Source organism: Dermacentor variabilis, chromosome 9 (assembly GCF_050947875.1).
Source record: "Dermacentor variabilis isolate Ectoservices chromosome 9, ASM5094787v1, whole genome shotgun sequence".
Taxonomy (NCBI): Eukaryota; Metazoa; Arthropoda; class Arachnida; order Ixodida; family Ixodidae; genus Dermacentor; species Dermacentor variabilis.
The window spans coordinates 60,903,739-60,972,656 of NC_134576.1; the positions used below are offsets into that span (position 1 = coordinate 60,903,739).

The 68,918-nt window shown below is 44.6% G+C and overlaps 1 pseudogene; it reads right to left on the reverse strand.

Moving 5' to 3' along the window:
• Positions 1 to 9,178: 9,178 nt before the first annotated feature.
• Positions 9,179 to 33,065, reverse strand: LOC142592728 (PC-esterase domain-containing protein 1A-like; annotated as a pseudogene).
• Positions 33,066 to 68,918: the final 35,853 nt, after the last annotated feature.

A 68,918-nucleotide genomic window follows, 5' to 3' on the forward strand; every position in this document is an offset into this window, starting at 1 on the left:
TAATATGGATGAGATAGTTCAAGTGGCTGAGGAGTTCTATAGAGATTTATACAGTACCAGTGGCACCCACGACGATAGTGGAAGAGAGAATAGCCTAGAGGAATTCGAAATCCCACAGGTAACGCCAGAAGAAGTAAAGAAAGCCTTAGGAGCTATGCAAAGGGGGAAGGCAGCTGGGGAGGATCAGGTAACAGCAGATTTGTTGAAGGATGGTGGTCAGATTGTTCTAGAGAAACTGGCCACCCTGTATACGCAATGCCTCATAACCTCGAGCGTACCGGAATCTTGGAAGAACGCTAACATAATCCTAATCCATAAGAAAGGGGACGCCAAAGACTTGAAAAATTATAGACCGATCAGCTTACTGTCCGTTGCCTACAAAGTATTTACTAAGGTAATCGCAAATAGAATCAGGAACACCTTAGACTTCTGTCAACCAAAGGACCAGGCAGGATTCCGTAAAGGCCACTCAACAATAGACCATATTCACACTGTCAATCAAGTGATAGAGAAATGTGCAGAATATAACCAACCCTTATATATAGCTTTCATTGATTACGAGAAAGCGTTTGATTCAGTCGAAACGTCAGCAGTCATGGAGGCATTACGGAATCAGGGTGTAGATGAGCCATATTTAAAAATACTGGAAGATATCTATAGCGGCTCCACAGCCGCCGTAGTCCTCCATATAGAAAGCGCCAAAATCCGAATAAAGAAAGGCGTCAGGCAGGGAGATAGGATCTCTCCAATGCTCTTCACAGCGTGTTTACAGGAAGTATTCAGAGACCTGAATTGGGGATAAAAATTAATGGAGAATACCTCAGTAAGTTGCGATCCGCTAATAATATTGCCTTGCTTAGTAACTCAGGGGAACAATTGCAATGCATGCTCACTGATATGGAGAGCGAAAGGAGAAGAGTGGGTCTAAAAATTAATCTGCAGAAAACTAAAGTGTTGTTTAACAGTCTCGGAAGAGAACAACAGTTTACGATAGGTAGCGAAGCACAGGAAGTGGTAAGGGAATACATCTACTTAGGGCAGGTAGTGACCACGGATCCGGATCATGAGACTGAAATAACCAGAAGAATAAGAATGGGCTGGGGTGCGTTTGGCAGGCATTCTCAAATCATGAACAGCAGGTTGCCACTATCCCTCAAAGGAAAGTGTGTAACAGCTGTGTGTTACCAGTACTCACATATGGGGCAGAAACCTGGAGGCTTACGAAAAGGGTTCTGCTAAAATTGAGGACGACGCAACGAGCTATGGAAAGAAGAATGATGGGTGTAACGTTAAGGGATAAGAAAAGAGCAGATTGGGTGAGGCAACAAACGCGGGTAAACGACATCTTAGTTGAAATCAAGAAAAAGAAATGGGCATGGGCAGGACATGTAATGAGGAGGGAAGATAACCGATGGTCATTAAGGGTTACGGACTGGATTCCAAGGGAAGGGAAGCGTAGCAGGGGGCGGCAGAAAGTTAGGTGGGCGGATGAAATTAAGACGTTTGCAGGGACAACATGGCCACAATTAGTACATGACCGGGGTAGTTGGAGAAGTATGGGAGAGGCCTTTGCCCTGCAGTGGGCGTAACTAGGCTGATGATGAAGTGGACGAAGATTTACAGTGACTCTAAGATGGCTATTAGACACTTTACCAATGGCTTTGTAACCAAAAGGGCGGCCCAGCTGATCGGCGAGTACGTCGGACAGCCAAGGGATCGGAATTCGCTGGTTTCCTGCGCACATGGGGTCTGTCGATCCATCTGGGAAGAATTTAAACGAGATAGCTAACGCAGCTGCACGAGGACTTACTATCCGTGCACTACGCGACCAGAACCTTAATAATATACAAGAGGAGAACAGAGACCAATTACTTACATATAATGAAATCACGAGGCATTACTACATGAACAGAAGGGAATTCCCAGTGCCACACGCTAAGCTCAATAGAGCTCAAGCAGTGACTCTAAGATTGTTGCAGACAAGAACTTATCAAAGTCCAAACTTTATTAATAAGCTATACCCTGAAAGAGGTACAAATCAATTGCGAGAAGTGTAATGGCATCATTACTCGGGATCACATGCTTTGGCAGTGTCCTGTGACTTTCACAGACTGTGACAAAGAGAGAGACTGGTGGCAGCGAGTCCTACACAATGGAGTTCTTTCCGATCAAGTACAGGCCGTCCAGAAGGCCCACGATACGGCGGTAAGGTTAAACCTTATTGTCCCGACGTGGGAGCCGCCTGCGTCAACCTGAAGGTTGATCTTCAGGACATTAAATAAAGTCCATCATACCATACCATACCTTCACACCTGATGGCCTATATCAACTTAAAGTAATGCCGTTTGGATTATGCAATGCCCCTGCCACCTTCGAGCGTATGATGGACTCCTCGCTCCAAGGTTTCAAGTGATCCACGTGCCTCTGACATGGTACCTCGACGACGTCATCGTCTTCTTGCCAACTTTCGACACTCACCTTGAGCGTTTAACTATACTTAATGTATTTCGAATGGCGAAGCTGCAACTTAACTAATCCAAATGTCGTTTTGGCCACTGCCAAATTACTCTTCTGGACCATCTCGTTGACGCTTCCGGAGTACAGCCTGATCCAGACAAAACTCGCGCTGTCTGAGACTTTCTGGTTTCGAAGACAGCCGCAGACGTTCGAAGTTTTGTGTGGCTATGCTCGTACTTTCGTCGTTTTGTTCAAAATTTTGTGGCACTTGCTAGACCCCCTCACTAATCTTTTGAAGAAAGGCGTCGAATTCTCGTGGGGTACTTTGGAAGACGCCGCCTTCTCTCGTCTCGTCGCTCTTCTAACCTCACCATCCATTCTCGCCCACTTCGGCCCTGATGCCCCTACAGAATTGCGTACAGATGCCAGAAATCATGGCATAGGTGCCGTCTTAGCCCAGCGTCAGCGTGTCCAAGATCGCGTCATTGCTTATGCGAGCCGCCTCCTAGCACTTTCGGAGCGTAGCTATTCAATTAAGGAACGAGAATGCTTTGCTGTTTTATGGGCAGTTGCGAAGTTCCGTCCGTACCTTCACGGTCACCCTTTTTCCGTAGTCACTGACCATCATGCTCTCTGCTGGCTCTCATCACTAAAAGATACTACAGACCGGCTTGGTCGATGGGCTTTGAGGCTACAAGAATTTTCATATTCCGTGGTGTACAAGTCTGGTCGCCGCAGCAAGACGCTTACAGCTTGTCGCGTTACCCTGTTGACGACTCTGACTCCTCCAATATTACCAGTGCTGCTTGCGCATTCCCTGTATCACAGCTGCTTCATTTCGCCGACGAGCATCGTCGCGACGCCTACATCAGAGCACTCATCGACCGTTTTGAACACTCTCCGGCCGATGCGCTGCTCTACGCCTCTTCGTCCTCCGCGACAGTACTCTGTACCGTCGCACCCTTCATCCGGACGGCTCTGAGTTCCTACTTGTAATACCTAAGCACCTCCACTCCACCGTTCCAGAAGAGCTTCACGACGCACCAACGGCAGGCCACCTTGGCATATCTCGAACCTATGACCGTGCACGTCGCCGTTTTTCTGGCCGGGCCTTGCCCGTTCCGTACGACGTTACGTCGCCGCTTGTGAACTTTGCCAACGACGCAAGAATCCTTCCCAGCTCCCCGCTAGTTACCTGCAGCCGGTCGACATCCCTGCCGAGTGTAAGCTTTCATCGGGTTGGCTGAGACCTTCTCGGCTCATTTACGGAATCTACATCAGGAAACAAGTGGGTTGCAGTCACGGCACCCTACGCGACCCGCTATGCCGTAACCCGCGCTCTTCTGACTAGTTGCGCAACAGATGTTGCGTACTTCCTTCTACATGATATCATTTTGATGCATGGTGCTCCGCGTCAATTGCTAACATACCGTAGCCGTACGGTTTTGGCGAAAGCCATTGACCACATCATGCGTGCCTGCTCAATACAGCATAAATTTACCACCTCCTTCCACCCTGAAATGAATGGCCTCACTGAGCGCTTGAACCGCACCCTCACAAACGTGCTATCTAAATACGTTTTAGACGACCACCGTGACAGGGACCTGGCTCTACCTTACATTACCTTTGCGTACTACAACTTTTCCCGTCTCGCAACTGCTGGCTTTTCCCCATTTTATCTCTTGTATGGCCGAGAACCGACGCTACCACAGGACACTGTGCTTCCGTCCACCACATCTTAAACTAGCGGTTATGCCCGTGATGCAATAGCCCATGCAGACCATGCTCGCCAATTTCCGCGCGCTCGTCTACAAGTGTCTCAAGACAAACAGAAGCAACGCTACGACCTCCGTCGCCGTGATGTCCATTTTGCGCCCGCACCCTCGTCTTGCTTTGGTCACCATCGCGTAAAGTTGGCCTTTGCGAAAAACTGCTTTCCTGTTACACAGGCCCGTATCGCGTGCTCCGCCAAGTGACCGATGTCACCTATGAAATCGTTCTAGCCACGCCCCCTACGTCCTCCGCTGTGACAACCAGTGACATTGTCCACTTCGCCCGACTCAAGCCCTACACCTCTCCACGCGCCTTCACAGCGCCGTGACGGCGCTTTTGCCGCCGGGGGGGGGGTAAGGGGGGGGGTGGGGGGGAGGGGCTAGTATTACGATATTATACACGAGATGCCCAAGAGACGAGCCGCCGCAAGAACGACGAAGGTGGTCTGTGCTCTTGGCGCGAGCGAGTGTAGGCCTGGCTCTCTGGCTCCGCTGTAAATAGCCTGTAAATAGCTTCTTTCGTTAGTGTTTTTCCACATGTAACAATATGATAAACAGTCACTGGACTCGGTCAGTGGACGACGCCACAGGAGGTGCTACACTTCGTAGAGGGACTTGAGGCAATAAAACATAAGTGTGCTGGAGTAATCAGAGATGTGTGAAGCAGTTACGTCGCGTAATGAGATCCGTTTGAGAACACGAAGCATCAGAGACAGTAAGTGCAATGTCGACAGGAAGGGGGATTGGTATGTTTTCAAAGCAGAAAGACTAGCTGTGTGAAGCAAGGCATCCAACAATGCATTCACACAGTAAATATTGGCACTGAAAGGCTGCTGCATTTTGACCTTGTGTACTAGTTTGTTCAGTGAAGAAGGCAGTAACAAAAAAAAATGCATCTCTAACATAATGGCTATAGCTCCGGGTTTCTATACTGGAAGAACTGGGTTCTAAACAAAGCGTCGGAAGCGCAGTTTTTATATACATATATATGAAGAAATGACATTTCTGATGGTTAAAACCTCATTTATAAAATTCCTTTTTGCATGATTTCCCAGTGCCCAACTTCATGATCAAAATCAGACAAAAAGCCCAATGCAGTTAGGCTTCGTTTTTGCTAGTTAATAGGTTTCCGGAAAACACAATTTTTCGGCACCAATGTACTGTGTAACACCAAAATGCAAATATATGACAAGTTTTCTGGCCGCTAGATCCCATGAATATAAAAGGCTCGAGATATGCGATTGAGAGCGGTAGGCACCTGCAATGGCAGCTTCCCTGCAGTGGCCGCCTGTGTCACGTGAAAATGCTGGCACGCAGTTTTTTTTTTTTATTCTAGGCCTGGTACCAGCAAATCTCGAGGGCTGTCGCGCGTCACCATTCACAGCTATGGCCACAACCCATTACAATAAGCACTTTCACCTAACCCTTTCCCAGTGCGTGGCATAAGCCTGCCCAAACGCACCTCTGTTCCCTGCTGCAGGCTGCACAGTGTTAGTGTTGTCTATGGTGTTATGCTTTGCTTTGGCAACATTGTGGGCATCCTATTCTGGTGTTACCACGAGGTTTGATTTCGTTTCTGTTCTCCGTGGCAGCCTTAAAGAGACAACGCACGTCTAGGGTTCACTCAGGCCCCACGAGCTCAACGACTCTCATTGAGCGGGCACGTCAAAACTTCCTTCCAAAATGGACACCCCACGAAGCTGCGGACGCAGCTCGAATTTGAGGAGTGTGAACATGAGCTTAGACCAAGTAGAAAGAATGATGCGCGTCATGGGTTGCTTGGGCCCCACCTTATCAGCGTTTGTCTGTGTTTCGCGTTACAATGCCTCGTGCGACAGTTCGCATTACGTAGATGTAAACTACAGCCGAGTCTGCCGAGAAGTGCAGCATTGCGCTGCTAAGACCAAGGACTGACTTTTGTGCTACCAGTGTTCAGCGATGGTTTGTGTCCTAACCCGTGCCATAATTTTCAGTGATTGGCATCTGAAACACATCGTTAGCCTGACTATGTTTCAGTGTCAACAGCGTCAGACGGAAGAGAAAGCTATAAGTTCCCTATGGTCTGACCATGCTAGGAAAAGTATGACGGACGAAAACAGCTTCCAGTGGAAATCTAGTGTTGAAAAGTAGGATGTTTTGGTGGCGCTTCAAAAATTTTCTACTAAGCTTTTTCAAAACAAGCATATATGGGGACATTAAAGCTGAAAATATGGTGAATTTTACCATGGCCAGAATACACTGCCAATGAAGGAACTACGTAATGCAAACTTCAAGTCGAAGCTGCCGAAGTGTGGTCTAGACTTTCTCGCGGAGTAGTCGTGGCTCTCAGTCCACTGTTGAGGATGGAAACAAAGGGTAAAAGGGACTTTAAATACAAATATGAAGTTAAAAGTAGACAGTGATGCTACATTAAGCAAAATCACTAGTCTTGCTGCGAAAGGAGGCTTCGCAAGATTAAGATGCAACAGCGAAGGAGGGGTTAACAACGAAGTTCCCGTACCAGTTTAGCCGTGACATCATGGATTTCAAAGACTAGGTTTCATTCAAAAGAAACTACACGATCAACCTACCAAGTTCTCAGTATTTGATCAGTGCCAAAGCGGCATAAATTTAAGGAAACAGTACTTTGAATCTGTGACATCGCATTGACGTAGTGCCGAAGTTACGATTTGAAAGAAAAAAAACGTGAATTGTTACTTTTTGTGTTATTTTACCGTTGCCCAGACGCTCATCACCAACAATGATGGCACAAGATCAAACACGAGCCATCGCCGACAGTCAAAGAGAAATGTAAAGTACACAAACTTATTCAAATTTTTTAGACTTTCACATTTTTCAGAAATTTCAGACAATATTTCAGAACAAGAATGCGAGACCATAAGACAACTAAAAGGCAAATATGCCAGTATGAGTGAAACAATGCAGCATTCTATATAATTCTGCACATCTCTCTCCGAGGTTGCAAATACACTGACCCAAAGTAGTACTTGCAGCTGTTTCATCTTATTCAAAATTTTCGATAGTAGTATTGCACATGATGGAAACCATGAAACTCTGGAAAATGTATTCTGCGAAATTCGCGCAAGAAAAAAGCAGCAGTAAGCACCGAATCTTCTTTCAACGTGTGCTATAGTTTTTTTATAGCTCATATTTTTGTAAAGCACTAGCGAATATAGTTTTACAACTTTTCTATTTGCCTCCACGCAGCATGCTTTGCTCTTCAGTTTTTTTTTATTTGGGCCATTCGAAGTTCATTTTGAATGTTACAAGACTTCAAAGTTAAACTTGAGCAGAACACACTCTCGAGTTTGAGTCTATTCATTGCACCACACTTATGCAAACCAATGCGTACATAAGTGGCAAAGGATAGTGGGATAAAATTTGTGTTTCAAAAGCTTGCCAAGCCATACTATTTTATAAAACAAAACACAACTCAGTTTCAGAACTTCTGGGTAGGCCGAGCAACAAGGTTGTTCTCACAGCATTCGAATCATATGGAAGCCATTAACACCGTTAAGTGAAATCTGAGGAACTGATATTTTGCAAACCATTGCAGAAAATTAAAGATTGTGTAAAATTAGGACCAAATGAGATAAATGATGAAGGGCCTCATATTTGAAGCCTATAACATCACATTGCACAAGTTTTCAGCATCATACCTCAAAGATTCTTTGGAGAGTTTTGCGCGCATAAAGACAGGACTTCGAACAGAGAAGGGGGACACAACATCCCCATGTTGTGTGTCCCTCCATTCGATGTCCTGTCTTTGTGCGCGCAAAAGTCTCCAAAGAACCATGCACAACCAATTCGCCCAAAACGTAATGGTTCTACGTGGAAGAGTAAGATTTCAAGGAATTTTTTCTCGTAAGACCCATGGCTCCCTTTACCCGTGCCTCCTGTGATGCAAGCTACGAAGGAATTTCTCGACCTACCACAGAAAGATGAAGGCAGCCACACGTACCATATATGCGTGAAGCCTTCTGCCCTTAAGAACAAGTGGAAGGGTCAGACACTGGCACCACTGGCAGTCAGCGTGTGAAACGTAGGGGCCAAGGGCAGTACGTGGAAATGCGAGCAACAGTCAACATACGAGTGAGTAGAAGAGAAGATAAGCAAAGCTTTTCTTTGCGAACCTCGCTGGGTTTCGTGACCGTGGGTACTGCGGCCTGTGCCGAATAGCCAACCTATCACAGCGGAGCAGGTGTTCTGCTGGCTTCCTTACAGCACCACCAGATGGCATCTTCAGCGCCGGCCGTGTGGAGGAAAAAAATTAAACCAGAAAGCTAGCCTTCGCATATCAACGCCTGTGCAATAACGAGGAAGCAAACACTTTCTGCTGATAAAACAGATTTGAACTGAATTATGTACATCTGCGCACGTTGCCTCTGAAACCACGATGCGTTCAAGGCGCCCGTCCTACTCGTGAGTCAGCAACTCCGCCTAACAAAAGGCTCGGTACAATTTGTTTGCGCTCGTGTGTGCGCACGTGCGTGTACTCGTGTTTCAACTCTACGCGCTCACACATAGATTTGCTGTACAGAGATACCTACTCGTAGTATCTCAATTTGTTTTTTATATTCAGAAAACGGGCATCGATGAAACAACCTAGGCGCAAAACCGTGTTTATTCTAAACCATTTATTCATAAACATTCATATTTAAATTCCTTGGCACATCGTATTGCAAGGTATCCCGAAACACATTCCTGAACTTGTTTGGCTAGAAGCCATTGCTCTAGCTATCAGGCTTAGGCTGGCCTTGGTTGTTCCATGGTCCTGGTCCTTGATACTGGAAACGAGGCTGCCTTGCCATGATTCGTTTTGTGGCGCGACAGGAAAGGGACACAACCCACTAATCCGTCTGGCCCTCCAGTTGCCTCTGCGTGCTTTCGGTCGCTCGGATGGTGGGACCTCGATGACGTTCTTGATTACCTGAGCAGAAGCCAGTGACAAAGTTGGAATTGTTAGTGAATCATAGGCCTACCCTGAGGACTGAAGGCCTACATAGACAACAAGTGGCTCGTTCTTTTCTGATCATCTGGAGGTTTTGCACCTGTAGTGGATGCAAAGAACGCGAATTTGAGTGTAGAAAGCTGTACTACACTCAGATGCTATAAATATGTCACAAGAAACTTACCAAGCTTTGTTTCAGTAAAACAAAGCCTGAAAAAGTAAAAATTGCAGCTAAAAATTGTTTTTTGCAACAACGTTGTGAGGATGACCAGGCAAAAGAGCTGAAGCTTGCAGATTGAGGGCAACCTACAAACTCAGACAAGGCAACTTCATAGCAACTGACTGAAAGCACGCATTTTACTCGAATTCGAAAAAAAAATAAATGGTCTCCAGTCCACACTGTGAAGGTGGTTGGACAACGAAGCTATGAACGACGAAGAATGGGTAGCCCTTGCGACATAGGTTGAAATTATTCATGTGGTGGCATTCCCATGCACTTTACCCAAGCTTTTACCTTTAGCGTAAGACGTTTCAATGGCCTGCGACTTCGATTGCGCCACTACTTCGTGCACCTATAAAGAGTGCATCAGAGGAGGTTCGAAATTCGCCGCACCTCGTATGCGCACTGCTCCTGAGAGTCCTCACTATACATGACTTTCCCATAGCGCTGTCACAACACAAATAAGTTACTAGGCGGGTTCTTTTACGTATGAAAGTTAAAAAGAAAAAAGTATAGTTATGTCACTTGCAGTTTCATATGCTACAGTCAAGCTGCCGTCACCGCCGAAGCTTGCGCAACAGTTAATCTTTACCGGAGAACGTATGTGTGGAGCGCAACATGCTTCGCATTGCATGTAGGCGCAGGAGTGCCTTATCAATTATGTTGTTTGAATGCTAGTTTTGAGCTCCTTCTTTATTGAAACGTATGCTGTTCTGTATGTCTTATGCGGGATTCTAGAGTATGCATACACTGTTCGCTTCACTTTTCCAAGTGCTTGTAGCGTCTGCCTTATACGGGTATGAGACATTGCATTTTGGGGTATGAGCCATAGATGATAGTTTTCTGTCAACGTTATGCCACGAAGGAATCCCAGGATCCTAGCCATAGACAGCTTTGCTGTAAAGAAAAAGACCCTCATATTGAAAGACAAAAACCATGATGAGATTTCAGAAACAAAATTATTGCAGAAACATTTCGCACAACTTTTTAAAAAAGGGTACGTGTAGCAATGAAACGAAAAAACAATGAAAGGAGACTTTAGTGCGCTCCAGTATTGATCTTGGTCACTTTCAGAAGACAGTGCAAAGTACTCGGTGCTCCAGCGAGAAGTTCCATGGTATTATGAAAACAAGGCTGCAGGGATAATAACATTCTTCTGTTGGTACCACATTATGTGCCTGGTACACAAACATAACACAACAGTTATTATTTAATTTATAGACAACAAAGATTTTGGAATGTGTGACTGCAGAAATGAAGATGACTGTTCAAGCACGTCTATTTATGCCCTCGTCACACAGAAGTTAGTTCTATAGCCAGTAGGGGTGTGCAAATACGAGATTTCGAATCTAATGTCGAATATCAGAAAATTTGACAGAAACTTTTCTGCTCGCAAATGTTGGGCAATAAACACAGTGCTGCACATCCTCACCATGCTAATCACATTACAAGAATCTTGATAACTAGTATAAGTAACTTGGCCATCTATGAATCGAAATATATAATACGCTCTACTCTCATTAAACAGAAGACCAAATTAGCACGCCAGCACTAATAACAACCCAGTTCATACGTGGTCTGGAAAGCTCCAAACGGCACGAGTGACCAGCGAACTCGCATATCCGCTGAGATCAGTGTGTTTTCCAGTGGTTAATCAGCCAGATTTTCACACATGCTTCCATGCGTTTCATCAGTTCACGTAGCGTTTAAATCATTCCAATAGGTCCAGTCAGCCTGGTCGAACTTTGTACCAATAGAGATTACACACCACGAGAACACTGTGCGTGTTAGGGCACCAACCACGGCTGGGTCATTCATCGAAAGTACCTCAAATACAGTCGAAGTTTGGTGTAACGAACCTCGATGTAACAACTATTTTTATTTCCCGATCTTAGTTCCACCAAAATACGTGTATTTCTTTTTTCGAGTTCAATAAGTGACTTCGTGACACGGTTTCGATTTAACAAAGTTTTTGGCCATTTCAAGCATGTACTCAAAACCTGTACAGCTGGTAAATCTAGCAAATTACTATGGAAATGTCAACCGAGGAAAAGGTTATTTGCAAGCATCCTTCCACATGAAATTTCAAGTGGCAAAACACCATCGACGCACGTACACCGGGAGGCAATATGCAGGGAACAACGCTGCGCCATTTGTAGCATAACGACTTTCGGAGGCTGCAGGGTAGGCGACAGCTCGAAGCGCTCGGAGAAACACGAGAAGCGTCGATTCTCTCAGCGCAATGGGGATGGGGAACGGGCAAACCCGCAGTAACGTGATAAAACACGCGCTACAGAAGAAGGGGGGGGGGATGCGCACCTATCTGCCCTGTCTTCCTAGCATACGCGTCTCCTCTACCCTTGCTGCAGCTGTGCTTGGCTGTCCATGTGCAAAACAAGGCGCTGTATTTCGGAAGTGATCTTCGGCAAGTGCAAAGAAAAGCTGAGGTGTCTGGTGCCTTCCTGCGCATTTTGTTCCCATGTGTCGAGCGTTGGCGGTCCCTCACGTTGCGACAAAGTGTGCTTGCTCATCGAGTGATCGTTGCACGAGAGTATGCGACACCAATAAAGCTACAAACCTTATTTCGCGTAGTTGTCCCTTTACTTTCGCCATCAATGCTACACCTTTCCGGTGAAACTGCGACATTTCTTTGCCGAAGAGAACCTCAAAGATACTGCTCATGGCCCGCATATAAACAGCCATGCACATCTACAGTTGACCACAAAATTTTACGAACCATGGGATCTAAGGAAAAGGTGCACATCTCCACAACCTCATAATGCAACTTGATATTCCCATTTCCATCATCGACTAAGATATGAGAACAACACTGTGAGGTGCAGTTTTCCCAGCTATCCTTGTAGGCTGCTCGGAAATTCGACGCTTTCTGTGATACCACAGTCTGCGAACTTTTGTTGTTGACTGTACAGCAAGGTTAGAGGAGAATAGACATGCGCACTAGGGGGAGAGGGCAGATAGGCACCCGTCCCCTGCTTCCCTTCCATGTCTTCTTGCACTTATTTATATTTTACCCGCCGTGGTTGCTCAGTGGCTATGGTGTTGGGCTGCTGAGCACGAGGTCGCGGGATCGAATCCCGGCCACGGCGGCCGCATTTCGATGGGGGCGAAACGCGAAAACACCCGTGTGCTTAGATTTAGGTGCACGTTAAAGAACCTCAGGTGGTCAAAATTTCCGGAGTCCTCCACTACGGCGTGCCTCATAATCAGAAAGTGGTTTTGGCACGTAAAACCCCAAATATTATTATTATTATTGTTTATATTTTGAGGGTGCCATCTGATGACGGCTGCAATCACCAAACACAGTCAGCCATGGCATTCAAGATTTACAGCACTGGGCAGCGCAAAATGCTAATCTTGGACGGCGTGAGCTACGCTGATGCATTGCGCTCAGCCCTATCTGCACCGCATGCGCCGACACTCGTAAGAATGCTGTTATGGCCCGACCTTGCGATTTGTTTAGAAGTGATCACAGAGAAGACACTATCCACCAGGAATGTTCCTGACATTTGTGAAATAATTTTTTACTCCTAAAACTAAAACCTCAAATTAATAAAATTTACAATTTAAATAACTTTTTCGCTGCAAGTAGAACTTCAGTTACGCTGAAGTTTGAATGTATTCGAGAAATAGAATAATCGATACTTGATTCACGAATTGAATTATTTGAGCATTCTCCTATTCGAATCAAAATCAAATATTCGAGCACTTTCACAGCTCTAATTAGGAGATAATGACGTCCGAGACACAAAAAAAGACGTAGTGCTAAATGACAAACTGTCGCTTGCACATTATCATGATGAGCAGGTGTAAGAGAATAAATTGTACAAGGTTGAGTAGAAAGGAGGAGTAGTGGTGGTTGCGGGGAGTAAGAAGTTAGTTGAATGCTTTTTTTCTCACCTACAATATTTAAGGGAAGCGCACAGCGATTACTGCCTGCAATGTAGCATATCATGGTGTTGTATGAGTATGCAAGTCATTACAATGGGGAACTGAGTGGAAACCAAAGCGAAATCAGCCAGCCTGCAATCGTCACAAGGCCTTACCTTCTCCAGTACACTCTCTAATGCAGTGTTCGGGGCTGAAGGGTGACAGGTTTATCAAAAAGAAACATCTTTTGCAGACACCCTGGTCACTCCCTCACCCAGGCAAGGTGGATGTACAGACAAAGGTGGTACAAAGACATGAAGGTCGTACGCGATTTGACGTAACCGAATGTCCACAAGCTTTAGCTGTAGTATATTAATTACGCAGTCATTCTGTAGAAAGTGCCGCAGATCAACAACACAGCAGAGTGACGTTTCTATGACCGAATACCTTGCGCAACATCTGCATAATCACCTGCGAAGTATGAAACGAAGTTTAACATAAGCGAATTTCAGACAATTTCTTCTGGAAAGCAAGAAAACACCCGTCAAAACTACAGTGAGTAGGAACAGACTATAAAAGGCGACCAAAATAAAGGTGTACTTATTTTAGAAGAGTTACGGTTGCTAACGCCATGCAGTTTCCTACAAAAATCACTAGAAGGAACTCTGGCACTAATGTCTATGGAAGCCTCATAACGGCGGTGTTTGCATAGCGCACGAAAGTAGGAAAGGAAGGACAGAGACGAGTAAAGAGTGCTATGGGAGCTGCAATCATGGTGGTTCAGCTAGCATGGGAATGATAGTGAGCACAGTGGAACGTCGTTAAGATATACCAGGTTAAGCCATAGCTCTGCTTTAACAGTAGCCGAACTGAATCTCTCGACAGCGCTGCCATTGAACTTGATGCATTTCGCGATTGCCTATACCACAGTGTTTATCGTATACCTGTTGGTTAACGCGTAGCTGTTCCCTACGTAGCGAGGTTTTCGGGGCAATGCAGATTCAAATAGCACATTCTTATCAAAAGCACGTTGTAAAGCTGGCATGTGAAACAGACGCGCAACGAATTTGCAGTCGCTGCACCACCACCCTTGATCAAACACAGCCAGCGCAGGCCACACGGCTCGACCTGTGGTTCGACTTGTGTTCAATCTCTGAGGTGGAGCGCAATCGAGTGTTCTATCTCGGAGACATTGCTCACACACCCTGCCAGCTGTGCTGTCGGCACATCGCAAGCGCCCACCGCGAAAGGTGCTGGCCGCATCCCAAAGCATGCGATCGGTTGTTCGATGCTATCATTCATCTTGTTAGAAGCAACGCTCTCCTCGGCCGTTTCTTTTGTGCACTGGCTTTTCTCTGAGGGTCTAATGTGGTTTTTACGTTGGCACAGTAAGCAGATGTCATGTGTGAAAGGACGACAAGATGCCGAAGCGTTAAACCCTCAGCATCGAGGAGAAGCTTGATATCCTTTGCAGGATAGGATATGGCACAAAGAAATCAGCATTAGCTGGGGAAGAGACCTGCCATTGACAAAGGGTCACAGCGTGTGGAATGCAAGAAATACTGCTGGACAGTTATATGGCTGCGAATGCCAAAAGGGGTCATTTAAAGGAATCGATGCATCCGGATAACAAAAAAGCATCGGTGTTTTGGCTAAAAAAAAAAGCAACGTCTTAAAACGTTCCTGTCAGTGGGCCAGGTCCCTACTGCTTGAAAAAGCTAAGAAATCTGCCTTGCAGTTCAAGCATGAGGGCTTCGTTCGCAGCAATGGGTGGCTGTCAAGATTTAAGACTCGCTCCGGCGTCAGGGCAACGGTCGAGTCCAGGCACAGCAGGGGATGCACTGGCTCTGGAGGATTAACAGAATGGGCAACCTCTCCAGTTTCTGGGAAACACAGCAGGGGATGCACTGGCTCTGGAGGATTGACAGAATGGGCAACCTCTCCAGTTTCTGGGAAACTATATCACCGATGACGCATTTAATATGGACGAAGCTGCCGTTCTACAAGTTGCTGCCAGAATGGATTCTCGCATTCAAAGAGGAAAGTTTGTGCAGGCAATAAACACACAAAAGATAGAATATGTACTGCTTTTCTTGTGAACAGGGCAGGGAGTGAGAAACTGCCTCTCTTGGTGATGGGAAAGTCCAGTAAGCTAAGGTACTTTAAAGGTGGCTGAACTGCCATAGGGCATGCTGTATAGCAGTAACAGGAAAGCACGGATGATGGCCAAGCTATTTGAAGAATACACAAGGCACCTGCATAATTTTTTTTTGCTGGGACGAAAAGAAATGTTCTTGATGTGTTAGACAATGTGTCATTGCACGCTGAAATGCAAAAACCCCTCAGTGATAAAGATAATCTTATTGTCTCCCAACACAACCACTGTTGCGCAACCTTTGACAAGGGCATCATTTGAGCTGTAAAGCAAAACTACAAGAAGGACATGCTGCATATGATCCCACTTGCAATGGACAACAAGAAATCGGACTCAATCAACTTGCTCGGTGCCCTGCATTGCTCGCTTACTCATGCCCGCAAGTAGAACAGACACTGTTTTAGGCATACCAAGTTTGAACCGTGCACGCGCGACGCTGCAGACGTGGTATAGAGTGATGTTGAGGACGATGCTTGCGACAGCCTGTTTGCAGAGGTTCTAGGATGTTGACAGCAACGTTGAAATATGTCTGGACTTAACTTACGATGACACAGCTGGCACTGCTGCACTTAAACCATCACCGGAGGCAAGCAACGACGATGGCTATGACGAGATAGATGCAATGGCAGGTGTGCCATGCCCGGCAGTCACAAAAGCTGCAAAGGTGCTGGATGTACTAATGCACCTGACTGCGATGAAGAGCGGGCTGTTGAAGGTGCCGACACCAGCCCTGAACAAATCTGAGGCCACAGTTGTCTCATCCAGACCACCATAGTGGCAGGCTAACGTGTGATTTTTTTCATCGCATTTATAAACAAAAGCATCTTTGGATGTTTTTTTCAACTCAGTATACCTTAACTTTTGGGTAAGTGGCTGCAAATTTCTTGTCACCTGTTAAGCTGTACAAGCACTTTGCACATACCTTTCCTTCGTACCAAGCAGGTACGGTTTAACAAGGGTCTACCATACATGAATTTGCCTAACTTCGTCTTCCTGGCTGCAAATGGCTTTGCGACTTGGCAAACTAAATTTTCCAACAAAATACTATGTTATAAATGACAAATTGTGGCAATTATGCATCTTTTCAGTCTCACTGCCTTGTGCATTTAGAAAAATAGGACAGCTTTGATATTGAGGTCAATAAGGCAGCTAACGCTTACTTAGTAAACAAAGCCACAAGAGATTCTGAAGCCACAAGCATGAAGTTCAGACAGTTACGTGTGCTGACCATCAATCACATAGTAGGTGAATGATCACAGCACCAGAGTTCCCTCTCCCTCACAGGACCGACGAAAGTGATGGAAAAGTATCAAATCGAAAATTAAACAAGATTCAGAAAAAGCACCAAAACAAGTCACTGATTCATATGCGAGTATTTACCCAGCACTTGCACATCCCCAAAGCAAATGCGTGCCCACGTTATATGTGTACAATGTAGAAAACTAAAGCAGAAATTACATGAAAGCACCTTAAACAAGTACAAATCTAATGAGTGCCCAATCTTTTAGCATGAAAAAGGGCCACACGGGTCTGATACATGTTGCAGAACGACGGCCCGATTCCTACAGTCAGCTTCGCCGCAATACAATTGTATTATGCGGTCAAGCATATGAATACCGCGAGAAGAGCTTTGTATTCAACAGCAACCGCGCATGCAATTTTGAGCCAAATTTTCATGAAAAAAGGCATGCTATATGGTGCGCGTTAAAATCGGGTAAATACCGCAATCACACATTGTGAGCTACAGTTACTGCTCGAAAATCTTCCCAGGGCAGGCAAAAAAAGGCATTTTCAACGGGAGATGACACAATTTTCGTTTTGGTTTAAACCAAGTGGTTACCGACTATACTAGAATCAGCACTCGTTCTTCGTCTATCCTGGACCTTGTTTTCGTGTCTAATCACCTGTTGCATTTACTAATCGAATGTGAGACCAGTGATGGTATCTCGGACCATAAACTTGTAGTGCTGTCTTTGAGCCTTTCCGCCAACACTGACAACCATCCCCGCAAAAATGTTGTGTTAAGCTTTGCTAGAGCTGATGATTTGGGGTTCTAGAATTGCTAGAGGACTCTTATGAGAGATTCTCTGAACTTTATATGCACAATCAGTTGTGATTGTCTCTGGGAGTACTTCGCTAATTTGGTCATGTCTTCTATAAAGCTGTATATTCCTAAGCATATTAAGAAAACTAGCAATAGAAGCCCTTGGATAACTTGAGAAATAATACACTTAAAGAGATAATTGAAACGAAAACGTAAGAATTATAAAAAGAATCCTATTCGATGTCTTGGAAGGAATCTAAAGAAATTTGTGAAAGAATCCAAACAAAGGTTCTTTGGCATCACAATCCCATAATTTCTAAAAGCGGCACCAGGTAAATTTTGGAGATATATTAATCCATCATTGAATGCTTGCTCAATGACACAATCTAGGGAGCATCCTTCCTCTGAAAGTTTCAATGATTATTTTGCATCTGTGTTCACAGAAGATAACGGTATTATGCCGAATATTGCATCTCCATCTGAAAGGCCGCCTATTGCTGACGTTGAAATTTCTGGACAAGGTGTGCTCAACCTTTTGCTTCATTTGAACATAATGAAAAGCACTGGACCCGATAGCATCCCTAACGACTTTGTTTATCGATACGCCAAATGGAATTTTAAATAACATGCATTATATTTTTCGGTATTCACTTCATAGTGGTTTTTTACCAAAGGTATGGAAGCAAGCTAAAGTGATTCCTATCCTCAAAAGCGACAGTGCTGACAATTTAGCAAATTATCGCCCTTTATCAATTACTAGTACCTGTTCAAAGATGCTTGGACATATCATCTCGAAACATCTGTTAAATTATAATATTGAATATATCTTGTTATCTATCTACCAACATGGCTGTCGTCAAGGCCTATCCACAACATCTCTGCTCATCAAGTTAGCTAGCCCATGATCTTTCAGAAAATATCAACTCTCGGAGACAGACGGATATGATCTTCATGTACTTTGCGAAGGCGTAAACTACTAGGAAAACTTGATGCTATGTTCAAAAATGCTTCTATTACACAATGGTTCTCATCCTATTTTCTTTATCACGAGCAATATGTCCAAATTAGTGGTACAAGGTCTCACATTTCATTTGTTAAGTCGGGAGTTCCCCAGGGCAGTGTTCTGGGCTCTCTTTTATTCCTATTATTTATAAATGACCTCCCGAATGAAATAGACATTTCCATCAGGAACTTTGCAGATGACTGCATTATATACAATAAAATTGATACAGTAGGAGACCAGGATAAATTACACGCAAATTTACAGAAGATAAAGAAATGGTGTGATGAATGGCAAATGGTGCTAAACCCGTTAAAAACTGTAGTTATGACAGTCTCTAGAATGTTAAATTACCTAAAACTACTCTTATTTTATTAATAATCATGAACTTATAACAGTTGAGCAGCATAAATATCTTGGCATGATCTTCACAAGTGTTCTTCGCTGGAACCACCATATAGATTATGTGTGTGCTAATGCCAACAAGTCACTCTGGTGTCCGAGGCGTAATTTACCATTCGCAACTCAAGAAAGAAAACGTCTAGCTCATAAAAAATTAATTAGACCTATAATTGAATATGCAAAGGTTGTCCGGGACCCTTACATTGCTATAAATATATAAAAAATTGAAAGAATACAGCGTCTAGCAGTCAGATTCATATTCAATAAATATCGGCGGATGGACTCCCCTTTTCAACTCTGTGTACAGGCAGACCTACCGACATTACAGGCTAGAACTGAATACGAGACCTAAATATCTTTAGCTAGTAATTCGTCATCATGTTCATATTAGGTGTACAGACTTTTCTGAAATTCTTTCCGATGAAACCACTAGACACCTTCACTCAATGTTTATTCATCCCCCTGTTATTCATACCGATTGTGTCAAGTATAGCTTCTTTCCAAGAGCTATCAAAGAATGGAACACCCTGTCGGAAGAAGCCGTTTCATCCTCATCAATTGATTTCTTCACAATATACATTCGAGACACTCTTGTTTGTAACTAAAATACTTTACTTTGTATCTATGTTATCTTGAGCGGTCAATGCTGTTACCTCTTGGCATTATTAATTTTGTTTTATTGGCCCTTTTATATTCAATGTACAATTTTCCATGTACAATATTACTGATTTGTAAATGTTCGTATTGCACTCCTGCTATAGCCCTGTGAAAGGGCTGGCAGTATCTGTAAATAAATAAATAAATAAATAAATAAATAAATAAATAAATAAATAAAATGTTCAATGCATTCATTGTCCCCTAATCTTCGCCGAGACAGACGCTGCCAGTAAGGGGGTTCACCATTAGGGTCACCATAGGTTTCCAGCATGCATGTCCCAACTAGTCAAGTTGAAATTATCCGGCGAAGGCCAATTTTACGATCTAAATGAAATTTTGGGCCCACAGAATTGCATGGCCGCTGGCCCAGACCTTCCCTGAGAAACTGAAACAATTGCAATCAGAGTAAAAGTAATGGAAGTGTACCGTAGCAGGAAACTCTATATCTACCGCCATGAAACCGCCAGTGATGCACTTGGAGCTCACCTCTTTCCTGACTTCCTCCTCACCTCCAAGGATGGTGCCGAAGGAGAGCTCAGCAGGAAGACTGCTGCATTCGCCCTTGCTGTCCTCGTCAGTCGAGTAGTCAAAACCATTCTTTTCGGCCAACATGAGCTTCCTCTCTTTGTCCGTGATGAACTGGCCACTAAAAAAATGGGCAGAGTGTACACAAAGGAGGCAAAAAGCGAAATGGCCATAAAGTGCACCGAGTTGAAGACTCTACCATGGAACCACGTAACAATTTTTGAATAAGTGAATGAGTGAAAGCTTACATCTGAATTGAATTCGGGGGTTTTATGCACCAAAACCACAATTTGATTATGAGACACACCATAGTAGGGGAACTCCAGAGTAATTTTGACCACGAGGAGATCTTCAGCGTGCCCCCAATGCATGGGACGTGGGCGTTTTTTCATTTCGCCCCCATCGATATGCAGCCGCTGTGGCCCGGATTTGATCCTGCGACCTCCTGCTTAGCAGCGCGGCGTCATAGCTGCTAAGCCACCACGGCAGTTACAGCTCACATCTGCACTTGCCTGTTCAGTCACAATGGCGGAACACATGAAATTAGTTTGTGCATTTAGCACACTGCCAAACTCTGTTACTATTTTATTACTCTGTTCTGTAAAAACGAAAAGGCCAAGTCACGGACCAACAGGCTTTAATGGAATCCTGAACTATTCCTCGGGCTTGGTGAAAAAACGCAGCCCACGAATGGCATAGATGCTGTGCACATCTCAGCCAATTTTGGAAGTCGTGCGCAGCACGTGAAACTTACAAGTGGAGTGCGAAGTCAAATTTTCTCAAACACTCTCTATTTAAGAGGAGCCTGCTCCTCCTCTTCACGTGCTGTATTTCGTGATACAGCATATTCCCATATGTGGCTGCTATTGGCCAATAGCTTACATCAATCAAGAAGGGTATTTAGATGAGTGCACTTGTTCCTACTGTTACTGTGTACGTTTATTCACAAAGTTTAATAAACAGGCTGAAGTAATCACATATCTGCTTTCGAATTTTGATAACAATTGCATACTTCTGGAAGAAGCCGACAATCATCTGGTCACGCTTAGTCGTGGCCGCCCGTGCACGTAGTAATTAAACTTACTCCAGACTGCTTATGAGATTCGTAACTAAATGGATTTCTGAAAGCAAAATGCATAAAAAAAATCGTAATGTACAACTTAGGCACAACCTACAGAAATGATAGCATTGGATTGTAATTTGAATATACAATTTTGTTATGCGGAAACTCAAGCATGAACCCCTTTTCCAGCATTTCTACTATTCAGAGAGCGGCGCACCGAGCTCGTTTCCTTGCAACACCACCATCCAGATGGCACTCACCTTCACGCATTTGCAGTCCACGCAAGAGGACGCGTTGCTACCAGAAAGCTTGCTTTCGTGCATAGCATTCGCTGCCGGTGTTTCCCGCTATACATTACGGTTACATAAGCTGCAGTTGTCGGGATGCAAGAGAAGCAGTCAGGGATCTTTGAATGCTATCACGATGCGCTCTTATAGGCGAAGTTCTACTTTTGTTATCCTTTTGAATACACATTTTGTTCGTCGGTTCATTTTCTTCCATTCTTCTACTTGTCAAGTTAAGCTGCACAGCAATGTTGCCATTTGCTTTGTTTAACTTCATTAAAAGCTCATTTTCTTAGTTTATGCTCTGATCCAAAGAGTGCTGCCGAAGTGTGACAAGTGACAGTACATGATAAAAATGTGTACTTAGATTGCAACTACGTAACAATAATCATGTATCAATTCGTCATTTATTGACTAGTTATTTTTACTATCAAGATCTTCTGAAAGAATTTTATTGCTATTGCAGCACAAGCATTTGTTTCCAAGTAATACAGCTTCATTGTGCAAATCTGCCTTAAAAACAGCAATGCCTAGTAATATGGTCATTTCACATTCGACTGTCCATATTATAGGAATGCTTAAGCGCATTATTTTCCACCTGTCGAACAAAACAGCGAGTGTCATGCAACCTAGTTCCTGTTGGATGGTACACAAAATTATCACACCAACATGCGGTCATAACGCATTTCAAAACAATCTCAGGCTACAGCACGTCATGACCCAGTGAGGCAGCTTAATACCGTATTTACTCGAATAATGGTCGCACTCGCATAATGATCGCACTTCTGAGTTTTGTCGTGAAAATTCTATTTTTGTTTCTTTCCCGTGTAATGATCGCACCTCGAATTTGTCGCAGCGATATGTCGTGTGCCAAGTCTGGCTATGATGATCGCGCTTACCATCTGCCAATGATTCTCGAAGACATACCAAGCGGTCTGCACGCAACGCACCAAACATTCTTAAGCAGACGCCCCATTCCATTCTTTTCATCACTTTCCGCACTTCCATGTAAAGAAGCTACAACCAAACTTACCTTGGCTTTATTATTTGTAGGCAACATTATGGTTTTGGTCAACAACAACAACAACAAAAAAGGCGCCTTTCGATTCTTCTCGTCTGCACTCGTGGGCATGCAACAAATCGTGAGCGGTAACAATAGTGGCCACGTTTACACTGAAACATTAGAAGTATACTCTATGCATATGCCGATGCTTGTAACACAGCTAGGATATTCGCCCACCTTAGCGAAAACGTGCCATATTAGGATAGTAGTGAAGACAAATGCCGCAGTTTCCGCAGCATATCATCCATGTGTTTCCATGTAACCGGCAGCTAAGCGTGCCCATCTGTGTTTCTGTCCCTTCAAAGTGAACATGGCTATGTTAATGTCGCAAACTTGCCCATATTAACGATATTATTCATTACTGATATGGAAAAAATTTCAATGCATGTAATGTACTCATGAGAAGAAAAAAAATCGCAGTCTGTGCGTTCGGCTTGCTTCGCCGGCTGCCATTTTTGTTTTAGTGTGCCGCACTATTACAGCGGAAGCTGCCTGTTTGTTGACCTGTCGTCATCCCGCAGCAAACGTGGGATGAAAAAAAAACTATTTCTATTCAAGAGAAATTTAACCAGCCTAATGATCTCACCACTGAATTTGCGTCAATTTTTTTGACAAAATAGTGCAATCATTATTCGAGTAAATACGGTAGTGTACTTGACTGTAAACTATCAAAATTATTACTTTCTTAAATATTAACACATCATTATGCATTTTCACAGTATTCTTGTTCACAAGACTCTGTGCTGCCTACTAATCAGTCATACACACATGCGCTGGCAACGCATCCCTAGAAGTGGGCATAGAAATAGCGGCCGCTATGTCTGGCGCCGCTGTTTACTTCACCCTGCATGGAGCGATGTGTGAGGAGGACATCGATGCGTCCTAGTATGGGTGGAGACAAGTGCGATCTCGTGGGGTTGGAAGAAACCCAGCGACACGCGAGGCAAGACCATCACAAAAGCCGCGGTGCCCAGAAAGTCAGGAGAAGAGGCAAAGAAAGCTTCACTTCGAAATGGGAAAATAACATCCACCTTACTTGTAGCATGAAGCCACAAAGGAAATTCATGTGGGTTTCTCGAAAATAAATCTTTGCATGCGAAAAAAAAATTCGTCCTGGTCCAGGAATTGAACACGTGACCAAAACCCTCCCAGAGTGATTGCTCTACCATCTCGGCTAACCAGGAGGCTCGCCGATTGAAGTGCGAGGCGACCTTTCTTATAGCACCGGGTTTCCTCTGTAGTTTCCTGCGACAGCCAGGTGGATGTCTATTATACCTTTCATGCACCTTTCTCCACATTGCTGGCTTCCACAGAACCGATCTGCCATATTCAGCTTCCATCACTTCGAGTTGCAGATTAATTCGCCCTCGCACTGCAATTCGCAAGCCTCCCAGTTAGCTCAACTGGTAGAGCGACCCCACCAGAGAGCCGTTGGTCCCAGTATTAATCTCTCGACCAGGACGAATTTTTAAACTGCAAAGTTCTTTTTTTCTGTGAAACCCATAAGGATTTCCTTTGTACCTTTGTGCTACAAGTTGGGTGGAGGTTTATTTTCCTTCTCCTAAGCCTTCCTCCGCCTCTGGGATTTCGGCAGACATGATTTGCCCCTGCAAGACCTACGGGGCAATAATAATGTTCTGACGACACTGCAACTTTTCCGCTCAGGCCACTTACCCTTCTGGTAGGTTGAAACCCCATGATAGGGCAATGTGTGTGAGGACCAGATTGGTACAGAGCCGCACAGCCAGGGGCAGCCAGTGGATTCCGTCTTCGGCTCGATGCTCCAATAGCACGCGCAAGTGGTAGTGGACGTCCACTACATCGATTCCAAACTTGTCAGCTGTCTACAAAATGGACAGAAGTAGGGTGCACCAAAGTGTGCGAGTGTTACAACAGAAGGGAAGGCAGTAGTCCTTAGCTGGGCAGAGTGCCTAAAGAGGCGCTAAACAATTCAAAGTGAAATCCAATTATTTCGTTTAACGACCAACGCAACAGAGGCTCTGTGACATAACTCACACAAACCACAAACACGAAACAAAACAATCATAATGACACAGGCAGGGAACTTTTCGCAGCAATTATGTCTCATAGCAAGTACTAAATAAGCCAAGGGCAAGTTCTTCTGAAAGAAACAGACATACCTGCCAGCCTGTCAAGTTAAAGATGTGTAAAAGAACCCAGACACAACAGGGACAGAGGTGGGGGGTGGGGGTGGAGTAGGTGAAATAACAGGTATCTTTCTAATGTTTTCCCTGAGCACAGATGCAATACAGAATATACAGTAGAACCTCGTTGATACGTTCCCATTATGTACGTTTTCCTGGCGCCAACGTTCGCATTCGTGAACACAAAAGACGACCTCATAGAGTTACGCTCATATTTAAGCGCAGCTCGTAAGCGCCCATTCCTGCGTTGAGTGACGTCGTTGAGCCTCGGGGGCGTAACCGTGCGAACGAGCACAGCAAAAGATGATAGCAAATGCGGAGAGCAGCAAAAAAGAAGAGTGTGCGAGGAGGAAAGGGGAACAGGACGCTACAGTGAAAGCACATGGTGGGAAAAAAAGCGGAGCGGAGACAGCCTGTGCATGAACCGAGTTTACGGCAGGCCATGACCGCTGCAGTCATGTGGGCGATCTTATCTGCCCTTCTGAAGAGGGGGGGGGGGGCGGCACTGCTCCTTCATGGGGCAATTGCGAGCGGCTATGAGTAAGGCTTAATGTGACGCTCCCTTGGGTGTTGTCACTGCTGACACTGGTGGCACGATTTCCCCACGACGAAGGGTCACTCTCGTCACTGGCGGAACGAAAGCTTGAGAAGAAAAGCGTAGTGCTCTGCAAGACAGGCAACGATGGCTACTACATGGTGCCAGAGTAGCACACGTCGTCGGTACGGAAATAAAGCACGTTACTCGCAGCATTCTCTTCTGCGTATCTATATAATCATAATACAAAATATTAACATGCGAAATGAAAACGCTTATAGAGCTGTGCTCAAATTTTGCATGAGGGTGTAGCGCAATCATTGGAGAATTTTTACCATACTGTATTGTTGCACTGGTCCATTTGCAAAAACAATTATTTGTAATGTAGAAAGCTTATTCTGAATTAGAAAGTTTACATGCGACTCAATGCAGCAGATTTTGGGAGTTTTTCAATGTATCAATGGGTGGAAATATATGAAAATAGGATAAAATCTGTGATGTGATGCAGACATATTGGGCTTCGCAGTTTAGTCCCAAAAGTGAAGAAAGCGAAGATCCCTGCTCTTTTCTCTACAATCATTATTACATCTTTACCAGTCAAAAAAATATTCTGTTCTTGAACAGCATGCCTAGACTAACCTAACGTTTATCTTACACTAAAGAAACTAAACCAACTTGTATTAACGAGTAATATACTGAATCGTTTTCGTAAATCTCGTGCAAGACGTTGAGAACAGAAAACAGACTAAAATTGAATTTTTAACATTTTGCATCTAGCCAACATCATCAGTAAGTCAGTGCCAGGCCAAGCATTTCGAAATGCTTGGCAATAATTGGGGCAGTTTGCTGCAGTAAAATTACTTCGTAACTCTCAAAGTTCAGCCTTGGCTCTCTAAAAATAGACTGCAGCCCATCTTTAGTAATAATCGCCTTGGCCTGAGCATATGCCATTTCATGATGAGAAGTTGAAGTGGTGGGGGAATCGCAATACTGGACTGCCACCTAGTATTTAGTTTTTGCATCTTTTCTAGCATGGCATGGCTTATCTTAGGATAAGAGTGGCTTTTATGGTACTGTAAGAAGGTAATTAGCCCTTTATGGACAAGTGCTGCCTACAGGCAACACACCAGACAAATATTTTTTTTTCCTTTTTGAGTTTCGGTATTGAGATCAGTTTCTGGCTAAATGCCTCCGGCCAACACTGAATGACAAGCAGCAAGCGCCATTCATTAGATTAGAGCAGGGACGTCGGACGAGGAAGAAGTTCTGCAGGTGAGTTGCTTTCTTGTGAGAGGATGATCAGAGGAGACAGACCTATGCAAGATCCTCGGCTGCAGAACTGTTAGTTCCAAACGAAGCCATGGGTGGCTTGGGGTAAAGATCCCTTGCAGTGTTTGGCCTAGTGTTTCTCCCCTTGTGCTTTTCCCCCTAAACATTTCCACAAAGTATTTTTTCTTGATGTTAAATGTGCTTATTACCGGTGTATATTGCATATAGAGATAATCCTTGCATTGACATGTCTCGTCCTGAAAGAGCAATTAACCAGTATAGTTCAACTCGTCCTGCTCCTCCGTATCCCAAGTGCATTTGTTACCGAGAGGCTACATGGAGCACTGCTCACCTCTCTGCAGAAGGAGTTTGCCTCAAGGACGTGAAATCTCAGCGAGTACTTGAGGAACTCGAGCTGTGGTATGAGGAATCCTCCTCGCACGTCCTGAGCCAGAGGGGCCGCCGTGAGCCAAATCACTAGCGAAGTTGGTGGGAGTATTCGCTTCAGTTCGGTGAAGAACACGGCCAGGTTTGTCTTGTATTCTTCGACGCCATTAGGCCCCCAGCTGCAGATGACAAATGTGGCCTTGTGAGGGTACATTTCAAAACGAAAAAACGGGCAACTCTGTGCAGAAAACAATTGTGGAGGAAATGGCAATGGAGGCAGTGTTAACGCAAGAAGAAAGAAGCACCTAATTATTATGCCCTTGTTGACCTAACCTTGATGTAATGAGCCCATGTAGTAACAAATTATTGGACAAAGATGTAAATCTCAAGTGCTCCTTGCATTATCATCATCATCATCATCATCATCATCATCATCATCATCATCATCATCAGCCTGGTTACGCCCACTGCAGGGCAAAGGCCTCTCCCATACTTCTCCAACAACCCCGGTCATGTACTAATTGTGGCCATGCCATGCCTGCAAACTTCTTAATCTCATCCGCCCACCTAACTTTCTGCCGCCCCCTGCTACGCTTCCCTTCCCTTGGGATCCAGTCCGTAACCCTTAATGACCATCGGTTATCTTCCCTCCTCATTACATGTCCTGCCCATGTCCATTTCTTTTTCCTGATTTGAACTAAGATGTCATTAACTCGCGTTTGTGCCCTCACCCAATCTGCTCTTTTCTTATCCCTTAACGTTACACCTATCATTCTTCTTTCCATAGCTCGTTGTGTCGTCCTCAATTTGAGTAGAACCCTTTTAGTAAGCCTCCAGGTTTCTGCCCCGTAGGTGAGTACTGGTAAGACACAGCTATTATATACTTTTCTCTTGAGGAATAACGGCAACCTGCTGTTCATGATCTGAGAATGCCTGCCAAACGCACCCCAGCCCATTCTTATTCTTCTGATTATTTCCGTCTCATGATCCGGATCCGCCATCACTACCTTGCATCAGCATGTAACGAATACATGCTTGCAATGAAAATGGGTATACCAAAGGTGTTTTTTGCTCGAATAACGAGGCTCGAATGTTATTATTTATTTGATAATTATTGTCAGCTTGACTAACAGGCCCTGTGTAGGAGGGGGCGTTACATAATATGAATGTTTTTTATTAGACTTGAAGTACACAAATGGTTTAGTGGGTCAGCCAAAGTCAAAATGGGGTCATTTCAGACTACACAGCAGTCGGCGATTAAACACACTATTGCATCTTCCCAAAAGAAGCATAACTATACAAAACGTATATGCAAATCACACACACCACACACACACGCAGATTAGGCCAAAGCAGCGAAATTTTTACAAAGCTATTTGGCACTCAACAAAGAAAATATCGTGTCAGACAGTAAGAGGTTCTCAGAATATAGTAAATATTTACAAAATAGTCGTACCCTGTGTAAAGTCTCTGAATACAGAATCTGTGATTGGACCGAAACAGTCAAACAGGCCCTTGTGGAATTAAGAGGCAGTATTAAAAAATGACTGCGAATCAACTGTTTGAAATGGACTCAGCATTGTTAGATGATGGCAAGTGAAAGTTAAACAACAGCCACGAGCTCTGCGAAGGGCGCGGAGTACGGGCAACATTTAAATTGATTCAATTCCGGGATGTACATTCCAAAACCACAATCTGTTTATGAGGCATGCTGTAGTGGGGGAGACTCCGAACAAATTTTGACTACTCGGGGTTCTTTAACGTGCACCCAACACACAGCATAGGGGCATTTTTTGCATTTCATCCCACGACTTCGTTCTTAGCAGTGCAACATAGTAGCTGCTAAGCCACCACGACGAGTTGTGCACCAATTAAAAGTATAGTTTCGAGAAAAAATTTTATTGTGCAGGGGGGCAGGACAGTTACGGAACAAACTGATTGCATATCTAAACATGCTGTAAACAAGCATGCACGAGGTTAGCTTGTGCATTGGATAAGAAATTATAAAACGCAAGTTCCACGCGAACCAAGCCATACTACAAGATTGACTGTGATCAAGGGTGCTAAAATAAGGAATATCGCTGAAGCCAAAATTTCAATGAGAGGACTTGTTTTTTGTCAGGACTAAGACAATCCTAGGTAATATTTTGCATTTCACACCGAAGTACATAACATCGTTTCAATTATTAAGTAACAATAAACAATTCCGTTAGCAGTAATGACACGCAACTTTGGTATGACAAAAAGCCTGATAGTGCTCGAGGTGCGAGTCAAATGTAAGCAGGAAAAAGAATACACTTAGACCTCGATATAACGAAGTTGGTAAAATGTTCAATTTACTTTGTCATATGAAAATTGTGTTCTGTTGAAGTTTGTCCTTTTATGCAAATAAGTACAGCCACCGTTCGATTTTTCTTACACGGAAAGGTCCCGCAGACTTTTCCGAATTATCGGGCAATCGAAAAAAGCAAATTTCATGCAGACTTTTTCAAGCAAAAATGTACTAAAAAGCAGATGTGACTGAGATACAAGTGTGAAATCAAAATGTAAATAGTGATGAGGTAATGTCATTGGTTTTAAGACTCTCGCAATCCAATTCTCTAATCAACAAGCCGCTGCCACTGTGGAAGCTATGGTAGCTTTGTGCCTGCTCTGCAAATTTGCTAGGCTGCCATGGTTTGCAACGCATGTTTAAGAAATGCATTTAAAATGCTGCAGACAGCACCAAAGCTGAGATCCCTTTGGCTCATCCTAGAGATAATGAGACCTCCAACAGCCATGAGTGATGCCCAGTACTCTGTAGCTCGGATGCAATCAATTTCTTTAAAAGTAACTTAGAGAGATGTTCTTTTAACTCTATCTAAGCGGTTGTAAAAAGTTCTAATTTCTTGATTTTTTCCCCTATTTATATTGTTTTCTCATTTAGTCTTTGTTCATTTGCCTTTCATTTCAATTTCGGTGTAGCAGAATCTTCAATGAGCAGCCAGACTTTGCACACTGTTGTAGATAATAAAAAAAAACAATTCAGAACAAGCGGCCATTACTCCCTGTCTAACTGCCGAATACTGGTAAGCGAAATAACAGGGATGATGCATTTATAACTTCTTGAAGTATCGAAAGCAAAGTCTGTTACATTTGCAGGCATTGTAGTTTTCACGCTGCGCCGTGACAGAGACTGGTCTTTTCTGTCAAGAGCTGTCGACAACATACTGAACTCATGTTCTAGATAACACAAGATTGCTATGGCTTACCACCATAGCAATCGACATAATATAAAAAGGTATATAAACGCACTGTAGCACATGTAGGTGAACCCCATATAACTAACCTTCCCATTTTGCCGTGGCACTGTAACCAACTAATAAGTGTAGAGGCCCACCACATTTAAGAGATTAAAAAGCTGACACAACAGCCCGGCATTAATAGCTCTGTCAACAAAAAAAGTGCAATCAACACCTCATAAGTTCCTGCGAGCATTAATATGGCATGATTGAACTATGGGGTTTTATGTGGCAAAACCGCCACCTGATTATGAGGAACGCCGTAGTTTGAGACTCTGGAATAATTTTGACCACTTGGGGTTCTTTAATGTGTACCTAAATATGAGTACATAGGTGTATTCGCATTTCGCCTCCATCAGCTTGGCATGATATACCAACTTTTGCACATTCCTCGTTGCATCATTGTCACTTGGTTTTGATAATACTGCTTTTTCCAATTTGTTATACTTAAGCATTTAGTTCTGAATAAGAAAATTCAGAAGCAAGAACAGCACCTGTAGGATCATTATCTGAATCTCACGCAATGCAAGATTAAGTGATAGCCCAGAATTTTAAGCTACAAGTTTACTTTTAGACACGCTGCAAAGACACCATGTTTTCCTCTCGACTTCCGCCACAAAGCCGCTGGGCGAAAATCATGGGAAAGGAGCTGGACTCTTGCGGAGCCACGAGGCAAAGTTTCAGTATTCGATCTCTTCTGGTAAGAGATTGAAAACCCATTGTATAGCGAACTTCTATATTGGGTCTAGTACACCACTTGACCAATGCCCACTGACAGAAGCAACGAGATTTGGCTGGGGTGCTTGCTGCATCAGTGAAACAAGCTGCAAGTTTCTTTTGCGATAGAGATGCATGGCATAGCACCACTGACCGTGTGATGTCCCAGAGGCAAGATCCGACGATGATTACGTCTGGCACGAATTCGTCGACCATGCCTTCCAGGATGGCTTTTACGTAATCATTGTAGACTCTCGTAAGGAAGTAGAACGCGATGGTTGTCTTGTCCATCTTGAACAGCCGCTCCTCTTTGTAATCACGACCATTGTGCTTCTTTCGTGGCAAACGAGGATGTCTCTGAAGGAACTCTCTTCCATCTGAAATGTTTTTTTCAGTCAGATACGCACCAAAGAGACAGTTAGGCTCGTACAAAACGGCCGACAACTGATCTGCACTCTCTTCCACCTAAAAATTTTTTTTTAATAACTCAGCTCATCAAAAATTTTATTCTCATTGCACGCTAAACATGCAGATTATTGCCAAAATCTGGCTGATAAAACATTAACCACAGTGAGAGTAAGTGTCTCTGAACATAAAAGGAGTTAGCTGCTACAGTACAATGAGGAAGAGTGCGTGAAGCACATGAAGTTGCGCGAGAATAATAAGTGGTCAGATTTAACATCCGAGAGAAACAGCTGGACCGACAAAGACGAAGCAAAGCAGGGCTCTGGAAATAGTATTGGCCACTTTTTTTAAAGGGGACCTAAATCTAATGGCGAGTACCAGCTGATCAATATGCAACAACTTTTTATCTTGATGTTTTATATTGCCTTACTTTGCTCCAGATAAACAAAAAAATCACATTTCACTCTTCAATTTCGACTGGTTTTGCGCTGATCGTTTCGCCGTGCCCCTCTCCCCACCCCCTCGCCCTTTGTTTATCTTTCTTTCGTTTTTTATTTGCGCCACCTTAAAGGGTGCCCGTTGCTTTCGTGAGGGCGAGTTTGGATCTATTTTTGTGTTAGCTTTATGGATTGACACACAAGAAAAAGAAAAAAAAGGAAAAAAGAAACTTTTTCTTGCTTTTTTTTCATGCTTTCATAATTGCGTGCAACGCAGCTGGTTCCTTGTGCCAATGGGAGTCATTTAATAAACAAGTGAAGACCGAAAACGCGACACAAATATCTCTGGTTTCCCGAACGCAAAGCGCTCCACGACGAACTGGCACGCGGAGGTTTGCTTTCTCCTGGAATTGGGACGCGTACCACGATCCGAGCGCGCGCTCGAGTACCCTCGGCGAACTGTTGCACTCTGAATACGTGGAAACAACCTTCGACACACGCGCGTTCTTGCGATTCCAAACGCGTTCGATCCAAATGAGGCTGTAGGAATCGAACGCGGCCGCTGCACCGTCTACACTGCCGGGCCAGGCATATCTCCAAGTTGGCATGCCTACTAGCTGCGTCAGTCAAACTTTTCCGCGTAATTTCTTAGTTTGTATGTTTCATAGTGGGCAGGCGGGTGCCATCGCACGCCGTTTTATGCCCATCATCTTGATACACAGAAATATCAGGAAAAAGTGAGGGGGGGAGGCATACCATATTCCCCCCCCCCCGTCACCGCGACCCCCTTCCTCGTTGACCCGTCTACCAGTGCTTGCAATTGCCAAAAACGAAACCACTTGGAACGTGTTTGAGTTCTTAAAACTCATATGAGCCTTAGAACGCGATAAATGCACAGCCAACTTCACTACTGTACGTGGCCAAGAGAGCGGCACAAGCCCTATGAAAGAGATGAAAAATATGGAACGGCACGTACTCAGTCGTTCAAAGATCGCTTACCTTCAGTTTTAACTTCTGGTTTGAGACGAACTGGTTGTGCTGGTAGAGGCAAACCAGGTCTTTGTAGATGGTTCTTACGTCTGACAGGGGCAGAGCAACACTTATTATAGCAAGCACATGAAGAAAACGAAATGGTCCGAGTACTTACTTGAACAGCCCATCAAAACAATGCGCTTGCCTTTAAGCAAGGAGCGCACGTCTTCGCTCTTAAATACTGCCGGCATCTTCAATGACAGGAAACCACTGAAGGGACCAACAACAGCATGGAAACGCGCTCCGACTTCGACCGTTGGTGCTTCTTGTCAAACGAACGCGAAGCACGGACGCACACGGCACGCGCTGTCAGGTGATTGGCGATCATGGCGACGATGAACATCCGGGCATCACCGCGTTCTGCCGCGATCAGCACCTGTTCGGTGACATACCATACCGTCACGTAAACTCGCAAACAATTTCCAGGGCCAAGACAGATGCAGCGTTCTTGTAAGGTAGCGACTCAACTTACCTTAAAAAAGAACTTACACTTAGAAATAGTTACATGTTATTTACCAGTTGCGGTTTATCGAGGCTCACCAGTTTCGATTTCACGTATAAGCTGCATCAACGGTTCTATCCGCTGCAACAAAATATTGACGTAGCTATCCGATATTAAAGCGTAAATATCCTTAAGCTAGCATTTTCATAATCTATAGTTTATATAGTTTATAGTATAGTTTAGGAAATACGTAGTCTTTGTTCTCTTTAGTTCGATAGTGCTGCGCAGTGGAACGCGTGCTTTCTAGTCCTTGCTCTTCAATTTCACACTGCGAAGGAAAACTGAGCTCCTGGAACCTTTGCCACTGACAAACATTAAAGTTGTTTTGTGTTGGGACTCAGCCTGGTTAACCTCGCTGCCTTTCTTACCTCCCTTCTCTCTCTCTTTGAAGCTGCTGTAGCTCTAAAATGGTGTCCATGACGTAGACGTCCCCTTTAGTACAGCAAGCGCATAGCCTTCGAAATTGACTTTCATTACTGTGAGGGTGGGGGGGGGGGAGGGAGGGTAGGCAGTTGCGCCGTAGGAGTTCTTTGTAGCCATGCTTCTAGCGGATGGCTCGACGCTGCGCTTGATGATTAGCAGCATGGAGACGGCAGTGTTTCGCCCTTTCATCAAAGCGTTCGGTCTTGTGGACGGAAAGAAGGGGTCGAGGCGGTGCTGACTTATTTCCTGTCGGTTGCAGCTGCATTTGTACGAACACAAAAGGGGCGAGTCGAGTCAAAGTCGGGCTTAGACAGCCCTACCTTGCACTGTGTACAGGAACTCGTCACTGTCGGGTCGAGATTATTGCGACAGCCTGCGTTGAGGCCAGAGACGAGACAATGGGATCCAGTTAATCGCTACTGGATGCAAGCGATAAAACATGCGCTTTAAAAAGGTTGGGCTGGATCGACTCGACTGGCTGGCGATTGCATGAGCGCAATAACAAACTCTCCGTCCGACAAGTTGACTCCAGCCACTTTTGTCGAGTGAATATGGGTGTCCTTGTCTTGTCTTGTGTCCCAGACACTGGTGCGTACCCACTATGGGGGATTGGCCAAGAAGCAGGCGGTTTTCCTTAAGGTTAGAAGTATAGAGAAACTATATTTGAATAGTGGAGCGTGGGACGATAGAACTGTAATTTAGTCTTGCAATGAAAATATTGTTAAGAATTTTGATAAAATATCCTCTACACGAGCAAGTTGCTTAGCCGAACACTTCGTCGACTTCGTTGCCACCGTATGCCCTTGGGTTAAGTAGAGTGAAGACAGAGGTCATATGTGCTTCTATTTCACGTGTGCATCTGTGAAAAATGTTAAATCTCTTGCAGCGGACGACACAGCTCGCATGTCGCTGTAATTTGTCGTCGGCTACCAAATGCCACGTGGCATGCAAGTGCCACGCAACCTAGCATGGTGCGAAATCCGTGAAATTTTGCAACACTGCGCACAGCACATGTCGGAAACCGGTACACAGAAGTATGGGCAAGCTGATGAGACCTAGAGTGTAGCATATACTAAAGGGACGCGCCCAGGGCTCTCCGATGTCGCCGTGGTGGATCCTAAAGCCCCTCCATACTAAGCGCAAGCTGATGGAGAAGCTTTAGTGGTTCCCTTCCCCTCGACCACACCAGCAACTAAGTCTGCGATGAGCGCGAGCCAGTATTCGTGTATAGACTCCCAGGAGCACTACGCCGGAGTAATTTTACAGAGCGAAGCTGTTAGCCGCTAGTTGGTCGGGATTTTTCGTGGCGTGTTCACGCAGAACACGGCTCGCGTGTGTAGTGATTTTTAGAAGAAAGGAAGAGAGAAGTGCACTGCCGTAACAGTCTCTCAAAGGAGGACACCTCAACAGCACTGCACAGGGTAAGGGGAGTGGGGAGAAAAGGATCAGGAAGAGAAGGAAAGAAAGCGGCAAAAAAAAAAAAAGGACAAGGTTGAAGAAGGAGCGATGCGGGGCTTATAGCCGCGCTCTCAGCTGCGTTTCGCAGCAAAAGTCAAGGAGGGCAGCAAGCACTCTTTTGACGATAGAGGCGTGCGCTGCGGGAAACAGAAGGGCTCCCTCCGTGTCGCAAGGCAGACCCACGCGACGATACGAGGCACAAAGCGCAGTGCGCTCAACATCAAAGGATGGGCAATGCAACAGGAGGTGCTCGAGAGTCTCTTCTTCGCCGCATTCCACACATGCGGGGCTGCCAGTTCCGTGCAGTCTGTGCAATCGGGCGGCCGTGCTGTAGCAGCCGACGCGCAACCGCAGGAGAAAGGAGCGGTCCCAGCGGGAGAGGCCGGCGCGGGGGAACACGGCTCGCCCAAATACGGCTTCGTGTTCGAGTTTATGTTTTCTCGTGTACTCGAATCCGATGCTATCATATTTGCAGCTTGTGTGTAATTCGTACATTACGCATTTTCTGAAGCAGTTTACTTTTAAACATTGATTGAGTTTAATAAGGCACTTGCGCTTAGCTGACGGCCTAGAAGAATGAGGATGTGTGCGGCACTTCCGCACACGTGCCTGCGCGCGTGACATATACGTCGTCGTGGTGGTGGTGCTTGTGTGACGTCGTTTAACGTCCCCACCTGCTTCGCTTGTACGTCCACCTTTAAGGGCATAACGTTGCTAGGTTTTTTACAGTGGAGCTGTTAGAAGCTCGCTGGGTTTCTCTTGACGCGCGCAGCTTCGCCAAGCTGGGGAGAGAGAGCTGAGAGTGAAAACAGATTATAAAAATAGCATCGCGTAGCATAGCGACGCGGCGATGGTCGTTGGAGTCTAGCGAGGAGAAGGAGGGGCGCGCACGCGAGCGAGGAACGCGGCCCGTATCCGTGCCCTCTCCTTTGGCTTGCGAAGCAGGTTGGTCAGGCGAAGGTGGAGGGGCTTCTTCGGCTACTGCTAGGGAACCGCCGCTCCGTACAGAGTGAAGACAACCGCTGCGTCTCTACTACGGCGTTGGCCACGCGAATCGCATACGCCGTAGTAGACGCCTGACGCCGTATAGGGACACATTGCCGGCGCTCGTGCGTATTGTGTGCGGTTTGGCATACTGGCCTTTCCCCAGCTCCGCTGGTTGCTGGTGTTTGCGAGAGCAGCGTCATGCATAATTTTAACGCGACAGCGTTAAGGAGCTCGTGTCGCAGAAAAGCCGGTGTCGTCGGCGTCGGTGTTGGCGGCGTTGACCGTGAGCGATAAATCCCGGCAGGCACTTCATGAATAAAAAACAACTTGCAAGATTGGCTGGGTGGGAATCGAACCAGCGTCTCCGGAGTGTGAGACGGACACGCTACCACTCAGCCACGAGTTCTTTTTTTTTCTTCATTGCCTGACTGACAAAGAAAGAGCAGCAATAGCAATACACAAAACAAAACATAAAAGATACAATGAACACGTCGTATTGACATAAACAGCCTGGTAGGGGGCTGGTTTCGCCACATTAAAATTCATTTGGAGCCATCAATGGCTCCATCCTTGACAGCCACTCGGGGGTATCGCCACCGGCCTTCAAAATCTCAACAAACCGATGGACTGTTTCACGGAAATAAATTCGCGTAGGTCGTGCGTCGGGATCGCAGTAGTATCCTGCCATTCGAGAGCGCCAAATATTGTGCAGGCCAATTAACATTATTAAATCAAACGGAAAACCATCCTCGTTAGTAATGGGTAGATAGCGTATTTCATGAGGGTCGAGAGTAAAAAAAAATGCAAGTTGCGCCACGGGTTAAAACCTCTTTTTATAAGGTACCCACTGGAACGTTGCCAGTAAAAATGTTTTACAGGAAAAGGGCTTATTTCTTCCATGGGGATCTCACTGCCACGAGTTCGATGCTTCAAAGCGGTACAAAAGCGTCTCTAATGAAGGCGGCGTTCCCTTAAAAACGAGCCGTAGAAAGTTATACTGCGGTGTATATCAGTAATTATGAACATGTAACTTTCAGAAGTCGCAGTTACACGAGTAGCAAAGTGCGTTTCCGCTACATTTCTTCTGCGCTTTCCGCACACGCAGAGCCATCTTGCGGCAAGCACAGAAGACCCCCTGCTCTCTATGTACGGCGCTGCCCCGACAGGTGGCGCGCCACGCGCGCATTGGGGCTGTGCGGGGACCGGTGCGAGGCGCGTCGCGGCCCGGACTCCCTCTCCCCTGACGACGCTTCGCCTTGCTCCCTCACGGGTTGCAGAATCAAACGTCCTTACTTTCTTTAGATCTCTATCTGTCTATCTCTCTGCCCGTGCCGATCACGACGTTTGGCTGGCGTGCATCGTTCCCCCTCCGAGACACCGAGTTCTTTGGTTCGTTCCGCTTGCTCAGGCGCACGTTTCGTTGCCGCGCCGAACGCTGCGTTGCTCGACGCTCACCGCGTCCGATGCGGGGCGCCTCGTAAGTGATCGCTGCGCCGTAGCCCATTGTCTTACACCCCTTGGCGGGTCGACGGGAACGCTGTCGCGTTTCCCTCTTGAAGGCGAAGCTTAAGCGTCCTCCATTTGTTTTATTGCGAAAGCAAATATGTAATCAGTCCAATTTTTGGCGTCGGCGTCAGCATTATGTTTCCTATAATGTCGTGGGTTCGTGTCCCACCTGTGAGAAGTTTTTTCATCCATTCCCATTAATTAACCTATTATTTAATTCAATATATAAGTACCAGTAATTTGCCCTACGCTGTGCTTGGGGCCTTTGTTGACTTCTTCATATATGACTATATTGTCCAAGTGCCCTAAGATTATGCCCCGTGCCCTGTATCCCGTGTGTGCTGGGGAAAGCGTGCGAGACTTCCGATGATGGTGGATGCGTGTCGTGTTCTTGCATGACCAATAATGAAGGTCACGTGGTGAAGCGCGCCTGTGAAGGGGGCAAGTGGGATGGCGTCGTTCCGTCTAGCCCGGCCGCGACTGCGCATCGCTGACCGCGCGGCTGAGCGCATACGCAGCCCGCGCGCCCTATATTGGTGGTAGTCTGCGGCGGGTACAAAGCCAGGTCTAGCCGATATAACGTGTAGCTTCATGTGACTTTACACAGTGAGACAATTTTGTCCTAATGGTGAATATATATATAGGAGCGAAGGATGATGAGCAGACGGACGAATGCGACGATCGCCGATAGTTGTGCTCATGGCCTCACTCTTGCACGCCTATATATATATATATATATATATATATATATATATATATATATACATATATATATATATATATATATATATATATATATATATATATATATATATATATATATATATATATGTATATTCACGCATACGCCATGCACGCACTTCGGGCAGCGCCGCTATGTGCAACAGCATGCCCGGCGGAGGGCGCGATAGGACTCTGGCTGTGCACATGCATCATAAATGACCTGTTTCGATGGTGGCAATACGGCGCGTCAGTGTTATAAGCACGAGGAAGGAAACTCAGGAGGGGCCCTGACCTCACGCTTTGTGAAATTAAGTGAAGCTCGAAGTTGGCGTTGCTTACGGCGTTGCTCCGTCTATCGGGCCAGCTCTTCTCTCGTTTTACATTCCTCGCAAAACCACGCCACGCTGCGCGCAACCGGACTGCGTATTTCCAATAGCTAGTAGGTACAGCGGGGCGTGGCACTTGCGGAGACGACGGACGTTTGCGCGCATGCGCGATTAAGAGTGGATGCGAGAGAGGAAGTGTGGGGACTTTTGCTCCTTGAATATATGACTCTGCCTAGGCAGTATACGGAGGAGTTTCTTAGCGCGTGTGGTAAGCGCTTGTCCCTAGGCGTCGCGGGGCGCGGTAGAAGTCGAGGGGAGCGGTAGGGCTGAACTTAGCATTGCAAGTGGATGGCTCGACGCAACTATATTTATTCAATTGTGTTTCTACTAGTTAAAACAACGTGTCATTATTTTGCATTATTGGCAGCGCCTCGAAGACGCGAAAGCGGCAACGGAGACATCAAAGCTCGCCGAGGTATGCGCGTATCAGGGGAGTATAAGATCGGCTCTCCGCGACAGCGGACAGCCAATTATCTATGCGAACTCCCCCTGGCACGCTTCGGCCTCCGCGGCCCCAACCCACGGGCCGCCCTGCTTCCAGCTTTGATCCTCCCGCTACCGCTTGGTTGCCCCGGAGATCCTGCGTCGCCTGCTTTAATATAGCCTCAGGTGCTCTCCTGAGGCTTCCGTTTGCTGGTTACATGTGCCCTCCTGGAGCAGTATACTTGTAAAAAATCCAATCTATTGTCGCGACTAAAAAAAGCGACCCACGACCTATACAACACCAGTCAGAACCTTGCCCCTTCAGACACAGCGATCACCAAATGGGGCGTCCGCGCCCACGGCCTCACGGCGCGGGTAGCCAGCGGCGGAGCGTAAAACAAACGGGACAACACTCCGCAATGCTGGCATGCCTAGGGGACAAACGCATACAACACGCGTTAAGAAACCTCCTCTGTTGTGCTTAGGCAGACTCACATATTCAAGGAGCAGAGGCAACACCTCCCAGACAAGAAGACCTGAGTGCTCGGCGAGTGACGTCACGGAGAAGAGGCCGGCGGCGCGCTTGGGGGTACGGGTTGAATGAAGGGATCGCGGCTTGGTTCATCTAGCAGCAGTATGCTTCCATTGACTACTCTACACTTTTTCTTCAGTCGAAACAGAGGATTGAGCAGCAGAAACCTTACAAAGCATTTATTTACAGGCACAGATACAAAACAGCTTTGTAAAGCTTGTGCAGGTATTGATGCCAACAGCTTTTTATAGCGTTGCGCTTTGTCGTCTTTGTAATGTACGTTTCTTGTGAATTATTATTTTATACCCCATGCTTTCATACCTATTACTTCAAATAAATTGAGTGCATAAAAATTTTTCCTTTTGTATTTTTGAACTTACGGTTTTTATGGGGCGGCACTGATGAATGTAATGCAATGGATTATCTTCAGAGTGCGCGTATGAAGAATTTTATTACCGCAGTCCACTAACTTACAACAACTCAAATAAGTTTAGAAACGATATATAAAGCATTCGTGCACCTATTTACAAGGAAACAGCTGCCTTATTGCGCAGAGTTTCAGCTTTTTCTTGCTTGCCTTAGCATTGGCATCCAATATGTTGACATTCACCTTGAAGCAGTAGTTCTTCAATAAGATATTAGTGATACACCACAAAAGGTGCCTTAACACAAATTTACATTTGTGTCCATCATCGCAGGCGTCGAACCCTGAGGAATCATCATTTTCTTTAAAGGCGCTTCCTGTAATTGAGCAGTTATCCTTTCCGTATTTTTCAAAAGTAACTATTTGGAGAAGTTCTGAACATCATACCCTGGAGTGCGGTAATACAATGAAGTCTGCACATGGTAGCGACCTAATCCAGGCACTCTGGGCTTCTTCGTCTTATGGAAACTTGAAGACTTTATTTTTCTGCCCAGATTTGCACATGTAATTGCTCCGGCAATTGGGCATGCAGCACTTATTAGGCATATCTTGGCATGGCACTCCACATTCCGGGGCAGTGAAGGCTGTACATACAATCGGAAGCACAGCACAAGTGTTGCGACTACATGCACTGGTCCCGTAAAGAAAAAATGTGCGTTCGGAAGCATGCAACAGCATGGTCGAGCATGCCGGGACTTGTTTAACCCCGAAGCTATTCAAGGAGCGGCAGGGCTCCTGGAACTAATCGAATTGTTGTCGCCGCCGTCGGCGCCTTGGTCTTCTCCGAATAGCCGGGGTTAGCCTTCGTATATGTTCCGCGCTTCATTTTCAACACAGGTGCGCCACTCGTAGCTTCGTAGCACGCTGCACGGAACTTCTATGTAGGCCTCTTTTGCGTGACGTATCTCAAGGGGAGAGGGTCAGCTAGAAGGCTTTAAGTTCTCTAGAAGGTGTTGGCAAAGGCCCCCAGATTTTCTCTCTCGCACCCGCTCTTACTCGCACCTGCGCAGAAACGTCTAGCACCGTGAAAAGCGCCACGCCCCGCTGTACCTACCAGCAATTGTGAAAACGCAACCGGGCTTCTCGGACTTGCGCGCTCCGCAGCAGTACTAAACAATCACGATGTCTCAATTCATTACCGCTGCCAAAGTCATGTTGAAAGAAGTTCATAACGAACTTCGCAAATGGGGCCGTGAGATCGAATCGGCTGCTTTTACTGGCTTTTATGAAAACAAACATGCCTTATAAATCCAGACAACTGAACTGTTCTTATCAAACGCAGGTACCGGCCGCTGCCAAGTTACTGCGTGTTTTTTTTTTTAAAGATCACCTTTATCGGTGCCTTCTATTTGCTTTTCTCTGCTTGGGCTTTCTGGGGGTCTCATATGGTCTTGCGAGCTATAGACGTCTGGCGATGCGAAAAAAATGTACGGATTATCTGACTCCCGTGAATCATGGCTGCAGACCGAAAACAATCGCTGCCTTGCCGTCTGCGATGGAACGTGATCTGCCACCGAACTCGGTTGAACGCGTGCATCATATCGGAGCCTTTTGAGATGGGAAGTGCCGCCCTGTCATAATGAACTTGACGAGCTTTAAGGTCAAGGAAACCTACTTTGCTCGCGCAGCAAATTGAAAGCTAACAACGTGTCTATTTCTGAGGACTTCTCGCCCGCTACAAGACACGCAAGGAAAAAGCTTATCGAACTTGGTAAGCGCCAGCCCAATTCTTCCCCGTTTCAGATAAGATTTATTAAGCTTTTTATTGGTAAGCAATCCTTCCTGTACGAACCAACGAATGACAGCGTCAAGCAAACCAAGCACGCACTCGCGGTTGACGCAGCCACAGCTGTCAGTTCAGGCAGTCCCTTTGCTACGTAGGAACACGCGAGGGGTAGTGGGGTTGCTTCAGCAGCACATGTCCCAGTGCTCCTTGCTAACGTAAGAAGTGTGATAAACAAGCGCGAATCACTTAACTCTCTTGTCGACAACTGCGGTGCCAGTATTGTCGCTCTAACTGAAACGAGGTTGCATCCTCAGGTGTACGACTGTGAAATTTTGGACGTATCCCGCTTTCATATTTTCATATCTTCCGTTGTAATCGCATGGCTGGCCACGGCGGAGGCGCACTGCTTGCCATTTTCAAATTTTTGCCTCGTCATCAAGTTACCTTTTACAGCAACCTAGAAATAGTGTGCGCCTGCGTTGACCTAGGCCATCAAAAATTTATTTCCCTCTTACCCGTCTTCTTTCACTGCCGAATTTCATGACGCACTAAATACAATTTTTGTGCTGCATCCAAAAGCACCCGTTATATTAGTGTGACTTTAACTTCCCGAATATAATTTGGAGCGCTGATCCACTTGCTTGTTATCCCTATTCTTCAAAGTGTAATGAATTTCCTGATCTTTGTTTATTATTTTCTTTAACACAACTACTATCTGAACCAACAAGAATTTCAAAGGATACTGCCAATATATTAGACTAGATATTACGCTCTCCTCCTGACCTTATTACGGATGTTTCATGTATACCTGGTGTAAGCGACCATTTAGGTCTTTCATTTAACGTTACGTCTCCTCTGTCAAAGCCGGCTGTGAAAAAAAGTTAATACATATATGACTACGACGAGGCAAACTTTGATGATATAAACTTGGAACTATCTAACTTCCTTGACCTCTTTTTAAGTAACTTCGATGATCGCACGGTAGACAATAACTGGATCAAATTCAGAAACAAAGTACATGAACTAACTGATAAGTTTATTCCGTCACATATAATATCATCGAATTCTAAGGTGCCTTGGTTTAATTCCCACCTAAAGAGGCTTTGCAATTGGAAAAAGCGCCTGTACCGCATCGCAAAAAAAAAAAAAAAACGTCGCTTGGCATCTAAGTGGGACGCTTACAAGGACGCCAATGAAGCATAGCAGCTAGAAAAGTCGCTAAAAGTATGTTTCAAGAGCACACTTTACCTACAATACATACAGAAGGCCCGAAAAAGTATTGGCGCATAGTAAACCCTTCCAAAAATGATACAATAACCTTAGCTGATTCTAGTGGATCAAACAACCCGACGCAGAATGTCCCCGAATCCTGAACTCCGTATTCTGCAGTAATTTCGTTCTATGTTCTGATCCTGTGTTTCCCACCCTAGATAGCTGCAATTACCCGGCTATGGATTTTATTATGATCGAGCCACTTGGGGCGGAAAATGTAATTAAAAATCTAACAGTGTCGTCAAGCCCTGGCCCAGACCTGGTTACCGCAAAGTTTTTGAAAAACACTTCTGTTTACTCATCTTTATTACTTTAAAAAAATATTCCAGCAATCCTTGGACACCCATCAGCTCCCTAAAGACTGGAAAATTGGGAAGGTGGTTCCACTTCACAGGTCCTGCAACAAATGCTCACGTCATAGCTACCGCCCCATTTCCCTCACTAGCATTCCTTGTGAAGTACTCGAACATATCTTGTTCTCTCATTTAGTTAAGCACTTAGACGATAACTCATTCTTCACATGTGCACAGCGCGGTTTCCGCAAAACTTTGTCCTGTGAAACACAACTGCTTTCGTTCACTCTCGATCTTCATCTCATTCTTGATAAATGTTCATGCGCAGACTGTGTTTTCATAGACTTTGCATAGGCTTTCGACAAGGTATGTCAAAAACTACTCATTTTTAAGCTTAGTAAACTAAATCTTGACCCTAACCTGTTTGCATGGCTAGATTTATTTCTTCCTAATTGATACCAGTTCGTTGCATTTAATAACCGCTTCTCTAGATTTAGCCCTGTTGAATCTGGCGTTCCTCAAGGATCAGTGTTAGGCCCTCTCCTTTTTTAATTTATATTAACGACTTACCCAATGAAATTTCTTTTAACATTTATCTCTTTGCCGACGATTCCGTTATTCTTCGTGGAACTCCTGACACCCCTGATACTAACATTCTGCAAAACCACATTAACGCTGTCTGTAACTGGTGCGAGTTGTGGTTAAAGAAACTAAACCCATCTAAGTGCTAAACCATGCGTGTAACCCGCCGTGAACTTCCTCTTCCGACCTATTACCTTAATAATACTGCCATGGAAGCGGTTGCATTTTACAAATACCTAGGTGTCCATTTAACCTCCACTCTTACCTGGTATTTACACATCGACAGCGTTATCAATAAAAGTAATCGCATATTAGGTAATATCCGTCGAAACTTCTCTTCCGATCCATCATCATTAAAATTAATTTTGTACAAGACGCTAATTAGGAGTAAGATTGAATACGCTTCATCAATTTGGGACCCATACGCTGAGACACTAACGCAGTCTCTGGAACGTGTTCAAAATAATGCCTCGCGTTTCATCTTAAGCAATTATAACCGCACGGCTAGGGTAACGTCTGTGAAAAACATCCTCCAATTTCCACCCCTTCCTGCTCGTCGCAAATGTTCTCGCCTGGCTCTGTTTCATGAAATATATTTCGATAATTCATATCTGCACGATAATCTTATTTCATCCCCAACCTACAAATCTCCTCGCATTGATCATCATCACAAAGTTGGAGTTTTGCAGTGCTTACTAGAGCTTGCCATGAGTCTTTTCTTCCTAGAATGTGTCAAGAATGAAACCACCTTCCAGGCGCGTTGATTGCTATTGAAGACCACGCTCAATTCGACACCATCGCTTCGGGCTTCACATGTCAATGACTGCGCCACTTGCTGCCTTCTTTGTTTTCTTTGTTTTGTAACTTTTTTTCCCCACTGTCCTCTGTATTACCTTGTGGTCTTGAGAGTATAAGAAATGAAATGAAATCCCTTCCATCCGCCGCAGCAGAGACCAGCGAGTATGCATTTGACGCCATCACCAGGGCAGCTCAAGCACGCGAAATTGCCTGCGCTCGCCTCCTGACCTCTCAAGAGAAGCAACGGAGCTTGTACGATCGCCAATACAAAGACGTGCACTTTTCGATTGGATCTCTCGTGCTCCTGTGGTCCCCGACTCGTCACGTTCGCCAGTCAAAAGGACTCCTGTCTCGGTACACAGGTCCATATCGAGTGCTGCGGGCCCTGACTCCAGTTACCTACGAAATCGCCCCAGTCAGTACCAGTGCCTCATCTGCCCCAATTTCCACGCTTAACTTAAAAACCAACATGGTTCCTCTCCGCACGTCGCTCGCTGGAAACTGGCCTCAGCTGACTGGGAAGCTTTTATGGAATCCACCTACATTTATAAATAATTTTACCATAGATCATGCTGCATCATTCTGCATCATAATGCATTATTCTGCATCATTCTGCATCACGCCGCTGAAAAGTTCATTCCTCAAACAAGTGGCACTTCATTCAAAAGACGGGTCCCTGGTAGAATGGCGATTGCACACAGGCACGCAGAAGACAAAATAAAGCTTGTGGTAAACTACATAAATGTCCTACGGCCGAAAATTAAATAAAAATAAACAGGCTAAATTCCAGGGAAGAAGGATGCGACGAAAAGCAAAGAGAGCAAGCTGGCAGAAGTTTCTCTCATGTATAAATTCGTATACTTACGAAGCTAAGTTTTGAGATGGGCTCAGAAGGTTAAAGCGACAAGAAATTCATCCGTTGCCCGTAGTGGACGATGAAGGGAACAGCTTGAAAGACCAAGCTGAGGCTTCTGGGGAACACTTTGCGCGCGTTTCTAGTTCCAATAATTATTCCGAGGCATTCCTCAAGCGCAAACAAATAGCAGAACGCGAAGTCATCGGTCACAAATGCAGACCGAATGAACTCTATATAACCTGCCTTTTAACATTGCCGAGTTGACAGCTTCATTGACTGTATGTCAGAACTCTGCACCTGCATCTGACAAGCTCATGTACGGCATGATTAAATATCTCCACAGTTTGACGTAATGGTACTGCGAAAACCCGCAAGGGGGAGAAAAGTAATTAATTAAGGGAAGATGAGACATCCACTCAATCGTAGGAATTGCTACTATTGGGTGGATGTCTCATTTTCCCTTAATTAATCTTCACAGTGATACTTCAGTAAGGTTACTTGCACTTTTCTATGCTATTTGAGCTGGCGGGTACCTTCCTACTGCATGAAAATAATCCCCTGCCGTCCCGATTCTAAAACGAAGCAAAGACTCCACATTAGTATGAAGTTACAGCATAATCGCCCTCACAAGTTGCATTTGCAAACTTTAAGAAAAAAAAAGAGATAAATCGTCGCCTTTCACACTTCCTTGACTCAAACAAAATTTTTGATTCATATTGTGCGCATTGGCGATTCATGCTATTTTGTGTGCACCGATGCAAATATTCGCAACGCCTTCGTACATAAACAATCCTTCTTATCTGTGTTTCTCGATATGGGAAAGGCGTACGATACAATGTGGCATTACGGAATCTTGCGCGCCCTGTAGTCGTTGGGCATCCGCGGCAATATGTTAAACATTATTGAAGGCTACCTACACAACTGCACATTCCTGATGAAAATAGGTAACGCACTGTCGAATCCTTTTTGACCGGGAACTAGTGTACCTCAGGGGGAGCGTACTCAGCTGCACACTTTTTATCGTTGAATGAACCCACTCGGCGCCTTATTACCCTCAGATATTTTTTTTTCCATCGACGTGGGCGACATACAGACACTTTAAATCTTGTAATCTCGCAGTGTGCCAGAGACAGGTACAGCAGGACTTAAGAACGGTGTCCATGTGGGCAGACAGAAAAGGAATGAGAATCAACGCCCACAGGCGTTCTTGTGCTATTTTTACAAGAAATAGAGGCCTGGTTCCAAATCCTATTGTAGAACTGTGTGGGCAACAAATACCTGTCAACAAAGAGCACAAATTTCTACCTGTTATACTTACGTGTAAGCTTAGTTTCATTCCACATATAAAATATATTAAAGCAATGTGTCTAAAAACAATTAACTTACTGAAAATATTATCTCACACAACATTGGGTAGTGAAGGGAAGTGTTTAAAGACTTTTTTAAAGAGCCTCGTTCGATCACGATTAGGCTATGGGGCCGTAGTATACAACTCTGCCACCCCGAGCGCACTAAGGATCCATAGCGTGCACCACCTGGCCACAGGCGCCTCCGGATGAAGTCCCATTCAAAACTTATATGTAGAATCGGATGAGTGCTCACTTCATCTGCAGAGATGATACACCAGCTTCTCATAAGTTCTCAAGGTGCACTCTAATCAGAAACATTCTTGTTCCACAACCGTTAACGACTTGACGGGTGCAAAACTTTTTTGTAATAGATCATCTATGACACTACTTTTCTCACTGCTTGCTAGAGAACTTAGCGAGGAAATGGATGTCCCAATTCTCGAACATCGCCTAGTGCCTCCAGCTAATCTATTACCGCCCTGGGAGTGACAGGTGACAGACTGGGACGCATCCTTTGTAGAGGTCACAAAGCACGCTCCTGACTTCGAAATCACTATGCATTTCCGTGAACTTCAATCGAAGTACTCCTGCTGCGAAATCTACACAGACGCGTCAAAATCACATGTTGGCGTATCTTACGCTGCTCTTGGTCCCCCTTTTTTAATATCTGTCGTACTAAGCCCCCTAACAAGAATCTTTAATGCAGAAGCCTACGCAGTACTGTCTGGGGTAATACATATAAAGAAATTAAAACTTGATAGAACAATAATATTTACAGACTCGTTAAGTCCTGTGAAAGCGTCAATACCTTTACACAAGCATACAAATCCTGTTCTTATTTAACTTTACTGAAACTTCTGAAACATTTATTTATTTCATAGACATGCAGTAGTATGCTGCGTTCCTGGCCACAGAGGAATCGAGGGTAATGTGCTTGAGGAAGAAATCGCTGAATCAATAACACCGCAAGATATTCGTTCTGCTACTGCCCTTGCAACATACATGAAGCGTTTCCTTCGAAACAAACTGCGAAAACACTGTCAACGCTTGCGGGATGGTGAAACGAGCAATAAGCTTCACGTGATTAAGCCGAAGTTAGGTTTCTGGCTACCAACTAGGAAAACACGAAGAACAGAAGTCCTATTCACTGGACTGAGAATAGGACACACATTTGGTACTTATAACTTTCTGTCGACTGGCAACGAGCCTCCAACATGTGGTGCATGTGATGACAGGCTGACCGTTCTCCGCATCTTCTTGGAGTGTCGGGAAGCCGAAAGAGAGAGGAAGAAAGATTTTCCTGTTGCATACCGCTATTGCGTCCCTCTTCATCCCGCTATGTTCCATGGTAAACAACCGCTTTTTAAGACCAAAGCAGTCCTAGCTTTCTTGAATGATGTTTTGTTAGAAGCACATCACATTGGTAGCGCATCTTTTTTTCTAGAGGATGCCGCCGTGATAGTTGTTTTGGATAGCACATCCCTCCAGGCCTTTGTGTTACAAGTGCACTGGTGAAGCCGTAGTGCTAGCCAATGTTAACATCTGACGTATTTTATATATCGCATCATTCTTTCGCAATCCATTTTAATGCTCATAGTAGACATCATTAGTCATCGCCATAATCTCATTACACATAGATTTTAAGCAATTTACAGCGACCGTTCTTAGGCCACTTTACAGCCACGTCGCACCAAATTCATTAAACTTATCACTCCATTGCGAACTCATTAACATTGGCAGGGGGCTCCTTGGTCATACCTGGCCCTTTCTCCACAAAACATCACACATTTATTAATTCGCATTCTAGATACTGTTGTTTATCAAAAGGTGTTTACCAACTTCATAGAACTCATAATTTCATTGCGAGCTCATTACCATTGGCACGGAACACTCTGGCCATATCTGGCCCTTGCGCGTGGCACGGTATTTAACTGCCTGATGAATGGAAAACATTGGCCCCTGAGTTCGGTTCGTGCGTTGCGTTCGCTTAAAGTTAACCGAAAGAGCACCTACGCCGAGGTTCGAGTGACACTAAGAGACACTTAACCTGAAGATAGGGTCGCCTACCATTTTACAGCGAAGCTGCATATGGCTAGCCGATTCGTCCGTCCGTCCGTCCGTCCGTCTGTCGGTCGCCTGTACGTCGAAAACTACTCCGGCGCACCCACATGCCCACGCAAAGAAAAAAATGTCGCGGTGGTCACTCTGGGTGTTATCACCTTCCGTCTATGTATAAAGTATATTACTATTTCCGTGTGATGTTATCAGTCGCGGTGGTCGCTCTGAGTGTTATCATTTTATCGACTATATTATGGCGCATGACCTTCATGACCATTAGGAAAACGTGGGATGGCGACGCTCCTTTGCTCCCGTTGGAGGGTTGAAAAACAAAATAAAACGCAATAATGTGCCGACCAATCGGCGGCTTTAACGTCGACCTAGCGAGCCCCAGTGGGAAGTGGGCTATATCTGGCCTGTTGGAACGGTTCGGAATAGAGTGCTACACGGACGTCAGGGTACCGACCACGCGTCACCGGCCGTGTACAGATTTAACCTGTGGCAAGAACGTGTCTAGCAATCAATAAAACGGATCGCGGTGTACCACAGCGACCACAAAGCGATGGTCACAAGAGTCCCAATCATGTTTAACACGTGTCGGAGCAACACTTTATATCAGTTATCAGATAATTTTTTTCAAAGGTACAACTAGATACAAAAAGTGTGCACATGTGCACACTTTTTGTATCCAGTTGTACCTTTGCTTTCTCCTACGGTTGTCGCCGCATTGCTTTGTGTTTGTTGCCTCCTTCATGTCGTGTTTAAAAGGTTAAGCTAAGGCCGCTCGATTAAAACAAAAGGTGTGACCTGGCGCGTTAGGAGGGCTGCAATGGGAGCAAACGTGACAGCTGTAGTTGCATTCGCAGCTGCATGACTTGCCCGAACGGTGCCACGTGTGGGGGAAGGGACGCGTCAGCATCTACGGGCAATGGCGTTCCTAGTGTGCTCCTGACGCTTCTTCTAAACCCTCCCCAGACAACTCCTTGACTGGTGGCGCCAAGGCGGATACCGTCGTTTTCGATGCATCTGGCAGGCCGCACCTCTTTTTTTTTCTCTAGCAGCCGTGGTGAAGCTCTATGCTACAGTAACCATCACACAGCTAGCTCAGACCAAGGATTTGTTGGCATAAGCACAGTAAGCTGCAGGCTTTTGCACGGAAGAAGCTAAAAGCAGTATTCTCGTACAAACAATGTCGAGATCAGGGGCGTGCCGTCCACACAGGGCGAGAGTTGTGTCGCTGTTCTCCAAAAAATCGGCGACAAGATTGGCTGCCCTGTGGCACCATCTGACATAGACATTGTTCACCGCGTCCCTGCGAAGAAAGATAAACATATAATTGCACGCTTCTGTTCCCGCACTAAGAAGACTGATTTCATAAATAAGGCCCGAAAAGCACGACTAAACACTACTACTCTCGGCTTCCCTCCATCTGCAGAGGCGAAGGTCTTTATTAACGACCACTTAACACAAGACAATAAACGTCTGTTTGCTCAAGCCCTCGAACTAAAAAAGCAGCACAACTGGAAATTTCTATGGACGGACAACTGCCGCATCAAAGCACGAAAGTCAGAAGGAGGCCGCGTGTACGTTATTTCTAGCACACGCGACCTTTCGCTAATCGCCTCGTAGCTGTCCAAGCCTTCCGTTTTTACATCTAATCAAATAAATATTCTAAACAATGTATTTTTCTTCAGAAGAACTAAGACGTTCACTAAATAACAGCAGGCTCACCCATAAATCCCTGATACACTTCAACATACGTAGCCTCTCAAAGAACTATGATAACATGATAGATTTCTTTTCTAATCTAAATAACCCTTTCACTATCATTTGTCTCTCAGAAGTATGGTTGACAAAAGCTGATAGCAAGCTATTTGGTATACCCGGATACACAATGGAAGTATGTGTCCGTAAGGATGTTCGGTATGGTGGTTCAGCAATTCTTGTCCAAGATAACCATCCATATCACCGTCGCCATGATCTATCTTTCTCTTGCCCTAACGTTGAATCTGTATTTTTGGAATTCGATAAAACTTTTCATCAGCTAACAGTAGAAACACAATAATTGGATCAGTATACCGTTCCCCATCATCTTGCTCTGCAAACTTTTGTTCTCAACTCGATGCTATCTTGAACATCATTACAAACGAAAACGAGAATGTTGTCATCCTCGGTGACATAAACATAGATATTACTAACCCCAATGATAGTCACTGCTCGAATTATACCAACTGCTATGCGGGATATGGCCTAGATTCATTAATAACCGTACCCACAAGATGCGCTCCGTCCGGATCTCACTCTTTAATAGATCATGTATTATCAAACTTACACCTAGAGCACTGTGCTGGCGTAGTCACTGTTCCCATAACAGACCACTATCCCATATTCGTTCTATTAAAGTCTATTAACACACCATACCAACGAAACATAAAAACGGCAAACTTTCACACCACTAAGTTCATTAGTCAAATTGCTGAAATCGACTGGAACCCGATTCTTTCTATAACAGACCCAATCCTGGCATTCGAACAATTTAACAACAAAGTTAAAAGCGTGTACTCGAAATGTACTAGCCTAACACAAAATACTCACTGGTTCTCCGCCCCTAGAAACCCATGGATAACAGGATCCCTCTTAAAAAGTATTAAAAAACGTGATAACCTCCATAAAAAACTAAAACGCCAACCTTTTAATGTAACTTTAAAGTCGCGGTACATAACTTATTCTAACACACTTACCAGACTCTTGAAAGAAGCCAAGCGTTCCTACTTTGAGAAAACGATTGTTAAACACACAAATAACACCCGCAAAACCTGGGATACCATTAGGTCCTTTCTTCATCTGTCTTCACCAAACCACGCACTGAGCCAACTTAATACAGGAATAAGGGTAGTAACGGAAGCCACTGATATCGCAAATGAATTCAATACTTTTTTCTGTCCTACACATGATCATTCACTAGACAGTATACCACAGCCAGTGCTCAGGCAAACCCCTTATTCATTTTACTTGTTCCCTACATCACCCAAAGAAGTATCCGATTCAATCGCTAGTTTACGAACTACAGGTCCTGGCCTTGATAATTTACAACCTTCTAAAATCAAATTAGTATCATCTCATATCGCCGATGTACTCGCGCACATTGTTAACTGCATGTTCATAACAGGCGTTTTCCCCGATGAATTAAAACACGGTAAAATAACTCCTATATTAAAAAAAGGTGACAAAGAATTAATTTCAAACTACCGTCCTATCTGCATGCTATCGTTTTTTAGCAAAGTCATTGAGAAACTACTTGTAACCCGCTTAACAAACTACTTTCACAAATTTAATCTTCTCTCGCCTGAACAACACGGGTTTCGTAAAGGTCATTCGACTGAAACAGCTATAACATCATTCACTGACAAAATAAAACATGCCCTTGACAACTCCCATATTGTTGGTTCAGTTTTCATTGACTTCAGTAAAGCATTTGGCACCATCTGTCATAACATCCTTTCTTACAAGTTAGAAGCTCTGGGCATTCGTGGCCCAGCTCTTACGCTCATCCGCAGTTATTTGACTAACAGAACTCAAGTTGTGAATTTCGGAGGTTCACTTTCACGTACTAAACCAGTCACTTAGGGTGTCCCACAAGGCTCACTTTTAGGCCCTTTACTCTTCCTAGTGTACATTAATGATCTTCCTCACTGTTTAACCAGTACTTCATCTATTCTATATGCTGACGACACGACTATATTTACTAATAGCAAATGCATAAATACTGTAATAAAACGACTAAATTCTGACCTAAGCAACTTATCTGCGTGGTGCACAAGTAACAAACTTCAGATCAACCCTTCGAAAACTCAGTTTATGCTTTTTCATACACATAAACGCGTCATCGCTCCCGCGCCACCGCTCGTCTTACAAACTCATGTTCTCTCACCTGCACATGAAGTTGTCTTCCTTGGCGTCAAACTTGACCCCCAACTTAAATTTAACTTGCATGCTGACATGGTTTCAAAAAAAATTGCCTTTGGAATAAGAGTACTAATCCTAACGCGCTCGTATTTTCCACAAAACGTCAGAACTTCACTTTATCACGCATTTATTCACTGTCATTTACAATACTGCATCTCAGTTTGGGGAAACACATATTGCTCGCACATAATACATATACAACATTTAGAAAATCAAGCCTTGAGGATCATTAATTTCTCTAGTTACATGTCACATGCTGTACCAATTTTCAGTTCCTTAAAAATACTACCATTACGTTACATGCTCCAGCTCAAATTGGTTTTACTAATATACCGCACACTAAATCATGAAATAATTTTAGATGCATTTAATAACTCTGCTCTCACCAACACTAACAATACGAGATTTTCCTCTAACAACAATTTTTTACTTCCTCGAATAAACACTAATTATGGAATGTTTACTTCCCTTTTTACGGCCATTAAATACTGGAACAATCTACCACCCCATATTAAAGCCTGCCGCACAACATTAACATTCAGGAGAGAGACGAAGAAATATTTACTAACGACACTACTGGCTACTGATTCATTACTATAAGTATATATTGTGTACAAATCTATCTCCCAGTTTTCAATGGTTCTGTACTTACCTATTGTATCGACAGCCTTTATTTATTGGTTATTCTATATGTTCCTTTGTCTTCTTTTTTCTCCTTTCTTAGGCATTTCAAAGTTTTTGTCGCATAGTCTATATAACATTTGTACTTTGCGTACTGTAAGCATATATTTATTTCTAATTATCTGTTACATTAACCCCGTGTTCTTTGACATGCGTCATTCTTATGTTCCATAACGTGTCAAATACTACATATTTATTTATTCATACGCTGTATCGTTTTCATTTGCTTGTTTTGAACTTCAATTATTGTAAGCAACCTTTTGTAATTGTTTATTTTTTTCATTAACTTCGTGTTTTCTGATGTCTGTCGCTGCTATGTTGCCAAAATGTATTAATTCATGCAATGTTAAATTACTAATAGGAGGTCCCCCTGACAGTTCTTGTAACTCCGGGACCTCCTTCTGTACTAATGATGAATCACGAAATAAAAAAAAATCGAAATAAAAAGTATAGTTTTCTAAAGCTAATTTGTCCTGCAAGTAAGGTTTCAAATAGCGCTCACCCAGCAAAGTTCACCCGTACGACAGAACTGGTTTAAAATAGCAGTGACTGCACCCTGAAGGCGCAATTATTGAAACAGTACCATGCACTGACAACTATTTTGCATTCATATGTGTTAAAAGATCAACTGTGGTCGAACAAGGAACGTTATTCAAGACAACTTTTCGAGTAGTAGACGGAGTTATCCTGAGTCCTCTGGGTACTGTAGCGGTCAATATAGAATTCTTCCACTGCATTTTTATACCTTCGAGATTGGTGCATGATTATATTACCCTGCTTATCTTTCAATGCATACATCTTGGTTTGTCGTATGCCAAGTTTCCTTCTCACTGATTTCAGGCTGCGTCTATTTTTACGGCTCCCTCAGTCTTTCTCACCTTATAATTTCGAATATCAGTTATTTTCGCCTTGCTGCGCAATTTTACACAGTAGCGCGAATTTTAAGTTATCTCTTGAGGTGGACACTGTCATTCTTTGTCGTTTCTTTATTAGGCCCTTTATTCTTTGGGAGAGCTTGCCTACTGGTTGCCTTGGTGCCTTGCCTCCCACTTCAGTTGCTGCCTCTGAAGCCAGCCTCGTTACGGTTTCATTCATCATCTTTTGGTCATCATCATTATCTCTCTGTTTTAAGGCTGCAAATTTGTTTGCAAGTAACAGGCTAAATTTATCTGCTTTTACCCTTATTGCCTCTACGTTGACTTGTTTCTTCTTGTCAAAGTGTACTCTTTCCCTGTTCAAATTTGGGTGAATCCTAGCCCTCACACCTATGATCCTTGTACTTTACCTATCACTTCTACATCCTGCACTCTGCTGGGATCGGCAGGAAGTATGAAATCAATTTCATTCCTTGTTTTACAATTAGGGCTTTTCCAGGTCCACTTTCGCTTCCAACGCTTTCTAAAAAAGGTGTTCATTATTCTCAGCTTATTCCTTTCTGCGAATTCTACCAGCACCTCTCCTCTAGCGCTTATAGAATGGACGCCGTAGTTTCCACTTGCCTGTTGACCCGCCTGCTTTCTCCCCACTTATTCATTGAAGTCACCCATTACTACTGTATACCGAGATTGCACTCTTCTCATCGGTAGGTCAACATTTTCATAAAACTGATCTACTTCCTCATCGTCATGGCCGGATGTTGGAGCGTAGGCTTGTACTACCTTTAATCAGTACCTCTCATAAGATTTGATTACGACTACTGCTACCCTCTCAATAATGCTGTAGAATTCGTCAATGTTGCCCGCTATGTGCTTATGGATTAAGAAAACTATACCGTATTTCTTCTTATAAGGGAGACTTCTATAGCAGGGCACATGGCTGTTATTCAGCAACGTATGAGCCTCACCAGTACTTCTAATCTCACTAACGCCGATGGTATCCCAAAGAATGCCTGATAGTTCCTCAAACAGTACTGCTAAGCTAGCCTCCCTTGACAGAGTTCGGCAATTAAAGGTTGACAGGGTCACTTTCCATTGGTGACCTGTATGGACCCAGCGATTCTTAGCACCCTCTGCTGCGTTACAGGTCTGACCACCGCCTTGGACAGACGCTCCGCAGCTGCTGCGGACTGATGGCCATGAGTTAATTGTAGATATCATTGGGGAGGTAGTGGCCGAATACTGCACCAGGGAGGCCAATTCCTGTTCTGGTGAGGGAGTGTCTTTGTTCAAGCTTATTGGGCCTTCCTAATTTGGTTGTACCTGGATTAGCATAGTCGCACTCGCTCTCGGCATTTCTCGCTGGTGTCAGGCGCGATTCCAAGGCTGTAGATGTAGTGAACTGGAGGACGTCATATTCAGATACACCATCGCAGATTTAAAATAAGGGGGTAGTGGCGTAGACAGAAATTTTGTTCAAGGATGGGGGGCTCACATTGCAGCTCGGACTCCTCCTTATAGAGTTTGTCGAACGATTCAATATATGAATAATAACTGCATTGCCATTGCCAAAGATGCTGCTAATGAATTCTCGAACCCTACGCACTGTCAAGACAAGTAAAGTATATATTTTTTCATAGAAGAATACACTCGTATCTTCCAAAAAGTGTGTCCGAAATAACTGATATCAATGCTTCCATGGTTTTTGTCTATTTAATAGGCAACAAAAATATCACACGAACATTAGAACTATATCAGTTCGAAGCCAGCAAAGCAGTGCATGCCACTGATATGAAATATGTAAAGGCCATGAAATTAACAAGTTGAGGACAAATATTTTAAGGAAACTTTGTGAATCAAGAACCTTTTTTATATTTGTACATATGCAAACACCCGAGAAAAATCTCAATGACGCTGCCCTTTGATGCAATCCATTGCGCAGCAGCAGCTGTCTCCACTCGTGTATTGTGAGTAAATGCACCGCGATTATAGTCGCAACAAAGAGTCCATATTAAAGGCAGGAGTTCCGCAAAACATACGAGGTCGAGTCAAATGAAAGTGAGCCAATGCAAATATATGACAAACGGGGCACTTCATTTAAGCGTAGTGTTCATTAGCATTTAGACTTTTGGCCCACTCACTAACGAGTCGCGTGATTCCCGTCTCATAAAACTCCTTCGGTTGCTGCTTCAAAAAGTCTGTGACTGATCCTTTCACGTCATCGTCCGACACAGATCTGGTTTCCTTGAGCTGCTTTTTTCAATTTCCCGAAAATGTGAAAGTTGCAAGGCGACATGTTTGGGCTGTATGGCGGATGCTGCAGCGTTTCCCACTTGAACTTTGACAATTTTGTATTAACCACATCAGGCGGCATGGGCAAGGGCATTGTCCTGGAACAACATGACCCCATTCGTCAATTTTCCACGTCGTTTGTTCTTTATTGCGACACGCAGCCGATCCGGCGTTTTATAATATCGAAAACGATTGATATTCTCTCCATGTTCAGCAAATTCTATCAGTAATGGCCCCTGATGATCGAAAAAGGTCAGCAACACCTTTCCGGCGTAGATGACGGCCTTTGCTTTCTTCGGGGGTGGTCAATTCGAAGGTTCCCACTGTAGGCTTTGCCATCGTGTTTCCGGCTCGTAGTAGTGGCACCATGATTCGCTCCCGGTGACAAGTGAAGACAAGAAGTCGTCACCCTCATTGCGATACCGGATCAGATGAGTCAAGGTAGCGCCGAACTTCTCCGTTTTCTGGTAGTAGCTCAACATTTTCGACATCCGTTGCGCACACAAGATCCGATAACCGAGATGTTAATGTTCTGCTAATTCATCGATACTTATCCTCCGTTCTTGTCTAATCAGCTCATCAACCTTTGCAATTGCGCAGGGAGTGATTGCACGATGTCTTTGGCGCGGTCTTGGATCATTTTTGGAATTTTCATGGCCTTCATTGAACCGTTTTTGCCAACGTTTCTCAGTGGTCAGTGAAATGCAATGTTCAACCTACACGGGAGCCACACGGCGACTAATTTCTTGTTGGGAAACACCTTCAGCTGTCAGAAACGTCACGACACCACGCTGTTAAACTTTTGGAGCGTCCATTATGTCGCACAACCATGTTCAACCCAGTGTATGAGTGCATCGAGGAACATTTATTCTCACGTCTGCTTGTCAGTTTTGTAAATGAGAGACGCCTGTGTGCTACACGCATACTTTGCAGATAATGAACCGAACCACTATTGCGCGGGTCTGGTTGGCTCACATTCAGTTGACTCGACCTCGCACATTAAAAATGTGAAGATACAATCGAATATACAAATGTGAATATACAGCTTGATATACGGCAAAAAAGTGTCCCTGGAAACAAAGTTCACTGTACGTATACACAAAGCCTCGCAATAATATATTTATATAATATACGAATAAGTCTCCAAGAAGTCTACGTATCTACGAAAAGCCAGGGTATATGATGCGCCAAACAAGGTAAATAAACATGTTGCGCAGTCACAGATGCACAGCCTACAGATCCTAAGGCCCGCCCCACTCCCTCCACTCCCCCTTACGTATTGGGCGCGAAGGAAGGTGGCACGCTTTCTCTCCGCTTTTCTGCCTTGTGTACACAAGACTGAGCCACCATCGTCGGCTCACCCATGCCAACACCCCCTCCCCCCACCCTACGCTTTCACTCAGACTTACAGCATGCGACGCGTGGTTACGATCTTATCGCCCTTGGACTTTATACGGAACATGAGGGCGACGGCGACGGCAGGAACACACCTGGATTGTCCACATAATTGCTATCGCAATAATGTGATAAGGGTATCCTGCAACTGAAGGGTCCCGCGGCTCATCGCCTTGTGCAAACGAAGAAGTAACAAAATCGGACTTTCACCATGCGACAATTCGCTTCACCACAACAATGTCTTTCTTTTACTTTTCTGGGATGAGGGCACCGTAATGAAAAAAAAAGAAACTGTAGGAAAGCATGTTGGCCACAATGGAATGCCTACTTTGGGTGCCTAATGCGGCTACAGAAGAAATATCGAAGAAAAAGTGCGACGCTTGGTCCACAGAGAAACATACGCAAGTGCTCTGTTTGCTACACCGGCGAGAAAAGACTTTCCGGAAAGGTTACGCTCAAGCAAACGCACTGCAATCCGTTGAGCCTCCAGAGTGATGGCGGCGAGCGACCATAGTTTTCTTTTCTCGTATGCTAGCGAGAAGGCGTCCAAAACTCTGCCAGACGAAAATTCATTTGCCCAGAGAAAAACGAACGCGCACCGAAGTGCGCCACATGGTGGTCAGAACAACACGAGAAAAACGCATGCGCTCTGGCAGCCCGGAGGTAGCGAGAAAAAGAAAATTGAAGAGGCTCAATGTGTCCTCGCCAATAAAAGTATCAGTAGAAAAATAAATAAGAAAGGAGTTACCATCGTTGGCTTTAGTGTCTGGACATGGATGCTTTGGCAAAGGTGAAAAAAATGCTGATGTTTTTTTCTGTGACACGAGAGCACAAATGACCCATTCGGACCTCGCTGCAGCTTTCTCAACTTGTCTAATAGTGTGTTTATTTGGCTTGTCTCGTTGTATGTTCCGATATACCTCTTTAAAAACGACAATGCACCTTTGGCGCCAAATGTTTATCAGAATACTAAACCCACAAAGTTCCGGAATTGAAAATATAAAGCGTGACTTGAGAAATGTCAATGCACCTTTCGCATCAAACATTCATGTGAACTTTATACCCATAAAGTTAAGGAATTGAAATTCATGTGCTCCGTAGATTCCGCGGCCTCCGCGAGATGCCGCAACGAGCCCGCTCGCCATGAAAATGCCCTTGTGCTCGGATGGGGCTTCTTGCATTATGTGACTCCAGGTGCATGGGCTTTGGCGTGAAATCCCGCCCGAGTTCGCAATGTACGGGCTCAGATGCCTTTTCGAGGGTGAAAAAGACATTCTAGACCAAATCCAGAATGAGTTCCGGCGCCGAGGGTAGTTGTCGGCGTTGCATGGACGGCACACAAAAATTTCGGAGTGGGGCGGGGCGTCAAAATACACCAAATCTTTTGATGTCGTCTTATGTCACAAAGTTAGGAACTGAGGTTTTTAGCGCACGAAAAGGGACGAGAGACAGATCTGTCTCTCGTCCCTTTTCGTGCGCTAAAATCCTCAGTTATGGAATACCAACACACCTTAACCTACGCTCTTTCAAATTCAACAACACTTGAATACTCTTCACAGCAAGAAATGTAGATGCTGATAGAAAGAAAATGTGTAATCTAGATATTATGACTTAAGTTAGACCAGCGCGAAGACATAAATAAAATACAAATTTTCTTCAGCATGTCAGAGTCTAACAAATGTGGGAAAGACAATACAACTAAATGAGGTCTCATTTGATTATCACACTTATTTTCCTTTTTCGTACTATCAAACCTTACGAGGATACATTAGAGGCACGAGCTTTAGAATAAAGAAAAAGCTCACAAGCAAGAATAAACATGTGGCGGAAACTAAAAGGGCACTAAGGATAGCCTAAGGATCAATGCTTATACCTGTGTCACACGGGCACCCACAAAATTCCTTTAGGATAAGGCAGCGCGAGACTTCCTAAACCAGTTCGTCCTCAAGGAAGTTCTGGTCGTGTCACATGTCCTAAAAGGATTTCGTAAAAGTAGCCGCCAGCGACGCTTTGAAATCTATTTGAAAGAATGTAACTTCTAATTGCACCGATAGCTATAATAGTTAACGCTCCTTTCATAAATATATTCAATATATTTGATGCGAAAAATATACACCATGTTAAAATCTATCTGCGCTCGCTAAACATAGCAGTACTGACAGCGACGCTAGCCACCTTGTGCTTACATGTGTTTTCCTATGCGACGTGGCGTGTTGGCTCTGTGTTCTGCTGCCTAAACTATTGCTAGCTGTATTAAAACCCAAACTTTCGTGTGCGGTAATCTCCAGAGCTTTCCCTTTGTTTTGTCTATTGTGCCATTACCTGTCATGGGTGACCACACCGACCATTACATGACGAGCCCGACAAAGACCATGTTTACGTGAATCCGACGCGAGTGGGCTAAGTCAGAAATCGGGCTGACAAAGCCGCACGTGACCACGTTTTTTTTTACCATGCCCGACGTGAGGGTGTCTGCGAGCTCGCTTTTGACGAGTCTGGATAACGACGGCGCACAGCGTCGAGCCGAGACATTGACACGTTTGAGCCGGGCTTCCGGTGCCCGCTGCCGTCTGCAATAGATCTATTTAGTGGTTCTGATCGCCCCATGAGGTTGCACTGCACAGTGCCTTCTCCTGGCCTTGTTCTGACACTATTCCCGCTGCGAGTGCATAAATCACGACGTCCCAATTAGCCCGCGCAAGTCCTGGCGCCGGCGGGCCGGACCCGTCCGCTTTTACATGCAGGCTACAAACGAGTCAGGCTGGTTGAACCTATAACGCATGCAGTCGGGGTCACTCAGCACGACTCGATGCTTGTTCATTCCAGCCGGCTAATGTTTACATGAACTAGACAGATATATTCCAGCCCGACAAACGGACTCAACCCGATTCTGTCGGGTTTGTGTAAACGCCCTGAAAGACAAGAAAAGCATGGCGCCAAGCAGCCTAGGTCGAGAGCATTGTGCAGCATCAAGTATAAATGGTTGTGAAATGTGCCTGAACTTTAATTCATTTGTATAAAAACTTTCAACACATATGCAACATTATTTTAACGAAAATTATCATTGAATTCTCAGTTTCAGAACAACCCGTATGTGCACGAGAGTACTCCTCTAAGCCGCCGAGGGAGATCGCTAATCTCCGTTGGCCCGAAGCTCTTTAAATTTTCTTAGCAGAAGGATGACCGCGTGAGACCGAGTGCATGTTCCTCGAGAAAGAGATGACGGAGTTAAAAGGAGTTTACGGCTGCCCATTTGACAGGGTATTACCTAATACAGTAAGGTGCGAGAACGGGCTAGGCAAAAGACGTCAAAAGGCGGGACGAAGACAAGCACTGCCTCCATTGCATCTTCTCTGCCATCCTTTGTCTCGCTTTGCGCTAATTAGAGAACATTGCTTAATACAGCCATAAGCAACAGTCTACACAGAATAATGCAGGATATCATTCAACCACAATTAGGCACAACATGTCAGAAATACAATGCATTTTTAAAGGTGAAAATCATAAATTGTGACGCACCTGCAAACTCATTGGGATGAAAATTTTTAACCCAATAAGCACTGCCATTTCCGCTGGTTCGAGGAATTTACGTATTATTTAGGAATAATTAAAGTTTATTATTATGCATACAAGGAGCATCTTTTCCACTGAGAAGCTTAGTAAGAAGGACAGATTAAGCGCATGACACTTGGAACTGCAAACACAGTGATTTGGCTACAAGAATGATATATGGAGGCCGTCATTGCACATATTCATAATTAGATACGGAAATTTCTACCACAAATGAATTTTTATAATGGTATCGCCAGTACCTGCACATAGCGACCGCAGAATATTGAATGATTTTTGCCTCTTTAAACATAAATAAATTCAATTTTATGCTCTAATTATCTTTGATACCCCCTGTGCTAGTGAGTGGCCACAGCAAAGTGCTGCTGAGTCCTAGGTAGCGTGCTACAAGCATCGGCAGCATGAACTTCTGATGTTGCCTTTGCACAGCGGCAAATATCGCAAGGGGCACAAACGTTCGCACGGAAAGAACGACAACACGCGTTACCGCATGTGTCCAGCTTACATGCACCGCTACACCATTCTGGATTTGGGATTTTTCCGGCCATTGACTGCCTGCTGCTGGTGCAAGATCTGAAGCCCTAAAATATAGCTTTAATTTGTAGTGACGCATCCTTTCGCGTTTACAGATTTTCCCTCACTTTAGGGCTTGTTGTCGCCTGTGAACAAAACAGGTTCCGATTTTCCTATGGCTCATATAGAGATAGATGTAGCTGTCACACCTCTGTAGCTGAGCAGGTGACTTCGGGACGGCTTTGAAAATGGCGAATGAACCGAGACTGCACTGCCATTAATGGAACGATGGTTATAACTTGGATTAGATTAGATCGCTAGATCAGACGACTTGACTCAGTTCATAATCTTGGACTACGACTGGCAAGTGGTGCTTACAGAACATCACCTGGTCTAAAGTTTATACGTTCACTGTCATGAACCTCCTTTACAGCAGCGCAGAACGCTACTAACTTTTTTCTACGCACTACGAATCCCGTCCTCACCACAACACATATGCTTCAACCTCGTCACACAGTGCAACTCACGCTTACTCTATAGAAATAAACCTAAGATGATTAGGCCGCTTGTCCTGCCTACGAGGAATATTGCCGAGATTATGACAGTCCTCGCGATGTCCTCAATGTTGCCAGAAAGCCCAACGTTTGCACCCGTGGTGCGATTTCACACCGTTCTGTGACTGGGCACTAACGCATTTATAGAAAAAAGACACTCCACAAGAACACATTATACAAGAATTCTGCGCTCTTCATTACAAATGTAAATATTATATGACATCTTAGTCCGATAGCTCAAGAACAAAAGAAGACGTGGAGGTGGGAGCCGTAAGAGAAGATTGAGAAACAAGTATTCGATTACCACAGCATACCTCTTTCTACACAGCTGAAGTGTAGATATGGATGGTAGGTCAAAAGATTATCGCTGACAAACACGAAAGCACGGTCATATACACAGATTCCTTACGCATACTCAAAGCTCTACACGTGAAATCCGAATGGGAGCCCCTATTAGGGGATATTTTAAACACAATAATGTCAAACAAATGCGGCACATCAATTAGGTATTGCTGGGTACCAAGCCATGTTGGAATACCGGGTAACGAAGCAGGGGATGTATTCGCATGAATTGCAGCGTACCAAAAACATAACAAACACAACACTTCGATATAAAGATAGCATCAATGTGATTCGGAAGGCCTTGACGTCAAAATGCTAACACGAATGGGACCATTGTTTAAGCAACAAGCTACCTCTTATTAAACCTATAATTGGCGAGTGGAAGTCATGCACTCACCAGCAACGGTTCTATGAGGTGATCTTGTGTTGGCTTCGGATGGGACACACACATCTGATGCACAGTTTTCTCCTTCGAAAAGAAAACCCGCCAACTTGCGAAAAAGGCCATGAACTTCTTATGGTCATACACATCCAAATGACATGTCCACACATCGACACACAGAGGTGGAAAGTTCTACAGAACCTGTATAATTTACATATACCATTACACTCTGCCCTATTACTGGCAGATGACCCCCTAGTGTCATTTACTAACCTGCTTGACTTTTTAGAGAAAACTCGTTATTTACGCCAACTCTAATGTAGTGTAGGTTCATCTGCCCTAACGTTGCGTTTCCTTTTGTCTTGTGACTGGTGCAGGGTGGCCTTAGTGAACCAACCAGTGAAAGCAAAGGCTTTGAGATCTGTTACGCTTCATGCTACAGTACATTTGCCCATATATTAAAATCTGCACGACTGCGGTCTAATGTTGGAAGGATGTGTCAGTTACTCGTTTCACCTGGCAAAAATAAGTACGATTAGGTCTTCAATGAGTGCAGAAATATCAAAATTTAACAAAAGTTACGAACCTTTAAAATTTCAAGCTATATTTTTTCATAGGACAGTGATCCATGTCCTAACTCCTGTCCTAGGTATGCCCCTTTATGTACAGCCATGGGACGCTCAAAACAGGATGTCCCCGTGACATTCTGATTGGATAACCCCTGGAGAGTCGAACGGGATATGGTCAAATTTTATATGTCCTATCGACGTCCGTGATTGATATTTAGATGGCCAGACATTTGGACTTGTGGCGGAAGTCCCACGGATATCCATGGTTGCTTGCGTAAGAGAATCGGAAGCAAAGAACTTTAATATTCAATACAGGACAGGAGAGAGAGCAGCAAGATATAGTTAGGCCGCCTGCAGCTGCACCGAGATTATATGTTGTACACACACCTCAAATCGATGTGCAATATACGCAAAGAAACGACATCATGTATCTCAACATACATCCCTACCCTTGTCAGACTAGAATTTAACTGCAAAGGCTGAGTACTCCACTCACAGCAGTCTAACTGTGAGGCTGCAATGCCTGAACTCGTGAAAACTGCTTCAGAAAGGTAGGCGTACGTGGACCTGTAAGCAGAACAATGGACAATTATCATCGCCACCGCAATGCTGGTCACCAGATATGCTAGTCTAGGCACGAGTGTAGGTGCTCTGAAATGGGTGGCTGAGCCCTCAGCCATACTGGGATTCTGACGTTCCAGGACCACACTAAATGTCTGCAAGGGTGCTGCCAGAATGTTTCTGTTGGAGAGCAGAGCATATTTGAGGAGGCTGATGACCTTGCGGCTGCGGCACATGCGTTTCCATTGAACATTTGTGTTCTTTCGACAGGTGATACACTGAGGCGATACAAGCATTTTATAACGTTCAGACAACTGTTTGACTTAGGGGCAAACCCACTGAAGCTTATCTGCAGCCTTCGGCTCATACGCCAGCAGTCAGCCATCGTCCTGTGCCTGTGAATAGGCTGTGTGTGAAAGGACACCCACCGGCATCACCTAGGACTAGCTAGAACCGATTGTTGAGCGTATGGAAGTCTAGAACATCTGTTTCGTAATCCTGTGCAACGCCATCTCCTGTCTACATTTACAAACTTGGAGCTTGCAACAGACTCCAAGATGGCGCCGCTTTTTCCCTGAGCGCACAGTGCAGTTTCACGAAATGGTGATATTCGTGAAGGAGATAGGCCTGGTGTCCCATATAACAGCACTCTGTGGCCGAATAACACAGTGAATAACACCATGCTGTCTATTGCTGTTGGTTGCGAAGGTTGTGGGATCGTTCCCCACCTGCGGCAAGTTGCTTTTTCATCCACTTTCATTTCCATTAGTTTATCGTTTCTTTATTTCGTTTATTAAGCACATTAACTTTCCCAATGCTGTCCTTGGTGTCATGTTTGTTGGCTTCTTATGATATGTCTAATAAAATCGGACCCGTTGGTTAAACCCCTTTCTTCTCGTTTGTCGCACACATATGTGTGACATGCATGTTGATTACTCCTCTTTCTTTGTTTTTAAGACATTATATTTATATTTATATCAGACGTATTTATATTTGTCCCGTTTTCATGTATCTCCTCCTTTTTAACTTCATTTCATTAACTTTCTTTTCCCCTATCTTTTCTCTTAGCCTGTATCTTTTTCAATGTTGCGGACAGTTCAGGTGTCCCCTGAGAAGCACAACAGTTACATTGGCTGCAGTACATTATTTCCTACCTACTTTTGTCTCTATAACGTGAACAAGCTCCAGGAGGTCGCTTCCTCAATTGGTGGTAGTAGGCACTCAGGAGAAAGTATTAGAGGGAGTCAGCCGCCTCGCTCTTCACCCCACTTTAGAGCCATCTCTGAATATCTCTCTTGTTAGCATGAGGTCAATGAATTCCCTAAGTTATGTGACACAGGTGGTGTAAGCCGGACAGCCCACGATGGCACCTGCTTCACCGGTGCGTCACTTTCTGGCATACAAAATTTTGCATTTGCTCATGGATTTGCATTCCATGTAAGTGGTACATTTTAAAACATAAAATAGGCTACCACTTCTCCAAAAGTCCACAGCCCCACAGTAAATGCGAGGACGAGGAGGCTCGAGCTTTCGTTTGCACTGTTCGTTGTCTTCCGTGGAACGCAAGTGGATGCACACACGAATGAGTGAATTCTGCACAATCCTTCAAATCATACTCTTTCCCTGTGCATTGAAGCACCAGCAGAACCAGACTAGTGTTGTGTATGGCCGACCACAATGGGTTCGTTGCAGCGCATAGAAAGCTCTGCACCGTCTGCAGCGAAGTCACCAACACGCTTACCTGACTTTTTAACGTGCAGTGTGACAATCTTGTCCCAAGTTTCTACAACAGCATGACTTCTGTACAGGCCAGTCCTTGTGTACACATGGCGCGTGCAGCAGTGTCCAGATGCATAGGAAGTGGGTGCAAATGGTCTTACTTGAGGCAACCATTAGCTTTTCTTAGGTACATTGATTCTGGAGGCCCTCGGCAGCACTTGGTTTGCTAGTGTATGCGCTCTTTCCTTGCAAGAAATGCCTATGTGAGAGGGTATCCAATGAAGTAGAACATCTTGTGGGGCTAGTTGCTTCATAGCTTTCAAAAGACGAAGCGCCAACGGAGAGAGCATTCCAGTGAAGAAACAACAATGACAGGACAAGATTGGTGGGCTGTCTCAGTTGGTGCTCCATCTTTTGAAAGTATACACTGAAATCTGATGGTGAAACAACTTTCTCTAAGCTCCTTAAGTAGTGCTAGTGACGGCAAAGAAAACTTGTTAGAAGGCATCCTGTGAGATGGCTGCTGAGTGGACGATTTTGAACCTGAGAAAAATCGCGACATCCTGAGGAGGGCACATCGTCATTGTGGCACACTCTGCAATTATTGGTACCAAATAGTTCAGACAGTAGCATGCAATACCAACGGACAAAGCCCAACACGTAGCTCCGCCTGTGCCTACATCTACACTATATAGTCGGCATACTTGTAGATGGTCTTGGTAAATGCTTCAGCAATTATGATCAGGTGTCTGCAGATGGCTTGGGGCGCTTTAATGTGCAGTTGAGGAGCCATGATGTTGCAAATGACATCAGTGAAGAATGAGGGCGGATGGACTTACCTTCTTTTTTGGGCTGTTCAGGCTAAAAATGTAGCAAACTTAAGGCTGCATGACACTAAGATTCAGGCTTGGCACGCATTCTTTGAAGATTTGTTTTTTAAGAGGCAGACACGGTAAGACATACGAACCTAACAGCAATGCCTGACAAACCAGAAGTAACAGTAAAGATTTTACTTTGTGTAGCACTTTCATGTTAGGAGCTGGGTGAGGGACACGCAATGATAAGCGGATATATTTTTCGGGCCCATTTCAATGCATTCATACTCGCTTACCTATAGAGATTAGAGATGTCAGCAACAATTTTTAAAGGATTCAGCTGTTCACAATTGCAGTATTACTGTAATTAGCATCCTTTGACTACTTAAGGCACCTTCAATAATTTATTTTTCCATCTCCCCTATTAGGCCAACCCTGTGATCGATGTTGTCTAATAGCTTACGCTACTAGGTATTCGTTATAATGATGCTATTATGGTTGTTCCATCGATGCCCTTATAGCTTCGTCATCAGACTTCCGTCATCCATATATTGTCCCGCTATCATTGTCATCATCATCTAATTATCTTTATGTTGTCACCGTAGGAGTCTGATCATTTCCGAAATGTCATCGCAGTGTCGTCACGGCAGTGTAATACCGCCTCGATCTATCAATAAATGTTATTCCTTCTTTGCCTTTCCATCACAATAAACTGTCATCATTCAATCTTGATGTTATCGTTGTTGCCATTCCATCATATTATTGTCGTCGTAGAGTCGTCGTTATGCCAGTGTCGCGAGACACTTTTCATCCCTTTGTCCTTATGCCATTGTCGTAACGCTGTCGTCGTTGTACGATTGTCTTCATTTCAGAATCTTGATCCCACTGTTGCCATGGTGTCGTATTACCACTATCTTCGTGTAATCGACGTCATTCCTTCATCACTCAATCGTCACTACTGCGTTGTCGTTATGCCGTCAGGGCTGTGGCTGACCCAGGATAACAAGTGTCATATCAAAGTGGGCCGACACTGGATAGTGTTTGTGGCATATTGCAGAGGCAATAGAAATCTCCAAATGACCACCACAGATTCTAAATAAGGGTACCCTTATTTTGGGCACCCTTTGAGAGTACCCTTTGGGTACTCCAATGTTTGAAAACTAATTGCTTTAACGTCGACAGTAACGGCGGGATGGGTTCTGCCAGAATTTCGATACTTCAGTGGAAACTCAAAATTGTTATTCGAATGCAAGCCTTGCTAAACAGTTAAGTAGAATAAGTATTTGTAGTGTTGACACTGTACCATAGTCAACAGCTTATCACCGTTTGAGTGTGCTGACTTAAAAGACCCTTGCACATTGAATTGGTTGTCTTCCGAATTTCACCTGCAACCATGTAGCTTCCAGCTTTTGCCCCAGGGTAGAGTAGAAACACACTTCTTTTTCTGCCGCAGCTAACAGGAAAAAATGCCCTTTTACTTATGTGTGGTAACCATCAATGCTGATACCTAAAGACAGGTACCATCTGCATAAAGTGACATCCTAATCCATGTTGGCCAAAAATGCATTTGCTTTCGAAAGAGCACTCATGAAATTCTTACATTACAGGGACAACAGAACACTTCATTGTGGCACCCGAGAAATACGCCTCTCATACTCCGTATGACACGATCTTGAA